Genomic DNA, 72,089 nt, shown 5'->3' on the forward strand with positions numbered 1-72,089 from the left:
TTTTCTTAGGTTCATGATCATGTGGAGTCACAAAATAAATAGAAAAATTGAAAACGGAATCAAAAATAGCAGAAGAAAAATCACACCCTGGAGGAACATCTGTCTGGCGTTCAAACGCCAGAACAGAGCATAGTTCTGGTGCTGAACGCCCAGAATGGGAGCATCCTGGCGCTGAACGCCCAGAACAAGCATGGTTCTGGCGTTCAACGCCAGAAATGGCAGCAAAGGGGCGTTGAACGCCCAAAATGGGCACCAACCTGGAGCTGAACGCCCAGAGTTGTGTGCAAGGGCATTTTATATGCCTAAATTGGTGCGGGGATGTAAATGCCTTGACACCTCAGGATCTGTGGACCCCACAGGATCATCTCAGGATCTGTGGACCCCACAGGATCCCCACCTACCTCATCATCTCTCTTTCCATTCATGATCATCCCTTCTTTTTTTCCATTTACCACTCACATCCATACACCCACTACCTTCAAAAATTCAACATCTCTCTCCCACCCAATCCCACTCATATGGCCGAATACACACTCCCATCCATCTCCTCCATATCTTCTTCTTATTCTTCTATTCTTTCTTCTTTTGCTCGAGGGCGAGCAACATTCTAAGTTTGGTGTGGTAAAAGTATAGCTTTTTTGTTTTTTCCATAACCATTGATGGCACCTAAGGCCAGAGAAACCTCTAGAAAGAGGAAAGGGAAGACAAAAGCTTCCATCAAGGGTCTATAGCTCAGTGGTAGAACATTTGACTGCAAATCAAGAGATCCCTGAGATACCTAAAGGGATACATTTTCTTCCACACAATTATTGGAAGCAACTAAGGGTGGAACATCAAGAGCACTCCATCATCCTTCATGAAATCAGAGAAGATCTAAAAGCACTGAAGGAGGAGCAACAAAGGCAAGGAAGAGACATAGAAGAGCTCAAGGACATCATTGATTCCTCAAGAAGGAAATGCCACCATCACTAAGGTGGATTCATTCCTTGTTCTTAATTCTTCTGCTTTTCGTTTTCTATGTTATGTGCTTATCTATGTTTGTGTCTTCATTACATGATCATTAGTAGTTAGTAACTTTGTCTTAAAGTTATAAATGTCCTATGAATCCATCACCTCTCTTAAATGAAAAATGTTTTAATTCAAAAGAACAAGAAGTACATGAGTTTCGAATTTATCCTTGAACTTAGTTTAATTATATTGATATGGTGACAATGCTTTTTGTTTTCTGAATGTATGCTTGAACAGTGCATATGTCTTTTGAAGTTGTTGTTTAAGAATGTTAAATATGTTGGCTCTTGAAAGAATGATGACTAGGAGACATGTTATCTGATAATCTGAAAAATCATAAAAATGATTCTTGAAGCAAGAAAAAGCAGCAAAGAACAAAGCTTGTAGAAAAAAAAAATAGGCGAAAAAAAAATAGAAAGAAAAAGAAAAAGCAAGAGCAAAAAGCCAATAACCCTTAAAACCAAAACGCAAGGGCAATAAAAAGGATCCCAAGGCTTTGAGCATCAGTGGATAGGAGGGCCTAAAGGAATAAAATCCCGGTCTAAGCGGCTAAACCAAGTTGTCCCTAACCATGTGCTTGTGGCGTGTAGGTGTCAAGTGAAAACTTGAGACTGAGCGGTTAAAGTCAAGGTCCAAAGCAAAAGAAGAGTGTGCTTAAGAACCCTGGACACCTCTAATTGGGGACTTTAGCAAAGCTGAGTCACAATCTGAAAAGGTTCACCCAATTATGTGTCTGTGGCATTTATGTATCCGGTGGTAATACTGGAAAACAAAGTGCTTAGGGCCACGGCCAAGACTCATAAAGAAGCTGTGTTCAAAGAATCATCATATTGAACTAGGAGAGTCAATGACACTATTCGAACTCTGAGTTCCTATAGATGCCAATCATTCTGAACCTCAATGGATAAAGTGAGATGCCAAAACTATTCAAGAGGCAAAAAGCTATAAGTCCCGCTCATATGATTGAAGCTATGTTTCATTGATAGTTTGGAATTTATAGTATATTCTATTCTTTTTATCCTATTTTGATTTTCAGTTGCTTGGGGACAAGCAACAATTTAAGTTTGGTGTTGTGATGAGCGGATAATTTATACGCTTTTTGGCATTGTTTTTAGTATGTTTTTAGTAGGATCTAATCACTTTTAGGGATGTTTTCATTAGTTTTTATGTTAAATTCACATTTCTGGACTTTACTATGAGTTTGTGTGTTTTTCTGTGATTTCAGGTATTTTCTGGCTGAAATTGAGGGACTTGAGCAGAAATCAGATTCAGAGGTTGAAAAAGGACTGCTGATGCTGTTGGATTCTGACCTCCCTGCACTCAAAGTGGATTTTCTGGAGCTACAGAACTCAAAATGGCGCGCTTCTAATTGCGTTGGAAAGTAGACATCCAGGGCTTTCCAGCAATATATAATAGTCCATACTTTGGCCAAGAATTGACGACGTAAACTGGCGTTCAACGCTAGCCTTCTGCCTAAATCTGGCGTCCAGCGCCAGAAAAGGATCCAAAACCAGAGTTGAACGCCCAAACTGGCACAGAAACTGGCGTTCAACTCCACAAATAGCCTCTGCACGTGCAACACTCAGGCTCAGCCCAAACGCACACCAAGTGGGCCCCGGAAGTGGATTTATTCATCAATTACTTACTCATGTAAACCCTAGTAGCTAGTTTATTATAAATAGGACCTCTTACTATTGTATTTGACATCTTTGGATTACCTTATGATCCTTTGATCACGTTTTGGGGGCTGGCCATCTCGGCCATGCCTGGACCTTTCACTTATGTATTTTCAACGGTAGAGTTTCTACACTCCATAGATTAAGGTGTGGAGCTCTGCTGTTCCTCAAAGATTAATGCAAAGTACTACTGTTTTCTATTCAATTCATCTTATTTCGCTTCTAAGATATCCATTCGTACCCAAGAACGTGATGAAGGTGATGATTATGTGTGACGCTCATCATCCTTCTCCTTTATGAACGCGTGCCTGACGAACACTTCTGTTCTACATGAATTAAGCTAGAATGAATATCTTTTAGATCTCTTAATCAGAATCTTTGTGGCGTACGCTAGAATGATGGCGGCATTCAAGAGAATCTGGAAAGTCTAAACCTTGTCTGTGGTATTCCGAGTAGGATTCAATGATTGAATGACTGTGACGAGCTTCAAACTCGCGAGTGCTGGGCGTTAGTGACAGACGCAAAAGGAGGGTGAATCCTATTCCAGCATGATCGGGAACCGACAGATGAATAGCCGTGCCGTGACAGGGTGCGTGAGCATATTATTCACTGAGAGGAGGGGATGTAGCCACTGACAACGGTGATGCCCTTGCATAAAGCCAGCCATGGAAAGGAGTAAGACTGATTGGATAAAGATAGCAGGAAAGCAGAGATTCAGAGGAACGAATGCATCTCCATACGCTTATCTGAAATTCTCACCAATGATTTACATAAGTACCTCTATCCCTATTCTATTATTTATAATTCGAAAACCACATAACTGTTTTATATCCGCCTAACTGAGATTTACAAGGTGACCATAGCTTGCTTCATACCAACAATCTCCGTGGGATTCGACCCTTACTCACGTAAGGTATTACTTGGACGACCCAGTGCACTTGCTGGTTAGTTGTATCGAAGTTGTGACAGACTGTAAAACTAGATCAGAGTATCTGGCCTAAGAAGCCATTACCAGAGATCACAATTTCGTGCACCAATACTCCTTTGGGATGAAGTTTATAGCTTTGTAATTTGCAATGTCTGTAAACCATGGAGCCTGCTGAATAAGGAACAGTTGCTCATCCGGAAATGTCTCAGTCACAGCTGTGGGTGGTTGCACTCCTGCTTCAGGTTCAATTCTAGAAAGATTCTCAGCTACCTAATTTTCTGACCCTTTCCTATCTTTGATCTCAATATAAAGCTCCTGAAGGAGTAGCACCCATCTGATTAATCTTGGTTTAGAATCCTATTTGGTTAGAAGTTACTTCAAAGCATCATGATCAGTAAAAACAATAACCTTAGAACTAATTAAATAGGACCTAAACTTATCAATGGCATACACAATAGCTAATAATTCTTTTTCTGTAGTTGTGTAATTCTTTTGAGCATCATTTAGCACACGGCTAGCATAGTAAACGACATGTATAAGCTTGCCATGCCTCTATCCCAAAACAGATCCTTTAGCAAAATAACTAGCATCACACATTAATTCAAATGGTAAATCCCGGTCAGGGGGAGCTATGATAGGAGCAGAGGTAAGGTTGCTTTTAGATTTTCAAAATCATGCAGGCATTCAGTATCAAACACAAAAGGAACATCAGCAACTAAGAGGTTGCTCAATGGTTTAGTAATTTTAGAAAAATCCTTTATAAATCTTCTGTAAAATCCTACATGACCCAACAAACTCCGGACTGCCTTAACATTAGATGGTGGTGGTAATTTTTCAATTACCTCCACCTTGGCTATATCAACCTCAATCCCTTTGCTTGAAAACCGGTGTCCAAGAACAATACCTTCTGTAACCATAAAATGACATTTTTCCCAATTCAAAACAAGGTTTAATTCTTGACACCATTTCAGGACCAGAGATAAATGCTTTAGGCAGGATTCAAAAGAATTACCAAAAATAGAAAAGTCATCAATAAATACCTCAACAAACTTTTCAACCATATTAGAAAAAATTGAAAGCATACACCTTTGAAAAGTTGCTGGAGCATTACAGAGTCCAAATGTCATTCTTCTGTAAGCAAATACTCCCAAAGGACATGTGAATGCTGTCTTCTCTTGGTCTTGAAGGTCCACTGTAATTTTGTTATATCCAGAATATCCATCTAGAAAATAATAAAAAGCATGACCAGCTAACCTCTCAAGCATCTGATCAATGAAAGGCAAGGGGAAGTGATCCTTCCTTGTAACAGTGTTGAGCCTCCTGTAGTCTATGCACATTCTCCAACCTGTGACAGTTCTTGTAGGAATCAGCTCATTCTTTTCATTCTTGATCACTGTCATCCCTCCTTTCTTCGGAACTACCTGCATAGGACTCACCCAAGGGCTATCAGAAATAGGGTATATAATGCCGGCTTCCCATAGTTTCATTACCTCTTTTTGGACCACCTCTTTCATAGTTGGATTGAGTCTTCTTTGTGGTTGCACAACCGGTTTAGCATCATCTTCAAGAAGGATCCTATGCATACACTTGGTTAGACTAATCCCTTTCAAATCACTAATGGTCCACCCAAGAGCTGTTTTATGGCTCCTGAGCACTGTAATAAGCACGTCTTCCTCTCCAGACTTCAAAGAAGAGCTAATAATCACTAGATATGAATCATTTGCACCCAGGAACACAAATTTCAGAGAAGGAGGCAACGGTTTTAGCTCAACCTTGGGAACCTCTTTCTCCATCTTAGGCATGTGTATCAGGTCCTTCTGGGGTGGTGAATCATCAATCTCAAGTAACTCATATTCAGAAAGGGGATCCAAGATAACATCAAGTACCTCAGCTTCTAGTACCTCTTGAACAAGCAATTCAATAATATCAACTCTCATACACCCTTCAGAATCATTAAGGTGTTTGAGGGGTTCAAATACATTAAGGACCACCTGTTCTTTATTAACCCTTAGGGTTAATTCACCCTTTTGCACATCAATCTAAGCTCTACCTGTAGCTAAAAAGGGTCTACCAAGAATAATAGAGGACTTTCTGTCCTCTTCCATATCCAATATAACAAAATCAGTAGGAAAACTAAATGGCCATACTTTCACAAGTAAATCCTCAACAACCCTCATAAGAAATTTAATAGAAAGATCAGTAAGTTGAAGAGAAATACGTGTGGATTTTACCTCCTCAATTTGGAGCTTTTTCATCACTGAAAGTGGCATGAGATTGATGCTAGCTCCAAGATCACACAAAGCTCTCTGAATAGTGACATCTCCAATGGTGCAAGGAATTGCAAAGCTCCTCAGATCCTGCATCTTCTCAGGAAGGTTATGTTGAATAATAGCACTGCACTCCTTAGTTAACACCACTGTCTCTTGTTCCTTTCAATTCCTCTTGTTGGTCAACAGTTCTTTCATGAATTTAGTATAGAGGGAAATTTGCTCAAGAGCCTCAGCAAAGGGAATGTTGATTTATAGCTTCTTGAAGACGTCTACAAATCTAGAAAATTGCTTGTCCTTGGAAGCCTTCTGAAGTCTCTGAGGATATGGCATTTTAGGCTTGTACTCAGGAGCTTTTGGCAATATAGGATAAGTGTCAAGAGAGTCTGGGAACGGGTTATCTGCACGCTCTGGAGGGACGTGTTCCACCTCCTCTTTCTTCTCCTCTAGAGCTTCTTTTTCAGCTAGCTCTTCATTGACCTTAGTCTCAGAACCAGCTACTTTACCACTTCTCAATTGAATGGCCTTGCATTTTTTTTCTTGGATTCACCATTGTATCACCAAGAAATGTACTTGGAGGCCTATCAGGTATTTTCTTGCTCAACTAGCCTACTTCCACCTCCAAATTTCTGATGGAAGCTCTTGTTTTCTGCATAAAACTATTCATTAATGCTTCCAAATTAGTGTTCTTCTGAGGCTGAGAATCTGCCTGCTGAGGTGGTTGTTGTTGATGATACTAAAATTGGCAGTTATTCTGATTGTTCTACTGAAACCTGCCCTGAGAATTATTGTTGAAATTCTTTGATCTCTGAGGTTGCTCTCTCCACCCAAAATTTGGGTGATTTCTCCACCCTTGATTGTAGGTCTTAGAGTATGGATCATTATTGGGGTTTCTAGGAGCATTCCCCATGTAATTGACCTGTTCAGAAGAAGTTTGAGCATAATCATAATTCTCACCTTGCATAGAGCTACCAGTCATGTCATAAGGGACCTCTTGAGGTGAACTCTGAGTGTTGACAGCTGAAACATGCATCCCACTCAATTGTTGAGTAAGCAAATTTATCCGCTGAGACAAAATTCTGTTCTAAGCAAGAAGAGCATCAAAAGCTTCCGCTTCCATAACGCTTTTCTTATGAGGAGTCCTAGAGGTCACAGGATTCTTGTTGGATGAGTATAAGTATTGGTTGTTAGCAACCAACTCAATGAGCTCAGTAGTCTCCTCTGGTATCTTCTTCATGTGCAATGAACCACCTGCAGAATTATCTAAAAATATCTTGGACATTTCGCATAAGCCCTCACAAAAGATATCCAGCTAAGTCTATTTAGAAAACATGTCCAGAAAGCATTGCCTAGTCAGTAGCTTGAATCTCTCCCAGGCTTCATAAAGGGTCTCACCATCTTTCTATCTATAGGTCTGAACTTCTACGCTTAGCTTAGTTAGCTTTTGTGGTGGGAAAAATTTAGTCAGAAACCCAGTGACTACCTTGTCCCAAGTGTCCAGGCTCTCCTTGGGTTGAGAATCTAGCCACAGCTTTGGTCTATCCCTCACAGCAAATGGGAAGAGCATGAGTTTGTAAACCTCAGGATTCACTCCATTGGTCTTCACAGTATCACAAATCTGCAGGAAATTAGAAATAAACTGATTTGGATCTTCCTGAAGGAGTCCATGATACTGGAAATTATGTTGCACAAGAGTGAATAGTTGTGGCTTCATCTCAAAGTTGTTTGCAGCTATAGGAGGCACTGATTAACGGATAATTTATACGCTTTTTGGCATTGTTTTCAAGTAGTTTTTAGTATGATTTAGTTAGTTTTTACCATATTTTTATTAGTTTTTATTCAAAATTCACATTTCTGGACTTTACTATGAGTTTGTGTGATTTTTTGTGATTTCAAGTATTTTCTGGCTGAAATTGAGGGACCTGAGAAAAATCTGATTCAGAGGCTAAAAAAGGACTGCAGATGCTGTTGGATTCTGACCTCCCTGCACTCAAAGTATATTTTCTGGAGCTACAGAAGTCCAAATGGCGCACTCTCAATTGCGTTGGAAAGTAGACATCCAGGGCTTTCCAGCAATATATAATAGTCTATACTTTTCTCGAAGATAAATGACGCAAACTAGTGTTCAACGCCAGCTTCCTGCCTTATTCCGGAGTTAAACGCCAGAAACAGGTTGCAAAGCAGAGTTAAACGCCAGAAACAGGTTGCAAAGCAGAGTTAAACGCTAGAAACAGGTTACAACCTAGCATTTAACTCCACAAACAGTCTAGGCACGTGTAAAGCTCAAGTCTCAGCCCCAGCACACACCAAGTGGGCCCTGGAAGTGGATTTCTGCACTATCTATCATAGTTTACTCATTTTCTGTAAACCTAGGTTACTAGTTTAGTATTTAAACAACCTTTAGAGATTTATTTTGGATCTCATGATATTTTCACGTTATACATTGTATCTCTACGGCATGAGTATCTAAACTCCATGATTGGGGGTGAGGAGCTCTGCTGTGTCTCGATGAATTAATGCAATTACTTCTGTTTTCTATTCAATCACGCTTGTTTCTGTTCTAAGATACCCGCTCGTACTTAACCATGATGAATGTGATGATCCGTGACACTCATCACCATTCTCAACCTATGAACGCGTGCCTGACAACCACTTCCATTCTACCTTAGATTAAGTGTGTATCTCTTAGCCTCTTGATTCATAATCAGAGTCTTCGTGGTATAGGCTAGAATTATTGGCAGCCATTCCTGAGATCCGAAAAGTCTAAACCTTGTCTGTGGTATTCCGAGTAGGATCTGAGAAGGGATGACTGTGACGAGTTTCAAACTCACGAGTGTTGGGCGTAGTGACAGACGCAAAAGAATCAACAGATTCTATTCCAACATGAGTGAGAACCGACAGATGATTAGCCGTGCGGTGACAGCGTATTTGGACCATTTTCACTGAGAGGATGGATGGTAGCCATTGACAACGGTGATCCACCAACATACAGCTTGCCATGGAAGGAGATCTGCGTGCGTGAAGAAGAAGACAGTAGGAAAGCAGAAATTCAGAAGACAGAGCATCTCCAAAACCTCAATCCGTTCTCCACTACTGCAAAACAAGTAACCTTTATTTTATGCTATTTACTCTTCATAAATATAATCACTCTTATCATTGATTTCCTGACTAAGAATTACAAAATAGCCATAGCTTGCTTCAAGCCGACAATCTCCGTGGGATCGACCCTTACTCACATAAGGTATTACTTGGACGACCCAGTGCACTTGCTGGTTAGTGGTACGAGTTGTGAAAAGTGTCATTTACAATTCGTGCACCAAGTTTTTGGCGCCGTTGCCAGGGATTGTTCGAGTTTGAACAACTGACGGTTCATCTTGTTGCTTAGATTAGGAAAATTTTGTCTTTTGGGTCAGAGTCTTTTATTTTCATTTCAAAAAAATTTTCCAAAAATTTATTACTTTTCTTTATTAATCTTTAGAGTTTTTTCTGTTTGAGTTTAGATTCATATTTTAAGTTTGGTGTCAATTGCATATTTTTATTTTTTTTAATTTTTGAATTTGTGTTCATTGTTCTTTCTTGATCTTCAAGTTGTTCTTGCTATTTTTCTTGTTTGATCTTTAGTTTTTCCTGTTCTGTGTATTTTCTTGTTTTTCTTGTGCGTTTTCAAATTATTAGTATTCAAAAAAATATTTTATATACATTAAATACCTTTTTTAAAACACGTTAAATTTATAGCTCAGTTGGCTAGAGCGTTGTGCTTATGTTCTTGGTAATTGGGTATCTTCCTTTTAAAACTTTTTCAAAAATAATTTTTCTTTGATTAAATCTTGTGTCAAAAGTTTTAAGTTTGGTGTTCTTTTTATCTTCTTGTGAGTTTTCAAGGTGTTCTTGAGTCTTATTTGTATTTTGATCTTAAAATTTCTAAGTTTGGTGTTCCTTGGTGTTTTTCCTCCAAAATTTTCGAAAAATAAGGAGCATTAGATCTAAAAATTTTAAGTCTTGTGTCATTTTATTGTTTTTCTCTTTCCTCATTAAATTCAAAAATATCTTTTCTCTTTATCTTAAATTGTATTTTCGAAAATTACTTTTAAAAATTCAGATTTTTTTTTAAAATCAAATCTTTTCAAAATTCAAAATCTTTTTCAAAAATTATATCCAAAGTTTTTCAAATCTTCTTAATTAAGCAATTATTTTCATTTTCAAATTTATTTTTCTCTTGGTTTTCGAAATTTACATTTTAACTTCTAAATATTTTATTTTATCTTATCTTATTATTTTCATTTATCTTAATAATTTGGTTTGTCATACTTAAATAAAATAAAAATAAAAATATATTTTTTCTGCAATTCATATCAATTCCAATTTTATCCATCATGGATCTAAGTGGAAATGAACAGTCCAGAAGGACTCTGGGGTCATATGCTAATCCCACCACTGTTGCATATAGGAGTAGTATCTGTATACCTCCCATCAAAGCAGGCAGTTTTGAGCTAAATCCTCAACTCATTGTCATGGTGCAGCAAAACTGCCAGTATTCCAGTCTTCCACAGGAAGAACCTACTGAGTTTCTGGCGCAGTTCTTGCAAATTGCTGACACGGTGCGTGACAAGGAGGTAGATCAGGATGTATACAGGCTGTTACTGTTTCCGTTTGCTGTAAAAGATCAAGCTAAGAGGTGGTTAAATAACCAACCCACAGCAAGCATAAGAACATGGAAATAGTTATCAAACAAATTCCTGAATCAATATTTCCCTCCAAAAAGGATGACACAGCTAAGGCTGGACATCCAAGGCTTTAAACAAGAGGATAATGAATCCCTTTATAATGCCAGGGAGAGGTACAGAGGGATGCTAAGGAAATGCCCCTCTGAAATGTTTTCAGTGTGGGTGCAATTAGACATCTTCTACTATGGGCTTACAGAAAGAGCTCAGATATCTCTAGACCACTCAGCTGGTGGATCTATACACATGAGAAAAACTATTGAAGAGGCTCAAGAGCTTATTGATATAGTTGCTAGAAATCAGCATCTGTACATAAGTAGTGGGTCCTCCAGAACAAGTTGCTGAACTCAATCAACAATTGTGTTTTCTAACAAAACAGCTAGAAGAATTCAAGGAGATGCTACAAGACACTAAAAATGCTAATAAAAATTTGGAAGCACAATTGAATCAGACAAAACAGCAGTTATCAAAGCAGATAATAGAAGAGTGTCAGGCAGTTCAATTAAGAAGTGGGAAAACATTAAATACCTCACTTCAGAGAAGCAGAAAGCCAAGGAAAGAACAACTGACAGAGGATGAGCAAAATATTATCCAAAATTCCTCTAATAGCCCCTGGGTGAGCCCTGTCCAAGTTGTTCCCAAGAATGGAGGCATGACAGTGGTCCATAATGAAAAAAATGAATTGGTTCCTACAAGAACAGTTACAGGGTGGCGTATGTGTATTGATTACAGAAGGCTCAATACAGCCACCAGGAAGGATCACTTCCCTTTACCATTCATAGACCAGATGCTAGAGAGACTAGCAGGTCATGAATATTACTACTTTTTGGATGGCTATTCAGGCTACAATCAAATTGTAGTAGATCCTCAGGACCAAGAAAAAACAGCATTCACATGTCCTTCTGGAGTGTTTGCCTACAGAAGGATGCCTTTTGGTCTGTGCAATGCACCTGCAACCTTTCAGAGGTGCATGCTCTCTATCTTCTCTGATATGGTAGAGAAATTCTAGGAAGTCTTCATGGATGAATTTTCAGTATTTGGAGACTCATTCAGCTCCTGCCTTAACCATTTAGCACTTGTTCTGAAAAGATGCCAAGAGACCAACCTAGTTTTAAACTGGAAAAAATGTCACTTTATGGTGACTGAAGGGATTGTCCTTAGGCATAAAATTTCAAACAAGGGAATAGAGGTGGATCAAGCTAAAGTTGAAGTAATTGAAAAATTACCACCACCTACCAATGTTAAGGCAATCAGAAGTTTTCTGGGGCATGCAGGATTCTACAGGAGGTTTATAAAGGATTTTTCAAAAATTGCAAAACCTCTGAGCAACCTGCTAGCTGCTGACACGCCATTTGTGTTTGACACAAAGTGTCTGCAGGCGTTTAAAACTCTGAAAGCTAAGCTGGTCACTGCACCAGTTATTTCTGCACCAGACTGGACATTACCATTCGAACTAATGTGTGATGCCAGTGACCATGCCATTGGTGCAGTGTTGGGGAAGAGGCATGACAAGCTTCTGCATGTCATTTATTATGCTAGCCGTGTTTTAAATGATGCCCAGAAAAATTACATAACCATAGAAAAAGAATTGCTTGCAGTGGTTTATGCCATTGACAAGTTTAGATCATACTTAGTAGGATCAAAAGTGATTGTGTACACTGACCATGCTGCTCTTAAATATGTACTTACAAAGCAGGATTCAAAACCCAGGCTCATAAGATGGGTGTTGCTTCTGCAAGAGTTTGATATAGAAATAAGAGACAGAAAAGGGACAGAAAATCAAGTGGCTGATCATCTGTCCCAGATAGAACCAGTAGAAGGGACATCCTTTTCCTCTATTGAGATCTCTGAAACCTTTCCGGATGAGCATTTGTTTGCCATTCAGGAAACACCATGGTTTGCAGACATTGTAAACTATAAAGCTACAAGATTCATACCCAAGGAGTACAGCAGGCAACAAAAGAAAAAATTAATTACTGATGCAAAGTACTACTTGTGGGATGAACCCTATCTCTTTAAGAGATGTGCAGACGGAATAATCCGTAGGTGTGTGCCTAGAGAAGAAGCACATAAGATCTTATGGCATTGCCATGGGTCATTATATGGAGGCCATTTCGGAGGTGAGCGAACACCCACCAAGGTCCTCCAATGTGGCTTCTACTAGCCTACCCTCTATAGAGATTCCCAAGAGTTTGTATGTAGCTGTGACAGTTGCCAGAGAGCTGGTAATCTGCCTCATGGTTACGCCATGCCTCAATAAGAAATCTTGGAGATTGAGTTGTTTGATGTATGGGGTATCGACTTCATGGAGCCTTTTCCACCATCATACTCAAACACTTATATTCTGGTGGCAGTCAACTATGTATCCAAATGGGTAGAGGCCATTGCCACACCCACCAATGATACTAAGACAGTGCTGAAGTTCCTCCAGAAACATATCTTCAGCAGGTTTGGTGTCCCTAGAGCACTAATCAGTGATGGGGTACTCACTTCTGCAACAAACAGCTTTACTCTGCTATGGTCCGGTATGGAATTAGCCACAAGGTGGCAACTCCATATCATCCACAGACAAATGGGCAAGCTGAAGTCTCTAATAGAGAACCAAAAAGAATCCTGGAATGGACTGTAAGTACCCGTAGAAAGGATTGGGCGAGAAGCTTGGATGATGCTCTGTGGGCTTACAGAACAGCATTCAAGACTCCTATAGGGACCTCTCCATACCAGCTTGTGTATGGTAAGGCGTGTCATCTGCCCATGAAACTGGAGCATAAGGCCTACTGGGCAACCAGATTCCTAAATTTTGATGCCAATTTAGCCGGAGAAAAAAGATTGCTCCAGCTGAATGAGCTAGAGGAATTCAGACTCACTGCTTTCGAAAATGCCAAGCTTTAAAAAGAGAAAGCAAAAAGGTGGCATGACAGAAAGCTGTCATATAGAGTCTTTGAACCAGGACAGAAGGTTCTGCTGTTTAACTCTAGGCTCAGGCTATTCCCCGGAAAACTGAAATCCCAGTGGAGGGGACCATATGTGATTACAAGTGTGTCACCATATGGCTATGTGGAACTTTAAGACATTGATTCAAATAAGAAGTTCATTGTTAATGGACAGAGAATCAAGCATTATTTTGAAGGCAATGTTGAGCAAGAGTACTCAAGGCTGAGGCTAGATTAAAAGCTCAGCAAGGTCCAGCTAAAGACAATAAAGAAGCGCTTGCTGGGAAGCAACCCAGCCATTAGCAAAACCTATTTTTATTTTATAATTATACGAGTTTAATATAAATAATCTTCAAGGTAAAGTATCAATTGCATAAGTTCACAGGGTTACAGAAGGATTCAGAGTACAAAACAGGGAAAAGAAGCTCACTGGCAAGAAAATGCCAGTAAGAGGTACAATTGGGCGTTAAACGCCCAAAAGAAGCATCTACTAGGCGTTTAACGCTAGTAATGATACCTTTTTGGGCGTTAAACGCCAGAATGGGCGTTTAACGCCATACTTGTAGCATCCTGAGCGTTCAAAAAAACGTCCAGTGACGAAAGATTTCTGGCGTTTAACGCCAGTCAGAAGCAACAGCTGGGCGTTAAACGCCCAAAAGAGGCTATAGATGGGCGTTAAACGCCCAAAACAAGCAGCAGTTGGGCGTTTAACGCCAGGATTATGGAGGGGAGGAAGTTTTTGTTCCCAACTTGGATTTTTTTTAAAATTTCATATTTCCATCCATTTTTCTTGCATAAACATGTTCCCATACTTTCATTTTTCAAACTTTTTTTTTCAAAAAAAAAATTTTTTAAATATCTTAATCCTAAAATTAAATCTTTCTCAATTCTTCTTCAACCTCTTCTCAAATCTTTTTTTCAAAACAAATCTATCTTTTTCAAATTTTTTTTTCTTTTCTCAAACTCATCAATATCTTTTTCAAATCTTCACAATATTTTTAGAACAAATCTATATTTTTCAAATATCTTTCATATCTTTTCAATTTTAAATTACATCTTTTCCAAATCACATTTTCTATCATATCTTTTTAAAAAGATTTTCGAAAACCCACCCCCCTCCCATTTAAATCCTCGTTCGGCCTCCCCCCTCTCATCCACAAATTCAAACTTGGCTCTCCCTCTATCCTTCTCTTTTCTTTTCTTTTGTTTGAGGACAAGAAAACCTCTAAGTTTGGTTTGTTTATCTGTGATCACTAAGCCAATACCCACCAAGATCATGGCTCCTAAGGGAAAACAAACCAACTCAAGAGGCAAGAAAGAGAATATTCCAAAACCACTTTGGAATCAATGGAAGTTCTTAACCAAAGAACATTCAGACCATTACTACAAAATAATGGGTCTAAGGTCAGTGATCCCGGAAGTTAAATTCGATATGAAAGAAGACGAATATCCGGAGATCCAAGAGCAAATTCGAAACAGGAGCTGGAAAGTCCTAGCTAATCCTGAAACAAAGGTAGGAAGAAACATGGTTCAGGAATTCTACTCTAATCTGTGGCAGAGAGACAGGCAGAGAATAGCTGAAACCGCATTCTATGACTATCGAACTCTGGTCAGAGGGAAGATTGTTCACACCCACCCTGACAAAATAAGGGAGATCTTCAAGCTGCCTCAACTGCAAGATGACCCAGACTCCTTTAATAGGAGAATGATGAGACCAAATCAGAGCTTGGACAAAATCCTAGAGGACATATGCCTCCCTAGAGCCAAATGGACAACCAACACAAAGGGTGTCCCAAACCAACTCAAAAGAGGAGATCTCAAACCAGTCATCAGAGGCTGGATGGACTTCATTGGGCGCTCTATACTGCCCACTAGCAACCGCTCTGAAGTCACCATCAAAAGAGCAGTGATGATTTATTGCATTATGCTGGAAAAAGAAGTGGAAGTTCATCAGCTAATTTCTTGTGAGCTTTACAAAATTGCAAACAAGAACTCCAAAGATGCCAAATTGGCTTATCCAAGCTTGATCTCCCTGTTATGTAAAGATGCTGGAGTAAAAATGGGAGTAGATGAGTATATTTCAGTTGAGCAACCAATCACCAAAAAGTCAATGGAAGGACAAGTGCAGGACGACCCCATCAAGAGAAGAGCACAGGAGTTCCTCCTGGAAATTCCTCAATTTGAATACTGGGGGCACCTAGAAGCATCTATCACCAAGTTGCAAGAAGCTATGGATCAACTGAAGGAAGAACAGCAAAATCAAAACAGCATGCTCTGCAAGCTGCTTAGGGAACAAGAAGAGCAAGGGCGTGAACTGAAAGAACTGAAGCGCCAGAAGCTATCTCCTGAAGGGCCAAGCACTCCACATATTAAAGAGGCATCTACCTCCCAAAGCAAAGGTTGTTGAGTCCTAACTCTGTGATAACCTTTTATCTATTTTAAGAGTCTATGAGTATTAAAATTAGAGTCATTTGTCTTTATGTCTTTAGTTTCTTTTCTTTTATTACTAAGTGTCTGCTTTTATGCCTAATTTATATTATTTCCATTAAATAATAAATAAAGATTAGAGTCTATGCCTTAAAGTTATGAACATCCTATGAATCTATCACCTTTCTTAAATGAAAAAAAAATGTTTTAATTACAAAAAAACTTGAGACTGAGCGGTTAAAGTCAAGGTCCAAAGCAAAAACAGAGTGTGCTTAAGAACCCTGGACACCTCTAATTGGGAATTTTAGCAAAGCTGAATCACAATCTGAAAAGGTTCACCCAGTTATGTGTCTGTGGCATGTATGTATCCGGTGGTAATACTGGAAAACAGAGTGCATAGGGTCACGGCCAAGACTCATAGAGTAGCTGTGTTCAAGAATCAACATACGGAACTAGGAGAATCAATAACACTATCTAAATTCTAAGTTCCTATAGATGCCAATCATTATGAACTTCAATGGATAAAGTGAGATGCCAAAACTATTCAAGAGGCAAAAAGCTACTAGTCCCGCTCATCTGATTGGAGCCAAGTTTTATTGATATTTTGGAATTTATAGTATATTCTCTTCTTTTTATCCTATTTGATTTCCAGTTTCTTGGGGACAAGCAACAATTTAAGTTTGGTGTTGTGATGAGCGGATAATTTATACGCTTTTTGGCATTGTTTTCAAGTAGTTTTTAGTATGATTTAGTTAGTTTTTACCATATTTTTATTAGTTTTTATTCAAAATTCACATTTCTGGACTTTACTATGAGTTTGTGTGTTTTTCTGTGATTTCAGGTATTTTCTGGCTGAAATTGAGGGACCTGAGAAAAATCTGATTCAGAGGCTAAAAAAGGACTGCAGATGCTGTTAGATTCTGACCTCCCTGCACTCAAAGTGGATTTTCTAGAGCTACAGAAGTTCAAATGGCGCGCTCTCAATTGCGTTGGAAAGTAGACATCCAGGGCTTTCCAGTAATATATAATAGTCTATACTTTGCTCGAAGATAAATGACGCAAACTGGCGTTCAACGCCATCTTCCTGCCCAATTCTGGAGTTAAACGCCAGAAACAGGTTGCAAAGCAGAGTTAAACGCCAAAAGCAGGTTACAACCTGGCGTTTAACTCCACAAACAGCCTAGGCATGTGTAAAGCTCAAGTCTCAGCCCCAGCACACACCAAGTGGGCCCCGAAAGTGGATTTCTGCACTATCTATCATAGTTTACTCATTTTCTGTAAACCTAGGTTACTAGTTTAGTATTTAAACAACTTTTAGAGATTTATTTTGGATCTCATGACATTTTCACGTTATACATTGTATCTCTACGGCATGAGTCTCTAAACTCCATGATTGGGGGTGAGGAGCTCTGTTGTGTCTCGATGAATTAATGCAATTACTTCTGTTTTCTATTCAATCACGCTTGTTTCTGTTCTAAGATACCCGCTCGTACTTAACCGTGATGAATGTGATGATCTGTGACACTCATCACCATTCTCAACCTATGAACGCATGCCTAACAACCACTTCCGTTCTACCTTAGATTAAGTGTGTATCTCTTAGCCTCTTGATTCACAATCAGAGTCTTCGTGGTATAGGCTAGAATTATTGGTAGCCATTCCTGAGATCCGGAAAGTCTAAACCTTATCTGTGGCATTCTGAGTAGGATCTGGAAAGGGATGACTGTGACGAGCTTCAAACTCACGAGTGTTGGGCGTAGTGACAGACGCAAAAGAATCAACGGATTCTATTCCAACATGAGTGAGAACCGACAGATGATTAGCCGTGCGGTGACAGCACATTTGGACCATTTTCATTGAGAGGATGGATGGTAGCCATTGACAACGGTGATCCACTAACATACAGCTTGCCATGGAAGGAGATCTGCTTGCGTGAAGAAGAAGACAGTAGGAAAGCAGAGATTCAGAAGATAGAGCATCTCCAAAACCTCAATCTGTTCTCCACTACTGAAAAACAAGTAACCTTTATTTTATGCTATTTACTCTTCATAAATATAATCACTCTTATCATTGATTTCCTGACTAAGAATTACAAAATAGCCATAGCTTGCTTCAAGCCGACAATCTCCGTGGGATCGACCCTTACTCACGTAAGGTATTACTTGGACGACCCAGTGCACTTGCTGGTTAGTGGTACGAGTTGTGAAAAGTGTGATTTACAATTCGTGCACCAGGCACCACAATGCTTTTCCCATAAAGATCTGTATTGAGAGCAGTGTATGAGCCAAGCACTCTTCTAGGTTGCTCATTCTCATTCAGATTTGCCATATTGGCATTTACAGCATGATTATGATCCATAGTGGACTCTGCAGTCTTGTAAAGTCTTGCTTGTTGCAAGCGCCGCCTCAAAGTTCTTTCAGATTCAGAATCAAAATCAAGAAAGGGCTCTTTGTCTCTGTTCCTGCTCGTAAATAGACAGAAGACAAGAAAAATGGGATTCTCTATGTTAGAGTGCAGAGAATTTCCAATGAGGTAACCTGTGTAAAAAAATAAAATAAAAACAACTAAATAATTGAGCAATAAAATTCGAAAATTATGAGTAAAACCAGGACCAAAAATTTTGAAATTATTAAGGAAAATAAACAGAAGAAATTAAAATAAAAATAACTAGGGGACACCAAACTTAATTTCAGAAATTACGAAAAAATAGTAGCAGAAAAAATTGAAATTAAGAGTGCAAAATTAAATAAAATTAAAGCTAAAACGCCTAATCTAAGCAATCAAACAACTAATAGTTGTCAATCACAGTCAATCCCCGGCAACGGCGCCAAAAACTTAGTGCGAAATTTAAATTCCACAAACTAACCGGCAAGTGCACCGGGTCGTACCAAGTAGTACCTCAAGTGAATGAGGGTCGATCCCACGAGGATTGACAAATTAAGCAACAATGGTCAAGTGGTTTGCTTAGTTAGGCAAACAGAAAAGAGTGTTTTGAGAGTTCAAATGCATCAAACAGTAATTCAGAGAATTAGAAAAGCAAGCAGTAAACAAGTTATGAAATATATATGGAGAAAACAGTTAAGGTTTCAGAGATATCTATTTTCCAGATTGACTTTTCTTACTAACTATTTTAATCATGCAAGATTCTATTCTTGGCAAACTATATGTGACTAAACCCTAATTCCTTAGACCTTTTTAGTCTCCTCTAACTTTCATCAACCACCAATTCCTTGGTCACTTAATTCCAATTAGAGGGTAAATTCCAATTCTAGTTATATGCCACAAAAACTCTAATTACCTAAATATAAGAGGATTATATATCACATATCCCGTTAAGTCCAGAAAATTAGAAGTTTAGGAGAACTCAATTAGAACCAAGGTCATACTTCCGTTCCACCCAGATTCATAGGATAAAGGACGAAAATAATTCTTGAAATAGAAATCAGTACATAAATTAAAATAGAAAAATAATAGTATCAATCCATACAATAGACAGAGCTCCTAACCTTAACAGTGGAGGTTTAGCTGCTCATGGTTCAGAGAGAAAACAAGGATTTGGAAAAACTGTAAATTACAAAATGAAGAAGAAGAGAAGAGATTAGAAGAGGCCGAAGGGCTGATTCTTTTCTCTTTTATATCTAATCCTAATTAATGCAAAATATATTTCCTAAAACTAAATAATATCTTTTCCTATTTTTTAAAATAAAATTATAAAGTTTAATCAAATCAATAAACAATCCGTACAAGCCTTTGGACGAATAGGGGACCACCTAATTTGTAAAGGTTGGCACCAAACTTGGAGTAGTCTCAAGTTTGGCTTGGAGCAAACCGAAAGCTATTCTTCAAGGTATCCTTGCTGGCGCCAAACTTGAGTATTCTCAAGTTTGGCTTCAAGTGATCAGCATGTACTCCTTAGAAACTTTGAGTGTGGCGCCAAACTTGAGTAACCTCAAGTTTGGCTTGAGGTTATACGTGAAGCATCTTTAATCCTCCTTGCTGGCGCCAAAATTGAGTTTTCTCAAGTTTGGCTTCAGCAAGCCAGCATGCAATTCCTCCATTCTTCATCCTCGGCGCTAAACTTGAGGTTTCTCAAGTTTGGCTTCAAGTCATCAGTAAACAATTCTTGGAGAATGGGTGTGTGGTGCCAAACTTGGGGAATCCTGAGTTTGGCTTCACCTCCTTATTCTGCTATGGTTTCGTTTCTTTACGCAAACTCTGTCAAATTCGTCCAAAATACTACCTAAAATAAAAAGAATTACACACAACTCAAAGTAGCATTCATAGTGGCTAAAATATATTTAAATCTTGATTAAACTTAACAATTCAAATGCAAATTCATTAGGAAAAGATAGAAGAGATGCTCACGCATCAGTTGGCAAAGTCAAAACCAAAGAAACTCCAGTGCTCCATGTTCCAACTATCAAGAACCACCATCTCCATATTCATACCAAGAACCACCACCTCTCTAACTAAGTAAATCACTTAACCATTGTTGCTTAATCCATCAATCCTCGTGGGATCGACCCTCATTCACTTGAGGTACTACTTGGTACGATCCGGTGCACTTGTCGGTTAGTTTGTGGGTTATAAATTTTGTACCATGTATTATATATATAGTAGTGTGATTGGATGATATTAATAGTATAGTGCCTAGTTCGATTTTGTCCTAATTGTTCATAACGGTTTTTGGCTATTGGAGATTGGGAAAAGAACTAGGAAAATTTTGAACTTTGCATCCAACACAGCATACATACATACATACATAGGATATAATTTTTATGGAAAACAACAAAGAGTTCCAAGATTTTTTTTAGGACGTTCTATTGAATTGATTCGGAAAATTCTTTTTAAACTTGTTTGAATGGTTTTTTTGTGGAACATAGAAGAGAGATAGAACAAACAACCTTATGAGTTGTTGAGCTTATAATATGTGGTTGCATATTTTAACCACTATTTTATTCTTGTGTGCTATGCTCCTTCTATGATTGTGATCTTGGTTTTGCTTGATTCTTTATTTTCAATAGTTGATATTTAAATGCATTGAGCATGATTGAGGCCATCTTTGAATTTAAGCTCACTAACCCATATGGCCGTACCCCTTGCATCTACCATTGTTAACCCTTTGAGCCTTATTTACCCATTGTTTTTAACATTCCCACATCACAACCTTAAGCGAAAAAACTATGAATTACCTTGATTTGCATCCTTGATTAGCTTAGGTTGAGAAGTGTGTTGCATTTAAGTGTGAGGAAATTTTGGAGGAACTTTGGTAGAAAGAATAAAAGTGTTTTGGGTATGCATTGAAAAATTTTGAAAATGGGTGCATTCATCTATGAATTCTTAAGCCATATGCAATTGCTTTCTTGAGAAAAAGAAAAGGGGGACAATGGTTTCCCCAAAGAAAAGGAAAATATAAATAATGAATGCATATGAGAATTGAATGAAAATCAATGCATGAATGTGTGGGAAAGAAAATGATGGAAGGTTAGGTTGCATTGTTGTTATTAGATTGATATAGGTTGAGTGGATACTTAAGCTAATCAAAGATTCAACCTTTTAGTCCACTTGGCCATATTTATCCCACCTTAAGTCTAACCCCATTACAAGCCTAAGAAGTCCTCATGATACTTGCATACATGCATCAATTACTTGTTTATTGTTAGATGAAGAGCAAAATCTAGAAAGCATGATTAGAGTAGGATTGAGTGATTAAACCCTAAACACTGAGTGATTAGAGTGCATACACATCCGGTGAGGGGTTCGATTGCTCAATTCTATGTTTCCACACCTCTTTTTATGTATTCTTGTAAGTTACTTAAATTTGAAAACTTGAATCAATTCATTGGATTGTGATCACATTTGCAATATTTCTTTACTTTTAGCCCTATATGTCCATATGCTTACTTGGTTATTTGTTGGTTTGTTTTCACCAAATCAATAGGAAACTATAGTATAGATAGAAATAGATAGTATTTAGTATACTTGCACGCATATAGATAATTGCATTTAATAAGTTGTTTACCGTTTGATCATTCTCCTTGTTTGTGTTTAGCATGAAGACATGCTATTGTTTAAGTGTGGGAGAATTGATGAATCCATATTTGACGGTAAATTTTGGCTTGAATTGGACGGATTTCATCATATAAACTCGCACTTATTCACTAAAATAGCATACTTTTGTGATTTCTCTCTAATTTGAACCTAAATGTGAAAACATATATTTTTGTGCTTAAATTGATCATTTTAATTCCACTTTTATACCATTCAATGCCGTGATATGCTTGTTGAGTGATTTCAGGTCAAATAGGCAAGAAAGGCTTGGTAGAAGTGGGAGGAAGCATGCAAAATGGGAGATTTCATGAAGAAAACAAAGGAGAAGCACACACTCTAGTGTGCATATGCACAACTTCCTGTGCGTACGCACAAGTGAAGAATCAGCAAGTGTGTGTACATACAAGTCTCAGCACGTGACTTCATTAATGAAGCACGTGGCTCGCGATTTTGGAGCCTCTTGGCCTAATTTTTGGAGTTTCTGAAGCTACATGGAGTGCTATATCAAAGGGACATCATCACATATAAAAGGGGGACACTTTGGAGCTCACCATTACATGAGATCACAACATAATTAAGAGTAGGAGTAGTTTTAGTATAGTTTATGGAATTCTCTCTTAGGGTTTCATTTAGGTTTCATTGTAGAATTTTAAAATTTCAGTTATGATCTTGGATTTTGCTTATCACTTTGTAAGTACTCTTTACTCTTCTCTTTAATCACACTACTTTTGTTATATTTTGCTCATAGTTCAAATTACTTTTGTTAATATTTCCAATTTTGATTTCTTGAGTCTTTTGTTTATGAATTTGGTCTTTTATAATTTATATATGCTTGAGTGAGTTTCTATTGTTGATATTATGAATAGTTTGGTTATAGTTTTCATTTTCCTTTAATTTGCCATGTTTTATTATTTTTCCCATCAAGTGTTTGTGAAAATGTCATTTGAAAATTTTGAGTATATATTCACACCTTGCCTTGGAAAATGAGTTCCTAGGATACTAAAGTCATAATATCCGACATTTAGTGGTAATTCTTGGGTTGTTAGTTGACTCTTATTTCCGTTAACGCTAGCTTTTTACTAAGTTAATTAGTAAGTTAGCTAGGACTTATGGATTAAGGTCAATTAGCTTGCTTGACTTACTCCTCGATGTTAGGGGTTGACGAAGTGAGATTAACTCATCATAATTGCCATAGTTGTGGTTATGACGATGATAAGATTCCTTAATTCTCATTCCCAAGTCAAGGCTCTTTTATGCATTTATCGCATTTTCACTAGTTTTGATCTTGCTTTCTTTTTATTTGCATTCATTTCCTTTTTGATCAATTACTAGTTTGTTTATTCTTTAGTTCTTTTAATTTCTATTATATGATTGAGAAAATCCCCGCATTTCACAACCAAGAGTGTGTACACCAAATTTGCATAGTCCGAGGAAAGACGATCCGGGATTTAAAACTTCCGATTTATATTTGTTTTGGATTGTGACAAATCCTATATTTTAAACTTTGATCGTGGGAGTTAATTGCCGGTTTGGACTATACTTACAACAGAAGTTATTTTTGCGAAAAATCCGAACCGGCACAATTCTCGCGCATCATTCCACGACCCGCGCCAAAGAATCTAGAGCCTCGCCCGTGGCTGAATGAAGAACGACATTTATCCACCGCGATGAGAAGGAGTTGTTCATCGAGAACCCCAGACCCAACTTGAATCTGATGTTCATGCTGGATAACCATGGCAAAAACCTTGATTACATGTGGTAAAGGATCCATGGGAAGGAGTTGGGCTTGAACCACAAAGAACCTTTTGTCCAAGCCCTTCAGAAATCAGATTATGAAGTCCTGGGTCCAATGGTTCTTGGCTGGGAAAGAATATGCAATAAGTGACCTTGAATCCTTAAGTTCTTCCTAGAGAGTTTTTAGGGAAGTATAAAAATCTATGACTATGAGAGTTTCCTGTTTCAAGCCATAGATCTCTTCAAGCAATTCGACAATGTACAAGAGGTCTGATTGAGAGAATTGTTCATGAAGGTTAATCGAAACGGAAGTAGCAGTATTGAGGTAGATCACACTCTGAGTGATAGAGGGTGAAAGAGAATGAAAAATCCAGGAAAGCACCAGGTTGTTACAGCATTCCTAAACAAAAAAGAGTGGATCATCAGATGAGGAAGAAGGTATAATTCTGGTAAGAAATCTATATTTATTTTTTGAGATGACTGCCATAGTGAAAGCTCTGCTCCAAGAATGATAATCATTTCCTGTTAAAATAGGGATAACAAGAACAGAGGTAGAATTTTCACTAGGGTGAATTGGTGCACGAAATTGTGATCTCTGGTAATGGCTTCTTAGGCCAGATACTCTGATCTAGTTTTACAGTCTGTCACAACTTCGATACAACTAACCAGCAAGTGCACTGGGTCGTCCAAGTAATACCTCACGTGAGTAAGGGTCGAATCCCACGGAGATTGTTGGTTTGAAGCAATCTATGGTTATCTTGTAAATCTTAGTCAGGAAGTCAATTATGTTTATCAGTTGAATTGCGAATAAACAATAGAGCATGGATTAAAGGTTACTTGTTATGCAGTAATGGAGAATATGTTGGAGTTTTTGGAGATGCTTTGTCTTCTGAATCTCTGCTTTCCTCTGTCTTCTTGTTCACGCACGCACGTCCTCCTATGGCAAGCTATGTGTTGGTGGATCACCGTTGTCAATGGCTACCTTCCATCCTTCCAGTGAAAACTACGCTCACGCGCTCTGTCACAGCACGGCTAATCACCGGTTGGTTCTCGATCCGGTTGGAATAGGATTTATTATCCTTTTGCATCTGTCACTAACGCCCAGCCTTCAGGAGTTTGAAGCTCGTCACAGTCATTCAATCCTTGAATCCTACTCGGAATACCACAGACAAGGTTTAGACTTTCCGGATTCTCATGAATGCCGCCATCAGTTCTAGCTTATACCATGGAGATTCTGATTAAGAGATCTCAGAGATACTCATTCAATCGGATATAGAACGGAGGTGGTTGTCAGGCACACGTTCATGGTTTGAGGAAGGTGATGAATGTCACTGATCATCACCTTCATCACAGTTAAGCGCGAATGAACATCTTAGATAGGAACAAGCGTGTTTGAATAGAAAACAGAAATACTTGCATTAATTCATCGAGACACAGCAGAGCTCCTCACCCCCAACAATGGGGTTTAGAGACTCATGCCGTCAGAGAATACAAAGTTTAGATCTGAAAATGTCATGAGATACAAAATAAGTCTCTAAAAGTTGTTTAAATACTAAACTAGTAGCCTAGGTTTTACAAAAATTGGATAAACTATGATGGATGATGCAGAGATCCACTTCTGGGGCCCACTTGGTGTGTGCTGGGGCCCACTTGGTGTGTGCTGGGGTTGAGACTTAAGCAATTCACGTGCAGAGGCCATTTGTGGAGTTGAACGCCAGTTTTTATGCCAGTTTGGGCGTTCAACTCCATCTTTTGATCCTTTTCTGGCGCTGGACGCCAGAATTGGGCAGAGGACTGGCGTTGAACGCCAGTTTACGTCGTCTATCCTTGTGCAAAGTATGGACTATTATATATTTCTGGAAAGCCCTGGATGTCTACTTTCCAACGCAATTGGAAGCATGCCATTTCGAGTTCTGTAGCTCCCGAAAATCCACTTTGAGTGCAGGGAGGTCAGAATCTAACAGCATCAGCAGTCCTTTTTCAGCCTGAATCAGATTTTTGCTCAACTCCTTCAATTTCAGCCAGAAAAATACCTGAAATTACAGAAAAACACACAACTCATAGTAAAGTCCAGAAATATGAATTTTTCCTAAAAACTAATAAAAATAGACTAAAAACTAACTAAAACATACTCTAAACTATATGAAATTATCCCCAAAAAGCGTATAAAATATCTGCTCATCACAACACCAAACTTAAACTGTTGCTTGTCCTCAAGCAACTAGACAAATAAAATAGAAGACTAATAGGTTGAGAAGCAATAATATCTCAGAGTTTTTTTATTGAAGTTCAGATCCTAATTGGATGAGCGGGACTAGTGGCTTTTTGCTTCTGAACAGTTTTGGCATCTCACTTTATCCATTGAAGCTCAGAGTGATTGGCATCTATAGGAACTCAGAATTCAGATAGTGTTATTGATTCTCTTAGTTTAGTGTGATGATTCTTGAACACAGCTTCTTTATGAGTCTTGGCCGTGGCCCTAAGCACTTTGTTTTCCAGTATTACTACCGGATACATAAATGCCACAGACACATAACTGGGTGAACCTTTTCAGATTGTGACTCAGCTTTGCTAAAGTCCCCAATTAGAGGTGTCCAGAGTTCTTAAGCACACTCTTCTTTTTTTGCTTTGGACCTTTACTTTAACCGCTCAGTCTCAAGTTTTCACTTGACACCTGCACGCCACAAGCACATGGTTAGGGACAGCTTGGTTTAGCCGCTTAGACCAGGATTTTATTCCTTTAGGCCCTCCTATCCACTGATGCTCAAAGCCTTGGGATCCTTTTTATTTGCCCTTGCCTTTTGGTTTTAAGAGCTTTTGGCTTTTTCTGCTTGCTTTTTTTTTTTTTTGCTGCTTTTTCTTGCTTCAAGAATCATTTTTATGATTTTTCAGATTATCAATAACATGTCTCATGTTCATCATTCTTTCAAGAGCCAACATATTTAACAGTCTTAAACAACAAATTCAAAAGACATATGCACTGTTCAAGCATTCATTCAGAAGACAGAGAGCATTGCCACCACATTTAACCAATTAGAATTTCTTTTATTAAACTCGAAATTTTATTGCTTCCTATTCAAAAGATCTACTATTTTATTCATGTTCAATGATGATGAGAAAAATAAACTATAGCTTAATTGGAGATAAAATCAAATAGATACTAATTACTATTATATGACTTCTAAGGTAAACTTTTTATAAGGACACTGTCACAGAGTTAAGGCAGAAATTGGAAATTAACAACCTTTATTCTGGGGGTATGGGGGTTCCTCTGATTCTTGGGATGCTTGGTATTACAGAACGGTGACTTTTAACTGTGATGCAATGAATCATTACTGCTCTTTTAACTGTGACTTCAGAACGGTTGCTAGTGGGCAACAGAGAACGCCCAATGAAGTCCAGCCATCCTCTGGCAACTGGTTTGAGATCCTCTCTCTTGAGTTGATTTGGGACGCCCTTTGTGTTGGTGGTCCACCTGGCTCCAGGGATACATATGTCCTCTAGAATCTTATCCAGGCCAATGTCTGCTCTCATCATCCTCCTGTTGAAGGAGTCTGGATCATCCTTTAGCTGAGGTAGCTTTAATATCTCTCTGATCTTGTCAGGGGTGGTATGAACAATCTTTCCCCTGACCATGGTCCGAAACTTGTAGCAGGCAGTTCCAGATAGTCTTTGCTTGTCAGTCTGCCACATATTAGCGTAGAACTCCTGGACCATGTTCCTTCCTACTTTCGTTTCAGGATTAGCTAGGACTTCCCAGTTCCTGATTCGAATTTGCTCCTGGATCTCCGGATATTCATCTTCTTTCAGATCGAATCTAACTTCCGGGATCACTGACCTCAGACCCATTACTTTAAGATAATGGTCTGAATGTTCTTTAGATAAGAACTTCCCTTGATTCCAAAGTGGTTTTGGAACGCTTTCTTTCTTGCCTCTTGGAGTGGATTGTTTTCCTTTGGGAGCCATGATCTTAGTGATTTCGGATAAACACACCAAACTTAGAGGTTTGCTTGTCCTCAAGCAAAAGAAAAGAAAGGAGAGGGATAGAAGGAGATCGAGGTGCACTTGGTGATGGAGGAGGGGGGAGGCCGAACCCAATTTTAAAGGGGTGGGGGTGGGTTTTCGAAAGATTGGAAAAGGTAAGATAAAAAGATTGAGTTGAAAAAGATAAGATAGAAGATATAGTGTAATTTTGAAAAGATAGGATAGATTTTTGAAAAAGATAAACTTGAATTTTGAAAAAGATAATATGAAGATTTGAAAAAGATATGGATTAGTTGAAAAGATTTTTGAGTGAAAAAGATAGGTTTGTTTTCAGAAAAGATTTTGAAAAGAGTTGGATTGAATTTGGAAAGATGGATTTTTAGAAATTAAGGATTTTAGAAATTAGGGTTCTTGATATGTTCATGTAAAAATCATGCATTGAAGCATAAAATTTGAAATTAGAATGGAAATACGTGTGGGATAAATGGATTTGGCTCCTCCCTGTCTTCCTGGCGTTTGAACGCCCAAACGCTGCTTGTTTTGGGCGTTCAACGCCCAAATGCTGATCTCCTGGGCGTTCAGCGCCCAGTTGCTGCCATTACTGGCGTTCAACGCCCATTGGGTGCCTGTTTCTGGCGTTGAACGCCCAGATTGCTGCCCTTACTGGCGTTTTCTTGCCATTGAGCTCCCTATCTCTGTTTTGTGTGCGGATTCCTTCTGTAACCCTGTAAACTTATACAAATGATGCTGTACCTTAGTGTCAGTGAACTTTATATAAACAAATAAAAATAAATATAGGGCAAAAATGCTTAGAGGATTGATGCCCCATGGCTGGGTTGCCTCCCAGCAAGCGCTTCTTTATTGTCTTTAGCTGGACCTTGCTGAGCTTTTTAATCTAGCTTCAGCCTTGAGCATTCTTGCTCAATGTTGCCTTCAAGATAATGCTTGATTCTCTGTCCATTGAAAATGAACTTCTTATCAGAATCAATATCTTGAAGCTCCACGTAACCATATGGTGACACACTTGTAATCACGTATGGTCCCTTCCACCGGGATTTCAGTTTCCCGGGGAATAGCCTGAGTCTAGAGTTAAACAACAGGACCTTCTGTCCTGGTTCAAAGATTCTAGATGACAGCTTTCTGTCATGCCATTTTTTTATTTTTCTTTATAAAGCATGGCATTTTCGAAAGCTGTGAATCTGAATTCCTCTAGCTCATTTAGCTGGAGCAATCGTTTTTCTCCTGCTAATTTGGCATCAAAGTTTAGGAACCTGGTTGCCCAATAGGCTTTATGTTCCAGTTCCACGGGCAGGTGACATGCCTTACCATAAACAAGTTGGTATGGAGAGGTCCCTATAGGGGTCTTGAATGCTGTTCTGTAAGCCCACAGAGCATCATCCAAGCTCCGTGCCCAATCCTTTCTACGAGTATTTACTGTCCGTTCCAGGATTCTCTTTAATTCTCTATTAGAGACTTCAGCTTGCCCATTGGTTTGTGGATGATATGGGGTGGCTATCTTGTGGCGAATTCCATACCGAACCATGGCAGAGTAAAGCTGTTTATTGCAGAAGTGAGTGCCCCCATCACTGATTAGTACTCTAGGGACACCAAACCTGCTAAAGATATGTTTCTGGAGGAATTTCCGCACTGTTTTAGTATCATTGTTGGGTGTGGCAATAGCCTCAACCCATTTTGATACATAGTCAACTGCCACCAGAATATAAGTGTTTGAGTATGATGGTGGGAAAGGTCCCATGAAGTCAATTCCCCATACATCAAACAACTCTATTTCCAAGATTCCTTGTTGAGGCATGGCGTAACCATGAGGCAGATTACCAGCTCTTTGGCAACTGTCACAATTACGTACAAACTCTCGGGAATCTTTATAGAGTGTGGGCCAATAGAAGCCACATTGGAGGACCTTGGTGGCTGTTCGCTCACCTCCGAAATGGCCTCCATATTGAGATCCATGGCAATGCCATAGGATTCTCTGTGCTTCCTCTCTGGGGACACACCTACGGATAATTCCGTCTGCACATCTCTTAAAGAGATAGGGTTCATCCCACAAGTAGTACTTTGCATCAGTAACTAATTTCTTCTTTTGTATTCTATTGTACTCCTTGGGTATGAACCTTGCAGCTTTATAGTTTGCAATATCGGCAAACCATGGTGCTTCCTGCATGGCAAATAGATGCTCATCAGGGAACGTCTCAGAGATCTCAATAAAGGGGGGGCGTCCCTTCCACTGGCTCTATCCGGGACAGATGATCAGCTACTTGGTTCTCTGTCCCTTTTCTGTCTCTTATTTCTATATCAAACTCTTGCAGAAGCAATACCCATCTGATGAGCCTGGGTTTTGAATCCTGCTTTGTGAGTAGATACTTAAGAGCAGCATGGTCAGTATACACAATCACCTTTGATCCTACTAAGTAGGATCTGAACTTGTCAATGGCGTAAACCACTGCAAGTAATTCCTTTTCTGTGGTTGTGTAATTTTTCTGGGCATCATTTAAAACGTGACTGGCATAATAAATGACATGCAGAAGCTTGTCATGCCTCTGTCCCAATACTGCACCAATGGCATGATCACTAGCATCACACATTAGCTCAAATGGTAATGTCCAGTCTGGTGCAGAAATGACTGGTGTTGTGACCAGCTTAGCTTTCAGCGTTTCAAACGCCTGCAGGCACTCTGTGTCAAACACAAATGGCGTGTCAGCAGCTAGCAGATTGCTTAGAGGTTTTGCGATTTTTGAAAAATCCTTTATAAACCTTCTATAGAATCCTGCATGCCCCAGAAAGCTTCTGATTGCCTTAACATTGGCAGGTGGTGGTAATTTTTCAATTACCTTTATTTTTGCTTGATCCACCTCTATTCCCTTGTGTGAGATTTTATGCCCAAGAACAATTCCTTCAGTCACCATGAAGTGACACTTTTCCCAGTTTAAAACTAGGTTGGTTTCTTGGCATCTTCTCAAAACAAGTTTCAGGTGATCAAGACAGGAGCTGAATGAGTCTCCATATACTGAGAAGTCATCCATGAAGACTTCCAGAAATTTTTCCACCATGTCAGAGAAAATAGAGAGCATGCATCTCTGGAAGGTTGCAGGCGCATTACATAGCCCAAATGGCATCCTTCTATAAGCAAACACTCCGGATGGACATGTGAATGTTGTTTTCTCTTGATCCTGGGGATCTACTGCAATCTGGTTATAGCCTGAGTAGCCATCCAAAAAGCAGTAATAATCATGACCTGCTAGTCTTTCTAGCATCTGGTCTATGAATGGTAAAGGAAAATGATCCTTTCTGGTGGCTGTATTGAGCCTTCTGTAGTCAATACACATGCGCCACCCTGTAACTGTTCTTGTAGGAATCAGTTCATTTTTTTCATTATGAATCACTGTCATGCCTCCCTTTTTTGGGACGACTTGAACAGGGCTCACCCAGGGGCTATCAGAAATAGGATAAATAATCCCAGCCTCCAGTAATTTGGTGACCTCTTTCTGCACCACTTCCTTCATGGCTGGATTTAGCCGCCTCTGTGGTTGAACCACTGGTTTGGCATTATCCTCCAATAGGATTTTGTGCATGCATCTAGCTGGGCTTATGCCCTTAAGGTCACTTATGGACCACCCAAGAGCTGTCTTGTGTGTCCTTAGCACATGAATAAGTGCTTCCTCTTCCTGTGAATTTAAAGCAGAGCTTATGATCACTGGAAAAGTGTCACCTTCTCCCAGAAATGCATATTTCAAGGATGGTGGTAGTGGCTTGTGCTCGGGTTTAGGAGGTTTTTCCTCTTTCAGAAGAGAGTTCAGAGGCTCTTTCATGTCCCCTGAATCCTCCAAATCAGGCTGAACATCTTTAAAGATGTCTTCCAACTCTGATTCGAGACTCTCAGCCATGTTGATCTCTTCTACCAAAGAGTCAATAAGATCAACTTTCATGCAGTCTGTTGATGTGTCTGGATGCTGCATGGCTTTGACAGCGTTCAACTTGAACTCATCATCATTGACTCTCAGGGTTATTTCCCCCTGTTGGACGTCAATGAGGGATCGTCCAGTTGCTAGGAAGGGTCTTCCTAGAATGAGAGTAGCACTCTTGTGCTCCTCCATTTCCAGCACAACAAAGTCAGTGGGAAAGGCGAATGGCCCAACTCTGACAATCATGTCCTCAATCACGCCTGATGGGTATTTAGTGGAACCATCAGCAAGTTGGAGACATATCCGGGTTGGTTTAACTTCTTCAGTTAAGCCAAGCTTCCTGATAGTGGATGCAGGTATCAGGTTGATGCTTGCCCCAAGATCGCATAAAGCTGTCTTGGTGCAATCACCTTCTAATATGCATGGTATCAGAAAACTCCCAGGGTCTTTAAGCTTTTCAGGAAAGCTTTTCAGAATGACTGCACTGCATTCTTCAGTGAGGAGAACTCTTTCTGTTTCTCTCCACTCCTTTTTATGACTCAAGATCTCTTTCATGAACTTGGCATAAGAAGGTATTTGCTCAAGTGCCTCTGCAAATAGAATCTTTATTTCAAGAGTCCTTAGATAATCTGCAAAGCGAGCAAATTGCTTATCCTGCTCCTCTTTCCGGAGTTTTTGAGGATAAGGTATCTTGGCTTTATATTCCTCAACCTTAGTGGTTAAAGAAGCCTTTTTAGAGGGGTTGCTATCAGCACTTGTGTGTGTCTGATCCCTCACTGGCAATTGAGTGCCAGAGTCAGAAGCTGGAGGGACGTTAGACGCCAGCTCACTGTCTGTTCCTGGCGCCTGAACGCCAGAAATGTGCCCATGTTGGGCGTTCAATGCTGGATTCTGCCCCATTTGGGCGTTCAACGCCAGATTCTTGCCCATTTCTGGCGTTGAACGCCAACCCTGCCTTGTTTCTGGCGCTAAACGCCAGTTTTGGGCATGGTCTGGGCGTTCAGCGCCAGCCTTCCACCCATTTTCTGGCGTTTTAGTGCCAGAATTATTTTTCCCTGGGCTCTTACTGTCCTCAGGTGAATCTTTGGTGGGTCGCTCATTTCTTGAATTTTTTATGCCTTGAGGTGGGGTATTTAATGTTTTCCCACTTCTTAATTGAACTGCTTGGCATTCTTCTGCTATTTGCCTTGATAGCTGCTGCTTTGTTTGCTTAAACTGTTCGTCCATATGTATATTAGCTATCCTTGTCTCCTGTAGCCTGTCTTTGAATTCAGCTAGCTGCTTTGTTAGAAAATCCAATTGCTGATTGAATTCAGCAGCTTGTTTTACAGTACTGAATTCAGCAGTTACTGTTTTAACCTCTTCATTCATGGAAGGGTTGCTGCTTAGATACAGATGCTGATTCCTGGCAACTGTATCAATGAGCTCTTGAGCCCCTTCAATTGTCTTTCTCATATGGATAGATCCACCAGCTGAGTAATCTAGAGACATCTGAGCTCCTTCTGCAAGCCCATAGTAGAAGATGTCTAACTGAACCCACTCTGAAAACATTTCAGAGGGGCATTTTCGTAGCATCTCTCTGTATCTCTCCCAGGCATCATAAAGAGATTCATTATCTCCTTGCTTGAAGCCTTGGATGTCCAGCCTTAGCTGTGTCATCCTTTTTGGAGGGAAATATTGATTCAGGAATTTTTCTGTCAGCTGTTTCCACGTCCTTATGCTGGCCTTAGGTTGGTTATTCAACCACCTCTTAGCTTGATCTTTTACAGTAAATAGAAACAGTAATAGTCTGTAGACATCCTGATCTATTTCCTTATCATGTACTGTGTCAGCAATTTGTAGAAATTGTGCCAGAAACTCTGTAGGTTCTTCCTGTGGAAGACCGGAATACTGGCAACTTTGCTGCACCAAGATAATGAGCTGAGGATTCAACTCAAAGCTACTAACTCCAATGGAGGGTATGCATATGCTACTCCCATATGAAGCAGTAGAGGGGTTAGAATATGACCCCAGAGTCCTCCTGGACTGTTCATCTCCACTTATGTCCATGATGGATATATGGGTATAACTTGGACTGATTTACCTTTTTAATTATTTTATTTTATGGAAAGAGGACAACTTAACCAAAAATAAAAATAACAAAAATTATGATTTTCGAAAAAGTGAGGAGAGAAAAAGTGGTTAGAAGGTTTTGAAAAAGATATGATTTTGAAAAAGATATTTTTGAATTTAAAGAGGAGAGAGAAAAACAATAAGATAGCACAAGATTTAAAATTTTTTTTTTTTTGATCTAATGCTCCCTATTTTCGAAAATTTTGGAGGGAAAACACCAAGGAACACCAAACTTAAAAATTTTAAAATCAAGTCAAAAAAAATTTTTTTTTAAAGAATATGATAGCCAATTACCATGAACATAAACACCACGTTCTAACTAATTGAGCTATAAATTTAAAGTGTTTTAACAAGGGATAAATAATAAAAGACTCTAAAAAAAAAGAAATTTTTCCTAATCTAAGCAACAAAATAATCCGTCAGTTGTTCGAACACGAACAATCCCCGGCAACGGTGCCAAAAACTTGGTGCACGAAATTGTGATCTCTGGTAATGGCTTCTTAGGCCAGATACTCTGATCTAGTTTTACAGTCTGTCACAACTTCGATACAACTAACCAGCAAGTGCACTGGGTCGTCCAAGTAATACCTCACGTGAGTAAGGGTCGAATCCCACGAAGATTGTTGGTTTGAAGCAATCTATGGTTATCTTGTAAATCTTAGTCAGGAAGTCAATTATGTTTATCAGTTGAATTGCGAATAAACAATAGAGCATGGATTAAAGGTTACTTGTTATGCAGTAATGGAGAATATGTTGGAGTTTTTGGAGATGCTTTGTCTTCTAAATCTCTGCTTTCCTCTGTCTTCTTGTTCACGCACGCACGTCCTCCTATGGCAAGCTATGTGTTGGTGGATCACCATTGTCAATGGCTACCTTCCATCCTTCCAGTGAAAACTACGCTCACGCGCTCTGTCACAGCACGGCTAATCACCGGTTGGTTCTCGATCCGGTTGGAATAGGATTTATTATCCTTTTGCATCTGTCACTAACGCCCAGCCTTCAGGAGTTTGAAGCTCGTCACAGTCATTCAATCCTTGAATCCTACTCGGAATACCACAGACAAGGTTTAGACTTTCCGGATTCTCATGAATGCCGCCATCAGTTCTAGCTTATACCACGGAGATTCTGATTAAGAGATCTCAGAGATACTCATTCAATCGGATATAGAACGGAGGTGGTTGTCAGGCACACGTTCATGGTTTGAGGAAGGTGATGAATGTCACTGATCATCACCTTCATCACAGTTAAGTGCGAATGAACATCTTAGATAGGAACAAGCGTGTTTGAATAGAAAACAGAAATACTTGCATTAATTCATCGAGACACAACAGAGCTCCTCACCCCCCAACAATGGGGTTTAGAGACTCATGCCGTCAGAGAATACAAAGTTTAGATCTGAAAATGTCATGAGATACAAAATAAGTCTCTAAAAGTTGTTTAAATACTAAACTAGTAGCCTAGGTTTTACAAAAATTGGATAAACTATGATGGATGATGCAGAGATCCACTTCTGGGGCCCACTTGGTGTGTGCTGGGGCCCACTTGGTGTGTGCTGGGGCTGAGACTTAAGCAATTCACGTGCAGAGGCCATTTGTGGAGTTGAACGCCAGTTTTTATGCCAGTTTGGGCGTTCAACTCCAGCTTTCGATCCTTTTCTGGCGCTGGACGCCAGAATTGGGCAGAGGACTGGCGTTGAACGCCAGTTTACGTCGTCTATCCTTGTGCAAAGTATAGACTATTATATATTGCTGGAAAGCTCTGGATGTCTACTTTCCAACGCAATTGGAAGCATGCCATTGCGAGTTCTGTAGCTCCAGAAAATCCACTTTGAGTGCAGGGAGGTCAGAATCCAACAGCATCAGCAGTCCTTTTTCAGCCTGAATCAGATTTTTGCTCAACTCCTTCAATTTCAGCCAAAAAAATACCTGAAATTACAGAAAAACACACAACTCATAGTAAAGTCCAGAAATATGAATTTTTCCTAAAAACTAATAAAAATAGACTAAAAACTAACTAAAACATACTCTAAACTATATGAAATTATCCCCAAAAAGCGTATAAAATATCCGCTCATCATGAATGTAGCAGGAAATAGATTAGTCTTGTGAAATATCCATTGTGTGAGAAGAAAAGGATGAATCTGGTGTTTGAATATTTGGATTTGAGGTTTTAACCATGAATTGGTTTCAATAGAGCCTCAAAAGCTCTAACACCATAACAAAAATTTAATAACAAAGAAGTCAAAGATGTATGAGAAAGAATTGTATATTCTTGTTATATCTCAATGTTTACAGTTATTCAATATATGCAAGAAGAAGAAAAAAATCATACAGCTCATCAAATCAAAACAAAAAAAAATCTAAAAAAGGAATATTATCCTAACAGAATGGTAAGTCATCTTATTATAGAATAATCAGAGAAATGCATGAGACAAAAAATGAAATAAAGAATAAAAAGAAATTATTTTGATTGTTGATCTTGGGCCTGATTCTGTTTGACTGATAATGATTGGTTCAATAGGTGTTGTGTATACTTTATAAGGCATCACTTCTTTTCTTTCAAAGATTTTCAATTCTTTATCTTCCAGATCTTATCATAGAATCGTTGTCACCATAGATATCTTTTTTTATACTCATACTTTAGCTTTAGCTTTTTGGATCGTCTTCATACACTATTTTCATAGCTCACCAAATTTTGGAAGTTTCTTCAAAATTGAGATTTCAATCAAGTCCCAAATCTTTCCATGTGAGCAATTTATCAAGCAATGGAATATTAATTATTTTTTTTATTTTCTCTTCTCTTTTTAAGTATAATTTATTTATTTCAACTAACTGAAGACCAAATCTATCAGGTTATTCTAAAACAATTTATTTATAATTTTGTCCTTTCACTTTTAATATAAAGGAACAGGAACAACATTTCTTTCTAATCTTTTATTGTTTCATTACTCCACGCTGCATGCATTGTGCAATAACAAGGCTACTCCACAAGACTTGTGATGAATGCATTACTTTACATCCAAGTCATCACAACAAAGTAAAATTAAGACTATTTCCCATTAGAGAGTGAGTGGCCACAAAACCAGACAAAGGCTAAGCATAAAATAAAAGAGAAGAAAAATCTCAACTTTAATTCAGTTCCTGTTCTTTCCAACTCAACAATTATAGCCCTCCAATAGTGAGATTCCTAGGAATAGTGAACTTCACTTACCACATCTAATCTTTATTTTCCAAACATCAAATAAAAATATATAAAATGAAACTTTATTAAAAAAAATTTGAAAAATGGGGTAAGTACCTGTTTGCGTTCCTTGGACCTAGCAGCAGACTCACGATTCTTGATCATGCGTCTGTGCTTCTGAAGAGTGGCTTTGTCCATTGGTTCCTCCACTGCTCTTCTCTTCCCCTTTGCCACCGAAGCTGCCCATCCTCCTCCTCCACCACTGCCTCCTCCTGATGATAACGAGGGTGTTGAGACTCCACTTGCCACCGCAACATCCCATTGGCAAAAGGCTCAGCCACGGAAGAGGATGAGCCTTCAACGGTGGGCACCTGCGAAAACTGATCAAGAACAGGATGATGATTATGAAGAAGAGCAACAGCGGTGACGTCATCATCAGTGAAGGCAGCATTTTTTGAGAGGAAAGCCTCAAGGGTCATTTCCTCAAACGGGTGATGATTATGGTGAGGTGAGTCTCTCTGAAAGTGGGTTAGGATCATGTCTTTCCAGACATCATCGACAGTTTTGGGCGGAGGAGGAGGGGATGAAGAAGGATTTAAGGAATGAGAGGTGGTTGTTGTTGTGGTAAGGTACCGCGTCTGAAACGAATTTAAAAGAATTTGGATGAAATCGGGAAATTGAGTTGATACCAAGGTTCTGAAAACCAAACCGGACCGGCCTGTTCAATCGAGTTAACCAGAAATCGGTCAGTTAGTCGGTCTAGTCTATCTATAAAACCGTCCTGCAAAAAACCGGTGAAAAAATTGGCCAAACCGGTGGTTAACCGGCAAATCGGCCGAACCGACCGGGTTTCAACAAGTACCGGTTTTTCCTCAAAGCCACGAAACGGCGAGTTTTGGCGCTGCTAAAAAAAAGGAAAAAAGGCTTAAATATATAACGTTATTTAATGTTGTTGCTGAGCGGTTGAGCCCACTTTACTCTTCGAAGAGCCCTAGTCACCTCCCAACCCTAATTTGCTCTGCAACCTTCTTCCTACAAACACCGTCACCTCCAACAAACGCCGGAGCGTCACCGTCGCGGGTCGAGGCAGCTCTCACAGATCGAAGCGTCACCGTCACTGTCACTGAAGCGTTGGTTGTTGTCTGGCTCTGGCATTCTGTGCTCTCCCTCGGTGAGTACTTCAATCTTTTTGTTTTTCAATTAATTTTGTTTATTTGGTGACAAAACTGTATGAATTGGGTAGATTTGAGTTCATGGGTTTTTGGTTTTTTTTGAATTAAATTTTTATTCAGTGAAGAATTTAGGGCAGATTTGAGTTCAGAACATCAGATTTAGAATTCTTGGCAGATTTGGATTTTGTTCTTGTTCTGTTTAAGTTCAATTTTACAATTTTGAGTAGATTTGGGGTTTTGTTCTGTTTAAGTTCAAGTTTAGAATTCTGGGCAGATTTAGGTTCTTGTTCTGTTTAAGTTCAATTTTGGAATTCTGAATTTGAAATTTTGGTATTTTAAATTTTGCTATATAAATTCAATTCTGGTCTGTTGAATTTGGCTATATTGAGTTTTGGTGAATTAACTGGATGATATGCTGAATTTAATTATTGTTGAATACTTGATTAGAAGTCTTTGTTGAATTTTTTTGTGATTCTGATTTATGTGTTGCTAGTGATTTAACTTTTTATGTTTGTTATTCTGAATTCTTTTTTGTGATTATTGAATTTGATCTTCTTGGTTTTAGCCTCTAAAAGCAAGAAGTGTATGTTCTTGCCAAGAATGTCATTAGAGGTAAAGGAATTGCTCTCTTACGATGAACTTGGATAGGAGAATTATGCAGCACCAGTGTAAAACTCGGTCAAACTATAATTAATTAAATAATAAATTAAATAGGAGCGAATATATTTAGAAAAGTTAGCAATCGGAATTTGATAATTTAAATATGATATTTGGACTCAGTGAATTTTTCTGAGTTGGAAAACATAGTTTTCTGAATAAAAATGCGCACTGAAAATTTGACCGACAGTACCAATTGCGATCTATCCAGCACTGTGGTTGAGAAAATTAATTAGAAATGAATAATTTTAAGAAATAAAAATTTATAATTTGGGAAGCTAGATATTTAAAATACGATTTAAAACTCTAATCTTAAAGGTTTTGGCCCAAAATTGGGCCAACGGGTTAAACCAAGTGAACCGAACCCAAGTGGATCTAAGCCCACACTATATAAGAACTCATTTCAGCACAAAACAACCCATTTTTCCCTTTTTGGAGAGAGAAACACGCTGAAATGGTGAAGAGAGGAGGAAGAGAGAAACCATAGCCACCATCAACTTCAAACCACCATAAATTTCTCTCCGAAACTCTGATTGACGAGTCGTTTACAGCCACGCGTCGCTCTTCTCATCCTCTATAATTCTATCTAAGTTTTGTGGTGAGTATTTCATTCTTCTCTGCCCAGTTTTGATTTTTCCCTCTAAAAACGTGATTGGCTATGAGTGTTGAGTGATTTTATGATTTTGGTTGTTTAGGAGTGCTCTAGTATGAGCCATTGGTGAGTTTCATCAACCAATTTCGTGGGTTAAGGTAAGAAACCCCCTAATCCTTGTGATTTATCAATTTCAAGAAACCTAGGTTGATTATAAGTGTGAAAATTGATTATGTTAAGAGTATTGGGTAATTTTGGTGCATAATTGGAAGATTGATATTGCTTGTGGGACCTTGGTGAGGCTTGGAGTTAAGGGTTCGTAGAGACTTCCAAGAAGAAGCTCAATTATTTTGGCTACAAGAGGTACGGTTTAACTTTTATTTAAGTACCGTGTGGTGTAATGAGAATTCCTAGGCTAGATGCCCTTAGGATTAAGTTTGGATTGTGTAAATGGTTGGTACTAATATGCATAGTTGATATGTAATATAAATTAATGATTGGGTCGAGAATTGTGTGAATTTGTATATATGGTGTGTTGAGGATTTGATGAATTGGATAATGAATATTGGTTTGTAGAATACGCATTTAAATTGTGAATTTGGGCCGGAGGCCGGAAAGAGGTAAGGAAGGTAAGTTGATGTGTGTATTGTGTGATTATATAAGAGATTGGAGAGATCTTAGATATTAAATGTGTGAATAATTGGTTTGATTATTGAATAATAAGGTTTGAAAACTTAAGGTGTAGAATTTGATAGTTTTGGGTGAAATTGTGTAGATGAGGTAGGTTTGGTTTTGGTTGAGTGTAATTATGTGAATGTGGTTGGATTGTGGTCATTTGGATGAGTGGAAATGAATTTGGCTTGTGAACATTGGAAAAATTGGTGATTTCTATTTTTGGGTAAAAAATAATTTTTGACCAACTTCGGCGGTCCGTAACTCGCTCCTCGAAGTGAGGAATTCTTCAAAATTAGATTTTTATAAAAGTTCATTCAACGATCTTTCCAACGGTCCAAAAATAGTTGAAAAAGGAATTTTGTAGAAGAAGTTATGTGTGTCGGAAGTTTGGGGTTTAAAAATGTAATCCTGCAGCTTTTTAACTTAGTAAAATTTTTGGTAAAACGTACTCCGACGCGCACGCGTCACTTACGATTTTTACTCTCTCACACGTGTGCCTGGCCGACGCGTACACGTCGCTGTATTCATGCAGGTGCCCGGTAGAAAATCCAGAGAGTTGTGCTGGTACTGTGTTGGTTTTGTGCCAGGGGCACAAAATGCACCCACGTGTACGCGCGACTGACACGCACGCGTCGCTCTACTTTTACACCTTCCCACGCGTGCGCATGGGCGACGCTTACGCGTCACCCACCTTTCTCCGCTTCCCATGCATCTGCGTGGGCGATGCGCATGCGTGACCCTGTTTTCAGCAAAAGTTGATTTTTGAGTTTTAAAGCCGAATTTCAGACTTCTAAGCCTCCATTTTCATCCTCTAAGTCCTAAATCTTTATAGTATGCCTAGTAATGAAAATAAGATAGGACATGTGATAACTTCTGGATGAAGTGAGAATCAATGATGAATGATGAGTAATGATGATTGTATGAGTTGCTAATGATGATGGTGGGAGTGTTGTGTATGCCATGAGCCAAAGGGTTGTGTTTGTTAGTGAATTATGGTTGGTTGTGTATTATGTTGTGAGCCAGATGGCTGTGATAAATATTGATTTATGGTGGAGTATGTATATGCATATGATTGAATGAGATAGAGGTGCCGGATAAGAGGCGGTGGAAATGACCATTCGCTCCGGGTATATGATTAATAAGTGTAGAGATGTTGAGAATGTATGGGAAATAAATTAATGAATTAATGATTATGAAGGAATTGGAATAATAATGAGGATGAACTTGAATTTGATTGTGATATGCCTTCGGGTAAGACCCAGTGGTGTCATCCACTTGCTCCGGGTAAGAGGCAAGGACACCGGGTAAGATGCAGTGGTGTTATCCACTTGCTCCGGGTATGAATTGTTAATGAATTGATGTATGGAAATGAATTATAATGATAATGAAAATGTGTTTCTGAATGTGAATCTGGGTAAGATGTATCCACTTGCTCCGGGAGAGTTCGAGGCTTTGGGTAAGATGCAAGGGTTGTGTTTTATCGCCGCTTGCTCCGGGTCGAGAACTATAACACTGCCTGGGTAAGAGGCAGTGGTGAGGTTGTCCCCTGGTCCGGGTACGTGGGTAAGATACAAGGGTTGCGGCGTTGTCCCACTTGCTCCGTGTTTGGTGTTCCGTCCATGATTAGCTACCAGGACTTGTCGGGGTGGCTTTATAACCGACAGATGAGACTCATCGACCATAGGACAGGCATGCATCATCTACATATGTTTGATATTGTTTGGGTTTGCTTAATTGCTTTGATTTGCCTAATTGTACATGTTTCCTGATTACTTGCTAGTTGTCTTACTTGATTTACCTATGCATTACTTGCCCGTATTCTTTGTATTTGTGTAAGAGTTGAATTACTTGAGGGATGGTTCAATTCTTGGATTATTTTGTTGGAAGGTAGTGAAAGTATGAAGGATATTGGGTTAGAGATAGAATCCTCTATGTAGTTGCCTATTTATGGATTAGCGAGAACATAGGATGAATATTTGGTGAAAGAAAGTTTAGGATGCTTAGTGAATTTTTATTACAATACGTTGTATTTATTTGGCACTTTTACTGTACTGGGAACCCATGGGTCGGGGGTTCTCATTCCGTATATATCTTTTGTTTTTTAGATACAGGTCCAGGTGCTCAGAAGTGAGCTGTGGTTCATCTGAGAGACAGCGAAGATCTTTATATTCTCTACTTTATATTTTGCTTAGAATATCTCCATCTGTATTTTGAAAAGCTTATATTATGTATTGAACTCTTTTGAACTTGCCTATAGAGGCTCTTATGTTTTGTTTGGGAGAGATTAGAAAATACTGTTGTCAACTACTTTCATACTGTACCCTAGCCGGCCTAAACTTCGCGGGTCGCGACTAGTGGCTATTTACTTATGTTATATATCTATATATTATCCTTCTCTTATTCTCCTTTACGACTTTATCCTTATATCGCTTTCGACTTCACGCTTTATCTTTTAGTTGTCGATGCATGAGTGATACGACTTCGCGATTTTATTTTTACTCTTTTCAGGCTTTTCGATTAATACTCCTTTCAATTATACTTATAATTATGTATTAAAAATCCACCTGAGAGTCGTACCAGCTTATTATTATTGACTTATGACTCGAGCATAAGAATTTGGATATTAGGGTGTTACAACCAGCACCACTTTATTGTTGTGCAAGAGCCAAGAAGTCATAGAGTGAAAGAGAATTTGAGAATTAAAAAAATTGATTTAATTATAATATGCATGTCTCATTTACACTGAAATTTACAAATATTTATACCAAGTTATTGATTTAGTTTCTATAATATCTATATGTATATTAAATTTTAACAATTTTATTGTATAATGAATTAAAATGGTTCAACCACGGTTCGACCCCAGTTGAACCATTGAACCATCGAACTAGTCACTTGACCGGTTCGATGACCAGTTCGGTTCTCGCAACCTTGGTTGAAACATGAAGGTATTGGGTGAGGGAGAAGGTAGGGGAAGAATCGGAGGGTCATCGCGAAGAGGAAGAAGGCAATAAGTAGCTAAAATGAGGGTTTAGTTCTCAAATTTTTTATAAATTGTATCTTTTATTGTAATTTTTAATAAATTATAAATAAATTAAATCTAAACCATTAGATCCTTTATCAATTTAATCTAATATTTTAAATTTGATGGTGTATTAGATAAGCTCAAAAGACTTGAGCAGATTTTAGACAAACCTAAATACCATGACTTAAGTATAATAGCATAAATGAATCGTGGTATATATTATAGTTTTATGTCTTATATAAAAAAATGAAACCTGTTAAACCTATATTTTAACATCTATCTACCCCCTAACTAAGAAATTGTCTATGTCAATCAAAGATGACAAGTTAAGAAATTCACTAATGAAACCAGCAAGAGTGATCAGAAGCACTAATGAAGCAGAGCAGTTTTTTTAAGAATCAGCAAGGAAAAGAAACTAGAGATGATGATAACATAAAAATTAGCAGTTTTTTTCTGCTAAACTTTCATCATTTATAGTGTTGACATAATAACATACGTTCAAATTTTGCAAATAATAAAATTAAGAAAACAACAATAACAAAGGCAGTTTCAAAAATAGCACTAGAAAAACTAGCAGTACTATGTAAAAAACAGGACCAGCAACATCGCAACAACAAAATTTTGCAAGTTACAATGGTGGACACAGTAAGACAATTGATGATCAACAAAGAAGCCAAAAAAAGTTAATGTCCAATTGTCAGCATAACAAACCCAATGTTCAAAAAGATACCCCATCAAAAGTAGGGGTGGCAGTGGGGCGGGTAGGGGCGGGTTTTTGCCCTACCCGACCCCGTCCCGCCGTCCTGTTACTCATATACTACCCGCCCCTGCGGGTACCCGTCCCGCCCCTGTAAAAATTAAATAACATTTTAATTTTTACATATTCATATATAAATTAAGACAAAAACTTAAAATTCATGCATAAATTAAAATACAAACACAAGATTCAAACAATGTCAATAACTTGAAATTAAAAAAAAAGCTAATGTTTGATCACTATAAATTTAACACCATAATAAAAAAATTACAACATTAATATAAAAGAGTATTCAATCGTTATTTTTTATCATTTTCCACCATTCTTATCCTCAAAAGATAATGACAACCAAGGCATACTTTGCAATCCTTTCTTAACTTGTCATAAAACTCCACCAGACCGAAAGTAAAGTTAGTGCATCTTTCATATGAACTCGATGAGAAATAAAGTCCAACTATCTTGCTCTTGAATTCAAAAACATCTATCTGAATGAATGAATAAAAATACACTCAATCACATTTAGAAACTGCTACATATGTTTTAGTTTACAAAGTTAGTTAATTAATAGCTTACTTTATTTTCATAATAAGAATTAAGAAATCACAAAGTCACCAGAAGGAGAAAGCAAGAGAGATTTCAAGGATTGGTTCCTCTTAGCTTCCTCTTCAAGATCCTTCAATTCTTGAATCTTTGCTAATGTAAAAGTCGGAAGCACTTTAAAAACTTTACAAAGAAACATTATAGCATAGGTAAGTATTAGATTGTAAATACTAGTATAAACTATAGAAGTACTAAATTTTTATTGTTCTGTTGATCTAAGGCATAAAGCATGAATATGATAGCCTCATTCTCAATCAACATATATAACCAATTACAATTGCAACATGCCAACATCATGAAAAATACTAGAGCCGATAATAATTTAAAATGAAAAATAAAGAACTGCAATCAAACACATATAAACAAAATTGTAATTACAATGTCTCTTATTCTCATTCAAAATAAAAAATTAAAAAACTGCAATTAGACACATTAAAGCAAAATTACAATCACAAAGTCTATAATGTTCAATTAAAATAAAAAATGAAAAACTACCATCAGAGACACAAACAAATTGCAATCAACAAAGTAATTCTCAATCAACAAATTTACAACAAAATTCTCAATCAAACACATATAAACCCACTTCAGCACATACATTTACAAAATTGAATAAAAAATTGTAAAACTTACAGTCACAGACTCAGAGACAAAGAGAAGGGGCTTTGGTGACAGGCTCACATGCAATGGCAATAGCCAAGCTCACAGCGACGGCGACCAAGAGATGAATCTGTGGAAGAACAAAATAGAACTTAGATCTCACAATATGATGGAGAGAGGGGGAGAGAGAGAGAGAAAGAGAGAGAGGAAGTGCGCACGAGAGAACAAGAGCGAGAGGAACTTACGGTCTTACGGAGCTAAAAACTGATCAGCGACGGCAGGCTGGAGCTGCGGGCTGAGCAACGATGGCGAAGAGCTGCGGGCTGAGCGGCGACGGCGAGGAGCTGCGGGTTGAGCAGTGACAGCAAAGAGCTGCAGCGATGGCAAGGAGTGGGCAACGACGGCAAGGGAATGAGAGGCTGAGCAACGAAGGCAAGGGGGTGAGGGAATGAGCAACGGAGAAGAAGACTATGGCCAGGTGACTTTGGTTCTTTGAGGAAGAAGAAGAAGATTATGGTGTCTGAAGGGGATAGAGGCACAAAGAGAAAAACCCTAATCCTATATATATATATATATATATATATATATATATATATATATATATATATATATACACTTCGGGGTGGGTAGGGGCGGGTTTACCCTTACCCCGAATCCGCCCCGCCCCGCTCAACCACCCGCCCCGGCATAAACCCGCCCCGTTCCGGGTCGGGTTTAAACTCGCCCCGATCGGGTTGGGGCGGGGCGGGTACCGCGAGTTTGGGTACTCCTGCCACCGCTAATCAAAAGCAGGATTTTAAATGACTGAATCTATCGACAAGAAATTGTCAGATAAAAGGCCAATGATCAGAAAGATGCCACATCAACATAGAACTAGTTCTAGTATTCAATCAATGTACATGTGCACCATCAAAGTCACCGATGATTCCTTGTCTGTGAACAAGAATGCTTAGATATTCAATACATAAATTCCTTCATAAACCTTGGATCAAATAACAGCTAATCTATCTGTATGAATTAATGTACCAACATTCTGTAACAATATTAATTACCTGTATGAGATTCATCGTGTTATCAGAAAGGACATTAATAACATCAAAATTGTGTGACTGCAACACCTAAAGAGGAGCCTCTACAGAAAGAAAAATGAGTCAGTTTAAAAACAAAAAATATTCATGATCATGCATGCACATTGCATAATAACTAAAGATCACCTGATTAGTAATGACAATAAGAATAAAAATAGTCATCTACACTCACATTTAGATCCTTCTGCAACTCACACCTGATTAGTAAGGCTACAAAGAGATCACAGGAAGAAGTTTCAGGTTTCTTTAGTTTTTAGATGAATTTATAATTTATATAATTAAGGAGAATTTAAATTAGTTATCAAATTTCCATGTAAAACACCCAAAGCAAATAAAACATAACCAAAAAAAGCATCAGAAAAGAATATAGCTTGAAGTTAGAAATTGAAACCAACCATTATGTTCAAAGAATGCATATGAACCAAGACATAAATTAAATATTTCAGTGTGAAACCTGTTCTTTTCACTAATTTTTCCTTAAGATACTAAACTAATTGAAAACCTAAAATTAGAACCCAAAACCCCTAAAAATTCACAGAACCAATTGAAAATTGATACAACCTTCTCTATTTCAATTAGCCATTACAGTTCATCATCGCTATCAAAACCATACCCACCTTCGAACTGAAAAGTGAGAGCGAGTTAGAGAATGAGCGAGAAAGAGAGGATACAGAACAGAGAATGCTTACCTGGTGACAGAGGATACGACGATGGTGATGGACGGCGACGGTGAAGAAGAGATGAGCGGTGACGCAATGGCTTGGCGACAGAGCCCGACGGTGGCAGAACGGCGATGGCAACAAGCCCTAGCAGCGGCGGTGGAGCTTCATTGGCGACGGAGCACCCCCTTCTTCTCTCCTCCATCGCGTTTTCTCTCTTCCTCGAGCTCTCTCCGTCTCTCTCACTGGCGCTCGACAACGACGGCGGCGGAGCCCTAGCCGGCATCGCCTTCTCCTTCCTTGCCTCTCTTCTCTTCTCTTCATCTTCCCGTTCTCCCCCTTTCCGATTTCTTCCCTGTTTCGCATGTGTGTTGAGTGAGGATGAGGGTGTGTGTTGCGTGAGTGAGGGTGAGGGCAAATTTTTGCTAAATGTTTATTTGGTTTTTATATTTGGATACACTTTTAAAGTGCACCCAAAACATAATAAATATGTTACTCTTTAAAAGCGTTCTCTTTGGTGAGAAAAGTGTCTCCATAGATATTAAGCAAAGGCTACGCTTTATAATTGATTCTTTTAATATCTACGGAGACACTTTTCAAGTGATGCCACACTTGTGTTTTCTATTCTCCTAAAAAAAATAATACCGAGAAAAGCGTAGCCTATTCTGTGAATAGGCTACGCTTTTCAAATGTAGTTTAAAAAAGTGTGGTTGGATGGGTGTTTTTCTTGTAGTGTGTTTTGATCCCTTTGATTTGATGAATTTTGTAGGAAATAATAGAAAAAGAAACAAAAAGCACAAAACAAACTCAAGAAACAAAGAGAAATTTTTTACACGTTTTAAAGCTTCGAACACGCTTTAAAGTCTTAGGTCACACTTTTAAAAGCGTGACCCCTGAAAAAAGCGTCGCCCATGAAAAAAGCAAGCGTGCATGCAAGGCGTTAGTGCGTTACCAACGCCAATGAAAAAGCCCACAATGGCATTATTAACGTCAATGACACGAAATGAAGCAAAGGAAGCATGCATCATGCGTTAATATAGAGAAGGCAAGCATGCATGTTAATTAATGAAGCATGAAGCAATGAAGGAAGGCATGCATAATATATTAGCGTTAATCAAAGGATGCATGCATGAAGCCAATCAAAGCAATGCATGCAATAGGCCTTATTAAATAAAGCCAGTGAATAAATGAAACGTGCATGGAACAATGAAGAATGAAACCAAATGAAGCATAAGCCAATTAAAGGAGTTGCCATTCTAGACGCCAAGTTATATGGGCGTTGAAACCTAACATGCCTTCGACAAACCATTTGGGGCATATTTTGCATGGGCATGTAATGCCCCATATTGGCGTGCCACACGCCATATTTCACCCTTCAGAATGTGATTTTGTTGTGGCGTTCCACACGCCAAAATTTGGCGTTACATGCTAGGTCAAGTTTTTAGAAGACTACTTTAAAGAGTCATTTGGGCGTTTGACACGCTACAACAAGAACGTGTCACACGCCAAGAAAGAAAGAGCTCCAGAAACCACAAAGGAGTGGCGTTTCACACGCCACACATTTGCGTTTCGCATGCCAAAGGATAGCTGCTCCCAGGAGAAGAAAAAGCGTGGCGTTTTACACGCTAGTGAAGTGGCGTTTCACACGCTAAAGGCCCAAGTCTCCACAAGCCTCTTTTTTTTTGCAACACTCAAAGCCCACACTTGGGACCACTAAAGCCTTAAAGAGAAGACACAAAGTTGAGGATTTAATGCGGAAGATTTGATTTGATTTGATTTGATTTTGTTTTGAATTAAGTTTGTATTTAATGATTAGGTTTTGTTTTAGTGTTTAGTAGATAAGGTTAGAAACACTTTGAGAAGGAACTTTCGAACCTTCGACCTTTTGCAGTTTTTGATATTTTGGTTTTTGATTTTGAAGCATGAGCCACTAATCTCCTAAGTTAAGATTAGGAGCTCTTTTGATTCTTACGGATTAATGTTATAACTTTTCTATCTTGATTAATGTATTGATGTTTTCTTAAAAAAATTTTTTGTTTTTCATCCCAAGGATTTGAATGTGTTGAAAAATAATTCTCTTCTGATTTGAATTTTTTTAAAATCTCGGAAAAGTTAATTAATTCAATTTAGCTTGAAAACTTCTTCTCATGATTCTTAGGTTTTGAATTTGGACTTGATAAGTGACATCGAATAATCAACCAAGTTTGGTTCTTGAGAATTGTGTGGTTTTTAAATCAGTGAACGTCCTTAATCTCGTCACAATTAATTAATCAAAGAATTGATAATTGATTAGGATTAGAGAAATTGAATTACCAAAGAATTAGAGTTTAATTACTTATGATTTTCCATAGAAACATCATTGTTTAATCAAGGTGAAAAGTGAAAAACGTTTTTTCGGAAGTTTCAATATCTCTGAAACCTTAACTCTTTTGAATCATATTTTTCTCTCAATCACTTACGACTTGCTTTCATTCAATTCATCTTTAAAAACCCTTATTCTTGATTGTCTGACTAGAGTGATTAATTGACCATTGTTTGCTTAACCCGCTAATCCTCGTGGGATCGACACTCACTCACCATGAGTTATTACTTGATACGACCCGGTGCACTTGCCAGTAGTTTGTGATTTATAAAATTTGCATCAAGTTTTTGGCGCCGTTGCCGGGGATTAATTGTGATTAACAAACTATCAATTAATCGATTACCTATATTAGACATTTTTTTCTTTATATTTCTCTTCTATTTCAAAAAAATATATATTTCTTTCTATTCGTCCTTCTTTTCCTCTCTATTTACCACATGGTGCGTTTGATTTTATTTTGTGTTTTGTGTTAAGGAAAATAATGGGGAAAGACTACATGTGTTACTACTCATACCCTAGGAATGATTCATGTTACTGTGGATGGGAAAATTATCCGAATTTTAGTTAAAAAAGTCAAGACCAAAAAAACTCCAGTGTTCCGTATTCCATTTATCAAGAACCATCATCTCCTTACTCATACCAAAAACCGCTATCTCTCTACTCATTTGAGGAACCATCATCTTTTTGTCCATATCAAGAACCATCTCCTTATTTATACCAAGAACAATCATCTCTTGATCTTGCCATGAAAAAAGTACAACACACATTGGATACATTTATGCAAGATTCTTGTCAAAATCCACAAAATTCATTTCACAGCCCACAAAACTCCTTTCATATCCCTCAAAACAACTTCACCATAGCACTTACATATCCACAAAATTATTTTCAACCTTCATCTCTTGAGCTTGCTGTAGAACAACTTGTCCAAAGTGCCAATAGATTCAGTCAAGAGTCTAGAGCATATAGAGAAGAAAGTGAAGCCTCAAGAAGAAATCTAGAAATACAAATGGCCCAGATGACACAATATCTTATTGAGCAAGAAAAATGCAAGGCCATAAACTTGAAGAATAGAGTAGTGCTTAGCAAGGAGATTCAAGATCAAACTGAGGCTACAAAGGAGGAGTTAGAAGTGCAAGAGCAAGACCAAGGGGTCCCTGCACCAAGTGAAACTCAAATGAAGAAGGAGGTTGTAGAGGCATATAATCCTAGGATTCTATATCCTCAAAGGCTACAAGAGGTGACAAAAGAACATACAAAGTCCTCCCAAAAGAAGCAATGCAAGATCTTACAAAAGAAAGGGAGGAAATCAACCAAGGAAATCCACACTCCAATGAATCAGGGAAGTGCAGGGTAGTTGATTTATTTGAACCATTAATCCAAGAAGTTCTTGATGAGAAGGACACTCCAACCAATACACAACAATAAAGTCTTGAAATAAAAAAGGTGAATGCAATCAAGGACAACACTCAGGGATAGATTGTGACCAATAAACAAAAGATAATACCCATAAAAAAGAGAAAGTCAGCAAAAAGCAATCCAACCCCCTATCCCAACAAGCAAGGTAAATCAAGCTAATAACAATAAAAGAAAGCTTGTTAGGAGGAATTCAAATCTGAGGGTACCAATTTTCCCCTCTTCTCCCTTGGAGTCATTTCTTTTAACTAATTGGAAGAAAAATGAGAAAATTCAAGAACAACCATAAAGCTTGTGACGTTAAAGAAGCGCTTATTGGGAGGCAACCCAATGTTTGGTATTTTCTTTTCATTTTTCTTTTTGCTTTGTTTAAGGTTGTGTATGTGTTTCATGAATTAAGTTTGGTGTGCTACACCAACAGGATGTTTGCTTTCACTGGGTACTTGGCCTAGTTTCACATTGATTGTGTCACAATAAGTTTGGTGTTCTCACACTAAGTTTGGTGTTACCACACTTCACTTATGCAAAGTCCATCTACCATGCAAACACATTAACAACCCCATTATCTTACTCTATTTTAGCTTCCATTACATTCTGTTTTGATTTGGTTTCTTTTAAATTGAATAAGTCTCTGCATTACTTGAGTTTTTCACTTGATAATCCTGTTTACACCTATTTGCATCACCATTAATTCTTCTTTTCTTTGTTGCTTGAGAACAATCAATCATTCTAAGTTTGGTGTTGGAGGCTATGCTCTACATAACCTAAAAGATGATAAAGAGAAAGGCAATGAGAACTAAGGTTGTTTCCTTCTTTTTTTGTTATATGCATTTATTTTAGTTTACTCTATCCTAGATAATTCATTTAAAATTTCTATTTGTCAAGTACATGTCATTACTTGTCCATCATAACCCACAATTACAATTATGCTTGTTCCTGAATGTAAGTAAGGAGCCATGTGCTAAGAAAGAAACAAGGGATTGATCATAAAGAGTATGACAATATGAGTTTGAAAGGTCAAACTAACTGAATTGTTCAATACTTACTAAGCCAAATTGCTTGAGGCCTTAATCTAGAGGACTATTATGGGATCCTTGTCATTGAAAAAGCCTTGGAGAAACAAAACACAATGAATAATAATTAACAAAATGGGGTCGAAAAGAGAAGCCAAAGGCTCTGAGTACCACTGACTATGGAAATCAAAAGAAAAATAAGCTCAAAGAGCCCTCCTAAGTCAAATGCTTGTGGTGCTTATGTATCAAGCAAAAGCTTGAAAACAAAATATTTAGAGTCACATCTAAGTTCAAAGGTGCAAATCACCCCCCAAAGAAAAAGAAGCCAAAGGCCTGAGCACCACTGATGGAGAATGTTGAAAGAAAAATAAGTTCAAAGAGCCCCCAATCAAGTGCTTGTTGTGATTATGTATTAAGCAAAAGTTTGAAAACAAAGCATTTAGAGTCACGACTAGGCTCAAGGTGCAAAGCACCCAACAACAAAAAATAAAATGTGCAAAGAAAGTAAATAAGCTTGCTTCAAGGTGATGATTCAAGGAAGGATTCCATAATCTAATCCGGGTAAAGGTCTTCAAAGATTATAACCATTTGTGTTGAATTGTGCATAAGTGAAACGGATAACCGAAATCATTTGAATTGCCACCATCCATCCTTGCATTTTGAGCTTTAAGATTTTGAAGATTATTTCATGGTTCTTTATTTGCTTGAAGACAATCAAATTTTAAGTTTGGTGTTGTGATGTGTGCGCATCATGATGTATTTTTCTATACTTTTTCGTATAAGAAATAAATGCATAATGCTTAATTATGGAGTGTTTTGGTGCTTAAGTTGTATATTGCTTTAATCCCTTCCATTTGATGAATTTTGTAAGAAACAATAGAAAAAGAAGTAAAAAGCACAAAATAAGTTCAAAAAAAAGCAAAGAAAAATTTTTGACATGCTTTAAAGCTTCGGACATGCTTTGGAGCCTTATGCCACGCTTTTGAAAGCGTGACACCTGAAGAAAGCGTGGCCCAGTAAGAAAGCAAGCGTGCATGCAAGGTGTTACCAACGCCAATGAAAAAGCCCACAATGGCGTTATTAACGTCAATGACACCAAATGAAGCAAAGGAAGCATGCATCATGCTTTAATATAAAGAAGGCAAGCATGCATGTTAATTAATGAAGCATGAAGCAATGAAGGAAGGCATGCATATATTAGCGTTAATCAAAGGATACATGCACGAAGCCAATCAAAGCAATGCATGCAATAGGCGTCATTGAATGAAGCCAATGAATAAATGAAACGTGCATGGAACAATGAAGAATGAAACCAAACGAAGAATAAGCCAATTAAATTAAGGCAACTACTCAAATGAAGATGTTAAAAATATCTTTTTATGAAGATTCTTGTGTTAAAAGTGTACTTTATTTGTTTAGCCACACTTTAAAAAAAATAATACTTTTGTAACACATCAAAATCAAACCATACATTTCATCATCTAATGGTAAAAAAGAAGCATTTTCATATAAAGACAATAATAAAATCTTCATGGTAGTATCCACCTTAAATTAAAGGAGTTGGCGTTCTAAACGCCAAGTTATATGGGAGTTGAAACCTAACACGCCTTTGACAAACCATTTGGGGCATATTTTGCATGGACGTGTAACGCCCCCTATTGGCATGCCACACGCCATATTTTGCATGGACGTGATTCTGTTGTGACGTTCCACACACTAAAGTCCGGCATTACACATTGGACCAATTTTTTAGAAGACCACTTCAAGGAGCCATTTGAGTCTTTAACATGCTAGAACAAGGGCGTGTCACAAATTAAGAAAGAGAATTCCATAGACTACAAAGGAGTGACATTTTACACGCCACACATTGGCGTTTCACAAGCCAAAGGAAAGTTGCTCTTAGGGAAAGAAAAAGCGTGGCATTTCACAAGCCAAAGGAAAGCTGCTCTTAGGGAAAGAAAAAGCGTGGCGTTTCACACGCCAAAGGCCCAAGTCTCCACAAGCCATTTTTTGGCAACACTCAAAGTCCACACTTGAGACCACTAAAGCCTTAAAGATAAGACACAAAGTTGAGGATTTAATGCAAAAGATTTGATTTGATTTTGTTTTGAATTAAGTTTGAACTTAATGATTAGGTTTTGTTTTGATGTTTAGAATATAAGGTTCTTAGAAACACTTTGAGAAGGAACCTTCGAACCTTCGATCCTTTTGCCGTTTTTTATATTTTTGTTTTTTTATTTTTAAAGCATGAGCCACTAATCAACTAAGTTAATGTTGGGAGCTCTCTTGATTCCTAAGGATTAAAGTTATAGATTTTCTATCTTGATTAATACATTGATATTTTTTTAAGAAAAAGTTTTCATTATTCATCCTAAGAATTTGAATGTGTTGAAAAATAATTTTTTTCTTATTTGAATTTTTTTAATATTTTAAAAAATTTAATTAATTGAATTGTCCTTAAAAACTTCTTCTCATAATTCTTAAGTTTTGAATTTGGACTTGATAAGTGACATCGAATCAACCAAGTTTGGTTCTTGAGATTTGTGTGGTTTTTAAATCAGTGAACGTCCTTAACCTCTTGTCACAATTAATTAAAGGAATTGATAATTGATTAGGATTAGAGAAATTGAATTTTTAAAAGATTGGAGTTTAATTACTTATATGATTTGTCATAGAAACATTATTGTTTAATCAAGATGGAAAATAAAAAACGTTTTTTCAAAATTTTCAATATCTCTAAAACCTTTAACTCTTTTGAATTATATTTTTCTCTCAATCACTTACGACTTGCTTTCATTCAATTCATTGTCCCTTTATGCAATTGTCTTTGAAATTCTTATTCTAGATTTTAAAATTTTTATTTAATTTTAAATTTAATAAAATTATACCAAATTAGTTTTTAAAATGTTTGAATCCTACTTAAATCTTCGGATCGAATTTGATCATAGATATTCCTAAGCTAGTAGGAAGTTGAATGAGAAAGGTGAGGAGACGAGAGTAAAGGGAGACAGAAAGGTATTTGGAGTGAGTGAGTAAAGTGGTTGGGGGGACCATTCACAGCCATACGCGTGTTAGTATTGTTGCTCCTTTCGGCGTCTCTCTCACACACACAGTCTCTTAGACAACCGTGCCACCTTTGCTTCACTCTTTCCTACTTCCTCATCGTAACGTAATTCTCATTCACCAACGACAATTTTTTTTATCTGTTTATTGACATTCTTTTTAACTTAAAAAAGAAAGCTACAGCCTATAGTAGTAATAAATAATTAAAAGAATACATTATTATGTTTAATCATAAAATAATTATACTTAATTCTATTTATAAAATATATAAACTTTTAAATAAATATCAATAATTAAGTTGTTTTATTTTTATTATTAAAAATATTAGTGTTGAAATATTTTTATAAAAGATAATAATTTATTTTAATAAATATTATTAACAATATAATATATTTCAATATATAGAAAAACACTTAAAAATACCATAACAAAATTATAAATTTAATTTTAATTTACTATTAATATAAAAAAGTTATATATATAATTAATTATATATTATTATATCAGTAAAAATAATTAATTTTTAAATTTATTATTTAAGAAATTATTTAAATATATAAATTTGTTTAGAGAGCTAACTATATAAAATTGTTAAAATATATTTTATTTTATTATTACTAGTATGTTTTTAGATTTAAGTCGAGGTTTTTGGCTTGGATAAGAAAAATACACATCAATGGGATGTTAACATAAAGTATTAGGTTCCTGATGGAGGAGGCAGTCACGCTGAAGAAGAGGTGAAGAAGTTTAGGTTAACCACGTGGCAGGATGATAATACACAGGGTAAACTACTATTTGGTTTTCATGTTTGGTTTCTAAGGTTTTAAATATTTTAATTATTTTTATTTTAAAAAATTTTAAATAGATTTAATATTATTTTATTTTTAAATTTATATAAATAGTTAATAAAATAAGTGACATAGACACTAATAATATTATTGTTAAGTTATATTTTTGTGATAAAAAAACATAACTAAAAATATTTTTTGTAATATTTTTTTTTTCAACTTCCTTCTTGTTAAAAACTTCAAAATCTCATCGATCAATTATCAAAGTTCCAAAATTAAGAAAAAAAATTTTACTTTAGTAATAATTAATAGATCAATTTTATTTACATATTAAAACTAAATGTTATTGACTCTTAAATATACTAATTATTCATGTTAAATTTAATAATAAAATAATATTAACTCTGTTTAAAAAAAAATTTAATTTAAATAAGATATTTAAAATTTTTTATGACTAAAATAAAATATTAAAATTATTAGAAATTAAATTAAAATTTGGCCTTTGCCCTAATACATATAATGTTGCATGTTATATTTAGATTCAATAGTACCACATCAAAAAAAGGGGTGGTATGCTACTAGTGTTTAGGTGTGTCTACCAATTTAAAACAATTAGGAGGCATGCCCAACGAAACATTTTGTTCTTTTTAACTTTCTTTGCTTTTACCCTACATCGCCAAACACAACCAGTTATTGGGGATTGGGACTGCTATGTGCTACATAGATAGACAGTAAGAAAAACAGTGTTATACTCCAATGGGACCATCCACTTAACCGACAACTAGTACTACATATATAGGGGTCCACTTCCTTCTTCAATCATCATCTTCTTCCTCTTCCGCTTATTTTATACATCCTTATTAATTAATTCATCAATATAAAAAAGGTCGTGACATGTTCATTTCAGTATATCCAATTTTATTTTATTTTTTTTATAAGTAATCGTTCATTTAAAAAGTTTAGATAATATTAAAAGTTTATTTTACGAATCATATCCATATCTAATATGATTTTTTTTAGCCCTTCTGAAAGTGATTTTTTATTTTTACAATATATTTAATGTATAAAAAACATAAAAATTTAAATTTGATTTATATTTTTATTTAAATATCTTAACTATAATATTCTTAAAAACTGTTTTTAAGACACTTATTAACAAGATCCGTTTCTTAACTACTATTTATTAGTGCTAGAAAAATATTTGCTGAACAAAGTATTTTTTAAATACAATCCATTTTTTTTCTTACATATTTTTTCTTTTTTCTTTTTTCTTTAACCAGTTTTTATTGGTCAAATAAACTTAGACTAATTTAATTGAATTTAGTTATTAAAATAACTTAACTATATAATATCACCATTTATGCTAACAAGAGGTAGCTACATAAATAATTTATAAAATTTAGGGGCTTGCTACACATACAAGTAAAAAGGCCGTACAAGTTTTACAAGTTATCAGCCCAAACTTCATTAACACGCGCATTAACTCATTCTGAATGGAGCGTAACTACACGCGCCCCGATCAAACGGTTCCTCTTCGTCTTCTTCTTCTTCTTCTTCTCTTCTTCTTCTTCTTCTTCCTCTTCGTCTTCTTCTTCTTCCTCTTCCTCTTCGTTTTTTTTCGATTTTCATGGTTTCTAAAATTCTTTTTCTTCTTCTTGCTGCACGTTCTTCTTCCTCTTACTCTTCTTCTTCTCCTTTTCTTTCGTTTCTACACGTTCTTCTTCCTCGTTTTCCTCTTTTTCTTCTTCTTCATTTACGTCTTTTCTCTCTGTTTTCTCTTTTTTTTCGATTTTTCATGGTAAAATCGTTTTTGAAGAAGAAGAAGCAGCAGAAGATGAGGAGGAGAAAGAGAAAGAGTTCTGAATTATGCATAAGATGTACTTCAACGAATTTTGGTTTGGGTGAATTCTTGTAACCGTTTGGGTGTATTTTCTGTAATCCTTTGGGTGTATTTCTGTAATCATTTGGGTGTATTTGAGTGATATCTGACTGATATCTATGGGTGTATCTGACTCATATCTATGGGTGTATCTTACTGATATCTATGGGTGTATTTTTCATTTCAGAAAAAATGGCAGGCAGAAACCAAGCTGAAAAAAATGTAAGAACAAATATATGTCTTCGATCAAATCATTTTTTCATAATAGAAATATATCTAACTCTAATTTTGCTTTGTTTACAGCAAATCAAGGACCTAAAGTGTGCAACCCATCTGTTGAGTGAGAAATTCAGAAATATGAGCGAGGAGAAGTGATGCAATAAGACTGTCCAGGCCATCCTCATTGTTATTGAGTCCATTTTGTCAGATAGATTCTAATGATATTGTCACTGATTAATGTAACTGTTATATACTCTTGTAAGAAATTGAACACATGGTGTAAATATATTTGATCCAATTATAAGTAAATTTTTTTCCATAATTAAACTCTCTCTGGTGTATTCAAAATGTCTGATTTACAGGTACTATAATATGAAGTGGTGATCCAGATAGATTGGAACTCATATATGACGGTCTGCATAGAGATCTGCATAATACACCCAAACACAGACTATAAATACACCCGATAAAAAATTAAATTTACACCTCTACTGCAGATTTTAACCCAACACTACCTGAAAGCCACTTGTTGTCCACAAGACCAAAATTAATTAAACTCTCTCTGGTGTATTCAAAATGTCTGATTTACAGGTACTATAATATGAAGTGGTGATCCAGATAGATTGGAACCCATATATGACGGTCTGCATAGAGATCTGCATAATACACCCAAACACAGACTATAAATACACCCGATAAAAAATTAAATTTACACCTCTGCTGCAGATTTTAACCCAACACTACCAGAAAGCCACTTGTTGTCCACAAAACCAAAATTAATTAAACTCTCTCTGGTGTATTCAAAATGTCTGATTTATAGGTACTATAATATGAAGTGGTGATCCAGATAGATTGGAACCCATATATGACGGTCTGCATAGAGATCTGCATAATACACCCAAACACAGACTATAAATACACCCGATAAAAAATTAAATTTACACCTCTGCTGCAGATTTTAACCCAACACTACCTGAAAGCCACTTGTTGTCCACAAGACCAAAATTAATTAAACTCTCTCTGGTGTATTCAAAATGTCTGATTTACAGGTACTATAATATGAAGTGGTGATCCAGAATTCCAAATAGATTGGAACCCATATATGACGATCTGCATAGAGATCTGCATAATACACCCAAACACAGACTATAAATACACCCGATAAAAAATTAAATTTACACCTCTGCTGCAGATTTTAACCCAATACTACTTGAAAGCCACTTGTTGTCCACAAGACCAAAATTTAGCAGAAAATCATTCCAATTCCTATCAAATGAGTCTTTGCTATGAGGGTTTCATTTTTCCTCTTTGCTACATGTAATCAATTGATTCTTAATCTCGTTTTCCTTCCTATTTGTGCTCCACTTCGCCCTGATTCAGCTGACAATCTGAGGTTGAATCATCCATTATCTTCAAAACGAGTTCAAACTTTGATTTCAGAAACCAGAAAATCGAAAAGAAAACAAAGCTGGAGTTACAGAGAGAAGAACTAACGTCAATGACGAAGAACAAACCAATGAGAAAGGAGAAGAAAAGAACGATCGAAAAACCAGGGGAAGACGCGCGAGAAGAAGAACGATGAAATTTGGAAAGAAGGAAAACAAAGAAGGAAACAAATCTTTTAAATTTGGTAGTTATACAAACGCGGGATCTATGTATAGCGCGTGTAAGTGACGTAGGAGTTGCAACGCGTTTTAGTGGATTAGGCGTTAATGAACTTGTAATAGTTACAAGCCCTAATCGCTTGTATACTGAGCTTTTCCCTAAAATTTAAATGGAAAAACTTTATGATCTCATAATGAAATTAATAACAATTGCTCCAAGAAAATTTTTTTAAAAACGATAAATATGGAAGGATTTTTAATGTAAAAGGTAACTTTTTTAAAATTTGTGTGTAATGAATCATTAAATATTTTCCAGAATGTAGATTTGTAATCACTAATATAATAAATGAAAAATATAGACAATTTCATAATATATGTCCTAAAAATAGATGATAAAATTATTATTAATAAAAGATTTTAAATATTTTTATTTAATAAATAAAAAATAAATGTACTAAAAACTTAAACTTTTATTATTCAATAAAAACTTCAACTTTATCTCAAATCTTTTCCTTTCGAAGATTGGATTTTTTTAAAATAAAATAAAAAAATTAATATTTCTCCAAATAAGATTTTTCAACTTTAATTTCAAGAATACAATTTTTTTTTTTGTATTTAGGACAAGTTTACCGCACTTTCGACAAACTCTATAATTTATATAGAGTTCACTGCACCTCCGGCAAATTTTAGGTTGAGTTCGGCGGAGTATATAAGTTTATTTTGTGAGAAGAAAACCAATTGTATTATCTCTAGCTATTTCAATGTATATGTAAACATATATAGAAAAAATGTTTACTATTCTAGGCCCTATCATTTAGCTACTAGCTACTGATCCTATAATTTAGTATCTTAATTTATAGCTTCCATATTTATAAAAAGAGATCTCTAAAATAAGTTACAGAATTCCTATAATTAAGCATAAGAAATCTCAACACTCCCCCTCAAGTTGGTGCATAGATATCACACATGCCCAACTTGCTTAAGAATTTTGAAAAAACTTGACTTGAAACTGCTTTTATGAGGATATCTGCCAGTTGATCTTCTGATCGAATCTTAGGTAACTCCAGAATCTTCGCATCTAGTTTCTCCTTAATGAAAAATCTATCTACTTCCACATGCTTCGTACGATCATGTTGGACTGGATTATGAGCAATATCACATGCAGCCTTGTTGTCACAATACAATTAAATTGGTTGTTTGGGGGAAAAATCCAAATCCATCAAGAAGAGTCTTAGCCATAGTGTTTCACATAGTCTAAGTGTCATTCCTTTAAATTCAGCCTCTGCACTTGAACGTGCTACAACATTCTGCTTCTTGCTTCTCCAGGAAACAAGATTACCTCATACAAAGGTGAAATAACCAAAAGTTGAACGTCGATCATCTATTGTCCCAGCCCAATCAGCATCTGTATATGCATCCACATTTTGACAATCTGTATTTTTAGTGAACAAGATTCCTTTTTCTTGGAGAAGATTTCAGATATCTCAGAATACATACCACTGCATTGATATGTTGTTCTCCAGGATTATGCATAAACTGGCTCACAACACTCAATGCATATGCAAGATCTAGCCTTGTGTGTGCCAAGTACATTAACCTTCCAACCAATCTCTGGTATCGCCCTTTATCGACTGGCACTTGATTTGATTCAACTAATAACTTCAATCCTTCTAAAGTATATTTTCTTTGAGATAGAAAAATACCTTTGATGGATCTAGACACTTCGATGCCAAGGAAGAAGTTTAAAGGGCCGAAGTCTTTCATTTCAAATTCTTTAAATAAGTAACTTTGTAATGCCTTTCTTTCTTCAGGATCATTTTCCGTTACCACCATGTCATCTACGTAAACAATAAGTGCAGTTATCTTACCATGTTATTTCTTCAAGAATAAAGTATGATCTGTATTGCTTTGATTGTAGCCTAAAGCGTTCATGGATTTGGTGAATCTTCCAAACCATGCCCTTGGAGATTGCTTAAGCCCATACAACGACTTTTTTAATCTACACACTTTTTGAGTGTGTTTTTCTGGTATCATGCATCCTGGTGGAAGGTCTATGTAGACTTCTTCAGACAACTCTCCATGTAGAAAGGCATTCTTTACATCAAACTGTTGTAATGGCCAGTTCAAATTCGAAGCTAAAGACAACAAGACTCGAATTATGTTTATTTTGGCTACAGGTGCAAATGTTTCTGTATAATCAATTCCATAGACCTAAGTGTGCCCTTTAGCCACTAGTCTCGCTTTAAAGCGTTCGACTGTACCATCTGCTTTGTACTTCACTGTATAAACCCATCTGCATCCGACTGTTTTCTTCCTGGGAGGACAATCAACAAGCTCCCAAGTCTCATTTTTTTCAAGGATTCCATCTCCTCATTCATAGCTGCCTTCCATCTCGGGTCGGCTAAGGCTTCCTGCACACTGTTAGGAATAGATACAGTAGATAATTGATTTACAAATGATCGATTTGATTCAGACAAGCGGTGATTAGACACATAATGACTCATAGGATATTTGACCTTACTAGAAATCTCAGGTTCATATGTGGGTTTAGGGATACCTCTGGTGTGACGTGGTGGTAGTTGTTTTCTAGATGGTTCAGCCATATCAGGAGCATCCTCAGCTGACGAATGGTTGTTTGGTGTATTGGTTTCTTGTGGTTTGAGGGATTCGGATGCCGATGATGGACTTGATACTTCCCTTTCTAGGTGCTCACCATTACCCAAGTTCAACTCATCCATATCTCGAGCATTAAGTTCAGCAACCTCCTTTCTAGTAGGGAGTTCTACTTCTTTTGGTATTCGAAGATCTAAAGTCAGAACTTCCTCTTGGTACTCCCCCTGAAGTTCAAGCTGAAGGGAAAAATATATTGTGTCTTCATGAAAGATGACATCCAATGTAATAAACATTCTTTGTGTTGGAGGGTGATAACATTGATACCCTTTCTGATAAGTAGCATATCTCACAAAAATACATCGCAATGCACGAGGACTCAATTTATTGCGCTAGTGTTTATGGAGATGTACAAATGCTACACAACCAAAGACATGAGGAGGTAAGTTTGTTGTGGTAGGAGCTTCAGTAAGAGCTTCAGTAAGAGCTTGGTATGGTGTCTTGAAATCAATGGTACTGAAGGGAAATCGATTAATTAAATACGCTGCAGATGTAAGTGCTTCACCCCAATAACACAATGGCATATGAGCCTCTATCAATAATACACGAACAACTTTCAATAAGTGACGGTTTTTTCTCTCAGCCACCCCATTTTGCTTGGGTGTTTTAGAACAAGTAGTTTGATGAATGATTCCTTGTGCTTCCAAATACTGTTGAAAACTAGAACTCAAATATTCACCTCCATTGTCACTTCGTAGAACCTTAACCTTTGCATTGTATTGAGTACAAATCATTTTTTGAAATTTTTGGAACAACATATTTACCTCACTTTTGGATTTCATCAAACACACCCAAGTCATCCTTGTACAATCATCAATAAAAGTGACATACCAGTGTGCTCCACCTAAGGTAGCTACTTTGGATGGACCCCAAACATCAGAATGTATAACCATAAAAGGAATTAAACTTTTATTCAAACTCAAAGGAAATGAAGCACGATGGCTTTTTGCATATTCACAAGTATCACAACGGAAACTAGAAATATCAAATTTTACAAATAAGCTAGGAAATAATTTTTTCAGATAACCAAATGAGGCATGTCCCAAACATCGATGCCATAACCTGATATCAGATTTCTTTTTTGTTGCTTCATTGTTGTCCATTGTCAATGCTTGACACAGTTGATTCAGACTCTTTGACTCCATGTCTAAGTAATATAGATTCTCTCTCTTAACACCACAACCAATTGTCTGCCTTGTTTGGATGTCCATAAACACAAAAAATTCAGGCCAAAAAATTAAAACACAAAATAAAGCAGAGGTGATTTGAGATACTGACAAAAGGTTATAATCCAAGGATGGAACAACTAAAACAGAATCCAAATTCAAAGTATCAATAAGAGACATGGATCCTTCTCCTATAACAGGAGCTAAGGTACCATTAGCAGTAGAGACAAATTTTTGTGAGGAAGGTTTAAGGGATGGAACCTGTCTAGAATCAAAGTTCATGTGATCCGAAGCACCAGAGTCAATTATCCATGTACTATTAGAAATAGGTACGCAAATATTTAAAACTTTACCTCCATTACCTGCTGTTGCAACCAAAGCCGGGCCTTTTTCCTCAATATCTTGTTCTGACTTTGATTCTACAACTACAGAAGTGGAGTTCTTGTGTGAATTCTTCTTTCGTGGATCACGATTATGATCACACCAGTCTGGATATCCCACAAGTTCAAAACAGCGACTTTTGGTATGGCCAGATTGATCACAATGGGCACATCTATAAGTGGATTTGTTAGCACTAGCAGTAGATTTAAAATGATTGGAACCTGTTCGATCTTGTTGATTGGGATTGGATTTATGTTGAGTGGATCGGTTCCGGCTAACAAGGGTTGAAGCTTCAGGCTTCTCAGGTTCTCCTTTCATTGTTGCAAGCCGCACAGACTCACGACGAACCAGTGAGTAGCATTCTTCTAACTCAGGGATTGGATCTTTTCTCAAAATATCACCACGAATCTGATCGAACTCACAATCCAAACCAGCAAGAAAGATATGCACCCTTTGTCTCTCAATGGATTTGCAATACAGTTCTACATCTTTCTCACATTCCATACTCACCTAATTCCGATGATCCAACTCACCAAAAATTTTGATTAATTCACCATAATAGATAGAAAGTGTTCTGCCATCTTGTTTGGCAGAGAAAGCCCTCTGATTCAAGGTGAAAACTTGCAGTTCATCGGCCCCATCATAGAAAGCTTTTGATAAAGCCTTCCAAATTTCACGAGCAGTAGGAAGACGGATATATTGCTTCATGATTTCCGGAGACATGGATATCAATAGTCATCTCTTGACTCTTTGGTTGTCTGTGTACCACTTGTCGTAACTTGCATCTTTTTCAGTCGGTGGTGCTGTTTTACCACGAATAAAGGAGAGTTTCTCCTTCTCAGCAATATGCATCTCCATCATCTGGCACCAAACATCATAGTTTGTTTCATTGAGGACAATTCCAGCATTGAAAGATGAATTTTCAGATTGAATAATGATGGAAGCAGTCTTAGTGCCAGAGGGTTCAGAGGGGTCAGACTCTGACTTTCCCATTGTACTAGACGTAACCTGGGCTCTGGTACCAAGTTTATTTTGTGAGAAGAAAGTCAATTGTATTCTCTGTGGCTATTTCAACGTATATGTACACATATATAGAAAAAATGTTTACTATTCTAGGCCCTATCATTTAGCTACTGACCGTATAATTTAATATCCTAATTTATAGCTTCCATATTTACAAAAAGAGATCCCTAAAATAAGTTACAGACTTCCTATAATTAAGCATAAGAAATCTCAACAATATAAACGTGGGGCCATTCTCATTTGTCACTTTCCTTCCAAATCTCTCCTCCAAATTCACTTTGTTCCTCCTTCACTTGTGATAGTCAGATTTTTCTGTATGAGATTTCTGTCTTTCGACGTCCGTGAAGTTCGTTATCCATGACATCGTCAGTTTCAGGTTAGTAAATAATATGTTAGTTAGAGTTACTATTTTCATGTTAGTTAGAGTTATTATTTACATGTTAGTTAAATTTATTGTTTAGTGTTTGCATGTTAGTTAGAGTTATAGATTTACTGTTTATATGTTAGTTAGAATTACTGTTTACTGTTTACATGTTAGTTAGAGTTACTATCTAAATGTTACTTAAAGTTACTGTTTACTGTTTATATGTTAGTTTGAGTATATAACATGTTAGTTAGGTTTTTTATGTTATTGTTTTCCAGTACGGTTGCTATTTATTGTTTATAACATGTTAATTAGTATAAGTTATTAGTTAATTGTTAATTAGTTTAGTTGGAATAGTTAGTTTAAGTTGTGAATTACTAATAAGTGGAATAATAAGTTAGATTAGATTAGAAAGAAACATGATTAGTAAAATTTAGGATTCAGTTAGTTATTGATTAGTATGTTTATAAAGTTAGTTGACGGCCTCATGTAGTTGCGTTAAATTTTAATTAGTAAGTTTATAAACTGATTAAGAAGGTAGACAATTAGCTAGTTTAAATATGTCTTTTAAGAATTTAGTTAATGTGAAAGGAATTGAGTTCAATATATGTTATTTTATTTTTCTAGAGTGTGGTTAGACGGAACAGCAGTTATTGGGCTACGCGGATATGCTTTATAGATTGGATCAGGCTGAGTACATTGTTGGTAGACTTGATCGAGTGGTACACTTTTATCACTCTTGTTTATTTTATTGTAATTAATAAACAGTGAATTTTTTATTTTATGTGTTCACCTTCTTTTTTTTATTTTTTATTTTTATTTGGTAGGCACCTCGAATCTTGTGCACCAGACAGAATTTGATGAGACGACCGCGGAACAAATTAGGTCATATCTCAAATGAGCCAGGACTGAGTATGTGGTGTATATGGTTGAGTTCGAGCATGACTGGCCATTAGCCTCGGCGTTGATAGAGAGGTGGAGACCTGAGTCCCACACGTTTCATCTACCATGCGGGGAGATGACTATCACCCTGCAGGACGTGGCCTACTAGCTGGGACTCAGGATCGACGGTGATCCTATTAGTGGATGCATAGGTGGTTAGGAGCAGCAGCATCAGGGACGGTCCATTGAGGACTTCTGCCAGCAGCTACTGGTGTTGTTCCTGCCCCAGATGACAGACAGTCACAGACCAAGTAGACTGTAAAGCTCACTTGTTCTGAAATTTTTATCCAACCTCGAACTCATTACTTGGATCCTCTTCAGGGCCTCCTTGGGTAAACGACCAATCCAAAGTCATTGCATCGATATTCAACCTGGAGAAGTGATCTGGCTGGTCATATGGTCGAGAAATGGCACGCTGTGTCAGAGCGATTTGTGTGTCACCGTAGTAGTTCATCTCTTCTTCCTTGTCACCATCATTCGAAATTTTTGTTGGTTCATCATCAGCATCATCTCCGTCATCGGGATTAACTTCATACTGATCCATCATTAGGTCCCTGATAGCAGAACCCTCATGACTTTCAACATCATCTTTCATCATGTCAGCATTACGAACCCATTAGACCCCCCTTGACTACTTTCAGGTGGCATATTTAGATCGACCATCGTTTTTCTAATATTTCGTCTAACAGCTCCACTCAAGGGACTATCATCGACAGTATCTGCAGATGATCCTTGTCCACCCAACTCAACGAGGAACACGAATAATTTCAACAGATAAACATTTGTCCATCGGTTGTGCCATGACCTTATAAGACGTACGTCCTCGTCGTCATGTAACCGATACCTAATTCAAAATAACAGAAATATTTCTCACAACCGTGGTCTAATAAATATATTAACAATAGAGCCAAGACAATTGTGATATACCTTTTATAAAACAAACTGTCATCTACTTCGGTCGAATATATATAGTAAATTTTTTTCACCCTTTTCATCTGTTGCTGCCCAACGGAATGCAATATCAGATTTTTCAACGCTATTAGACTGTTGACTTCCGGTATCATATAGGTAACTATCGGTTGCCCAGACCTAAATCCGATAGAACCTTCTTCATCATACACTATTTCACCATCATAATGAATGGATAACAATGGATTCATTGACATTGTACAGAAAAATGTCAAGAATGAGAATAAAAGTGGAGAATAAAATTGTGGTTCTGAGCTCCGTTCTCCAGCAGCCATGCTTTTATTTTGGAAACTCAACTTAAAGTGGCGAACTTGCCCTAAATATTAATTTTTTTATTTTATTTAAGAAAAAAATCCTCCAAAAATTGCTCAGCAAATTCTTTTCATAATCTCAGAAAAAGGTGAAAACATAATTCAATGGGTAATGAACAGAGCAAAAACATATGATGTTACATTAGTTTACAGGATTGCTTATCAATTTTACCATACCTCCATTGAATTTGTCCGAACTTCATGCAACAGAGGCTAGTTTAGAGCCATTTATGAAAACTGAAAATCCCTCATAAGATTTTGTTCTTTGCGTAGAAAATCCTCCATAGTAAGCTTCATGTTCTGCTTCTCATCCACCAGCGGTTCCCATCCTCTCCAGTAACTTGTCCAATTTGCAAGTCAGCTCGAGAATCACTCATGCACTGTCTATTTCTCTATGGAGACACTAATGTGGAAGAAGAGTTCTTTGACTTACCTCATTCCAAACCATTGATGTTCCTTGTTCTTTGATTGGTAGAGGGATTTGGTGTTACAAACTGGGCTTCAAGGAACAAACCCGCAAAGAGGTCGACTAGTTTTTATTATAGCTTGAAATATTTAGAAAGAGAGGTGTCGGCGAGTCTTCGAGCATGTCCAAGAGCCTCCAAAGAAAGTGCTAGCAGCATCGCTTAAATTGAACCAGGAGCTATCTATTTTATCTTATACATAGTACCTTAAGATTTTTTTTATCTACTTTTTATATTATTTTCTTCTTACAATTTTATCTGTTCGTGAATATTTGAAAGTCCACTTTTTCTATTTTTCTTGTCCTAACTTTTAAACGTTGTATTTATTTTTTTATTAAATAAAATACTACTATTATCTTTAGAAAAAAAATTTTAATAAAATTTTTTTCAATCTATAATTTTAATATGTGTCCTTAAGGCACAATTTAGCTAAATCCTTTTTAATGTTGTGAGTCTAATAAGTAATAAGAATAACAAAGCTGAGTTACAATCTTGCAAAGTTTTGAGTTTTGACAATAGGCTGCGCTAACTTCTGAAAAACACTTAGTGGGTAAGGCCGAAAGCTTCTAAAAAGAAACACAAATTGGGCTACACCGTCAGAAGCCCTAACAAATCTTTTTGACACTTAGTTTAAACTCCACTAATTTGTTGACCAAAAATATAAAACTAAACTATTTGACCCATGACCCCAAAAAAAAACTATTTGACCTAAAATCGTCACCTAAGTCCAGAATTTGGGCTCAGAAGGCCATTTTGATGTTTCTGTTACAATAGTAGCCAAATCCATCAAGTTTTTTTTTTTGGTGACTTTTTTTTTTTTTTTAAGTTTAATACGAGTTTATAAAAACACACCAAAAATAATCAAATCATATTTCATCCTTTTATATCTCTTTTAATCCCATAAACTTTTACCATGCTATCCTCTCAGATACTTACTTGCTTCCATGGCTCCTCATATTATTTCCCATTCATATACATATACAACTATTTTTACTATAGAACTAATTTATCAAATTTTTAAATGTTAGGTACTAATTTATAATCAATGATTAATTTGTTTAATAGATAATATTCTTAAAAAAATAGAGATCAATTTTTCATTTATTAGAATTTTCTTGATAAAAAATTATTAGGGATTGATTTAAAATGTTCTCTAACAAATAAATTTTTTAATTTTTAATTCATTCATGAGAAAAATGTACTCCTACATTTTTACTTCCTTAATTTTTTTTTTTTTTACATTTTATTATTTTGGGTCTGGATTATTGAAAGCACTCACTAATTCTCTTATATCATCATGGTATCCAAGTATCCATGGAAAGAGCGATATATACTATACTCACTAGGCAAAGTATTTAATGCAACTCATATAAAGAGTTCTATGCAATGAAACTGTGGAAAATATTTATAAATTTATCCTAATTTATTAAAATTTAAAAATTTTTTATTAAAAATATATAAATATAAAATAATAAATTGAGATAAATCTATCATTATTTTTTACAATTCCATTAAATAAAGCTTTTTGTAATACTTTGTCTACTCACTTTATCAAACTGATCTAAACTTATGCTCTGGTTGACCTCTTATTGACATGTGTATTAAGTAGAATTTATACTCTTAGCCTCTTGTTATATATGTGCAATTGTGCATGATATATATTTAGGAAATATTTTTTAATGCTAAAACTTTGCTTTTTTCTTTTATATATTTTTTTGTATAAATTTTATTATAATTGGATAACTCTAACCCTAAAATTAATTTTTTTTTTATTTCATGGCTGGAACATTTGTGAATGAAAGCAGTAAAAGTAAATTAAATTAAAGTTTTTGTTATAAATTTAATTATTAATATTTTCATCATATTTTTAAGGTATTAAAATATTAAAAATTACTATTTTTTAATTACTTAACAGGTATTACTTATTAGTTAATTTCTTATTTTTAATCCACGTATCTTACTCATAATTGATATTGTCTTTACATTTTGCACAACAAAATTTGTTTATAATAATATTAAAGATAAAATATATTTTTTATCCTTAATATTTGTAAATTATTTTTAAAACATTTCTAATATTTAATACATTTAATTATATTCTTAATATTTGTCATCTACATCAAAACCATTCTTAAATGTTAATTTTATATAAAATGTTAGAAGCAAAAATTTAAAAATTATTAAAAATAATTTAAAAATAAATTAAAAATATTAGAAATAAAATTAAATAAATTAAAAAGATAAAAAATATAATTAAATAAAATTAAATATAAAAACTAATTTTTTAAAATAATTACAAACTAATAGAATAAAAAATATTTTTTATTAATTAAAATATTTACTCTCACCAAATTTTGGAAATTCTTTTATAAATCAGTTGTCACTTGCCAAAAAGTAAGAGAATCCACCGCTCACGTGACAGAGAGACACATGATCTCACGTTATCGGGAGGGATTCCGATCCCCTATCTACTATATCCTAAAGTGATAGCGTGGCAGGAAAAGTGCAACAATGCATGCATGGTTGACACGTATTATTGACCACCGTCAGTTTAGTAGCTTTTGACACGAGAGGAGCACTCACATGCTCCTGACACAAGTGAGTGAGTGACGTTGCCCCATCTCAATTACGTTGTGGCCTGGCTCCATTATCCTGTGACACTTCAAGTGTGATTAACATCTCTATCGAGTATCCAAACAAAAACTTTAATCATCAACATATATTATATATATCACGTATTACGGTATGGACATCCTCGTTAAAATTGTCACTGTAATCCGTTGTTAATACTCTCTATCTAATTGCCTTTTTTTTTAATAGGATAAACTATCAAAAAATTTTTCAATAATTTTATTATTAATAAAAATATTATAAATTTTTTTATTAATTTAATGTTGATGATAATAATTATAATAAAAGTACATAAAGAATATATAAAATATTTATTTTTTTATTTTTCATTCATTGAAAAAACAGAAAAAGAGGATGAATGAAAGTTGAGAATGATGAAAATTAGTTCTTCTCATTTTGATAATTTTTAATGAATAAAAAATAGAAAAAATAAAAAATCTTATGTACTCTTTATGTACTTCTATTATAATTAATTACTATTAATATTAAACTAATAAAAAATAATCTAAATAATAAAAAATGTATTCGAATTTTATTATCGATAAGAGTATCTTTAAATAATTTAAAAACGTAATAAAAATATCTAATATTAAATATGTATTTTTAAAAAATATTTTAGAAATTAAATTTAATGTAATTTTTTGCAAACATTTAAAAAAATAAAATATTTTAAATCTTAAAAATTTTGTAATTTTTCGCTAAGTATATATCTTTTTTTGTTATTTTTTTGTTAATAACCAATGATACCTTTAAAAAAAATAAAAATAGGTAAATTACCCAAAATACACCCATTTTCGCGGACAAAAATACACTTAAATTTTATTATTGACAAAAATACCCTCAAATAATGTTAAAATGTGACAAAAATGTCCAACATTAAATATATATTCTTAAAAAATACTTTATAACTTGTTTGGTATGCTAAGAATTAAAATTCACTCAAAAATCAAATTCTTTTCCTGCTTTAGAACAACTAAAAATGAATGATTTGAATTCTTTTGAGAATTCTAATTCTCATTTTTTCCTGATTTGTAAATCGAACCAAAAGAGATTTGATTTTCCACTAACACACTCTTCAAATTTGAATTCTATTTTATTAATATATTATAGTCATTCCAAATCATGGAATTGAGTTTCCAATAGCTAGAAATAAATTCTTTTCTTAAGGAAATAGAATTCTTTTCTCATGTTAAATGGTTTCCAAACAAATTCTTAGAGATTGAATTTTGCTGCGATTTTTTGCAAGTATGATTAAAAGAATATATTTTTATTGTTAGAATTTGGTGATTTTTCTCTAAGTATATATTTTTTGGGGTTTTTTTTATCAACAACTAATAATATTTTTAAAAAATCACAAAAAATATATAGTGAGTGAAAAATCACCAAATTTTAAGAATAAAAATATCTTATATTTCTATTATTGCTTGCAAAAAATTGCATCAAAATTCAATCTCTAAAGCGTTTTTTGAGAAATACATATTTAATGTTGGATATTTTTGTCGCGTTTTTAAATTATTTGAGAGTATTTTTGTCGATAATAAAATTTGGATGCATTTTTATCAGCGACAAAATTATTCAGATGTATTTTTTGTAGTTTACCCTTTTAAATATGCTTTTCACAAAAATAAAGTTTAAAAAAATAGTCCCGCCACACATCTAAATCTTTTTGGCAACCAAGTCCAACCAAATTGGCCAAAACTTAACAAAATCCATTCACACAACATGCGTGCGAAATCACGCCATTCTTCTCCTTTGTGTTTCTTCTTCATATTTTTTCATACGTCTCATTCCATTCTTCTATTGGTGTTGTTGTTGCTACGTTTTACTTTTTGTTTTTCTTCTCCTCCTATTTCTCATATGATATTGTCTTCTTCTTTTTTTTTTTGTGTTTTACTCCTCTTAAAAGAATGAAACAAGAAGAATTATGAAAAAAAAAAAGATGAAAAAGAAAAAAAAAGAAAAAGCAACAATAGAAGATGTGGAGGAGGAAGAAGAAGAGGAAGAGTTTTGAATAATACAGAATTTATCCAAACAAAAAATACCAAAATTTTTTAACAA

The 72,089-nt window shown here is 36.4% G+C and overlaps 1 protein-coding gene and 1 long non-coding RNA gene across 2 annotated transcripts; both read right to left on the reverse strand.

Annotated features, from left to right (window-relative positions):
• Nucleotides 1-35,074: 35,074 nt before the first annotated feature.
• LOC140182838 (uncharacterized) lies at nucleotides 35,075-45,580 on the reverse strand. Its single transcript, XR_011879032.1, has 3 exons — nucleotides 45,265-45,580; nucleotides 45,053-45,149; nucleotides 35,075-35,686 (listed from the first exon to the last, which is right to left on the reverse strand). It is a non-coding gene; the product is annotated as an uncharacterized lncRNA (long non-coding RNA).
• A 153-nt stretch (nucleotides 45,581-45,733) lies between these two features.
• Nucleotides 45,734-48,715, reverse strand: LOC140182605 (uncharacterized). Its single transcript, XM_072229743.1, has 4 exons — nucleotides 46,797-48,715; nucleotides 46,280-46,317; nucleotides 46,072-46,151; nucleotides 45,734-45,952 (listed from the first exon to the last, which is right to left on the reverse strand). The coding sequence occupies exons 1-3, from the start codon at nucleotides 47,050-47,052 to the stop codon at nucleotides 46,083-46,085; spliced, it is 363 nt and encodes a 120-aa protein (XP_072085844.1). The 5' UTR covers nucleotides 47,053-48,715; the 3' UTR covers nucleotides 45,734-45,952; nucleotides 46,072-46,082.
• Between the last annotated feature and the right edge of the window lie 23,374 nt (nucleotides 48,716-72,089).

The sequence above is a fragment of the Arachis hypogaea genome, chromosome 20 (genome assembly GCF_003086295.3).
Source record: "Arachis hypogaea cultivar Tifrunner chromosome 20, arahy.Tifrunner.gnm2.J5K5, whole genome shotgun sequence".
Classification (NCBI taxonomy): Eukaryota; Viridiplantae; Streptophyta; class Magnoliopsida; order Fabales; family Fabaceae; genus Arachis; species Arachis hypogaea.

What these genes read in the sequence shown, in the direction of transcription:
- LOC140182605 (XM_072229743.1), bottom strand. Translation starts at nt 47,052, where the DNA reads ATGCCGGCTAGGGCTCCGCCGCCGTCGTTGTCGAGCGCCAGTGAGAGA. An exon ending in GTCGTATCCTCTGTCACCAG is followed by an intron (nt 46,318 to 46,796) that starts GTAAGCATTCTC and finishes ATCTCTTTGTAG; the next exon opens with CCTTACTAATCAGGTGTGAG. An exon ending in AGTTGCAGAAGGATCTAAAT is followed by an intron (nt 46,152 to 46,279) that starts GTGAGTGTAGAT and finishes TTCTTTCTGTAG; the next exon opens with AGGCTCCTCTTTAGGTGTTG.